The sequence below is a fragment of the Lampris incognitus genome, chromosome 14 (genome assembly GCF_029633865.1).
Source record: "Lampris incognitus isolate fLamInc1 chromosome 14, fLamInc1.hap2, whole genome shotgun sequence".
In the NCBI taxonomy this organism is placed as follows: domain Eukaryota; kingdom Metazoa; phylum Chordata; class Actinopteri; order Lampriformes; family Lampridae; genus Lampris; species Lampris incognitus.
This window is the reverse complement of record NC_079224.1, coordinates 18,635,617-18,707,705: the sequence shown is the minus strand read 5'-3', so window position 1 is coordinate 18,707,705 and position 72,089 is coordinate 18,635,617. Positions and strand designations below refer to the sequence as shown.

The window sequence follows — 72,089 nt, the reverse complement described above, 5'->3', positions numbered from 1 at the left end:
AATATTGATTGAACTGTCCAAAAGTGTTCAAGGTCACTGCAAAGAGGAGTTCAGTTTTTTGTTTTTGTTTTTTTTATTTTCTCCCTCTTTTTCTCCACAGTTGTAGCCGGCCAATTACCCCACTCTTCCGAGCAATCCCGGTCACTGCTCCACCCGCTCTGCCGATCCGGGGAGGGCTGCAGACTACCACATGTCTCCTCCGATACATGTGGAGTCGCCAGCCGCTTCTTTTCACCTGGCAGTGAGGAGTTTCACCAGAGGGATGTCGTGCATGGGAGGATCACACTATTCCTCCCATCCCCGCCCCCCCCAAACAGGCGCCCCGACCAACCAGAGGAGGCGCTAGTGCAGAGACCTGGACACATACCCACATCCGGCTTCCCTCCCGCAGACACGGCCAATCGTGTCTGTAGGGACGTCCGACCAAGCCAGAGGTAACACGGGGGTTCGAACCTCCGATCCCCGTGTTAGTAGGCAACAGAATAGACTGCCATGCCACCCGGACAGCTAGGAGTTCAGTTTTGAGATGGCTTCTTCGTTTTCGTGTTGGTTTTTCTTTGTGCAAACAGTTCTCAGTCCAACAGCGTGCCCATGTTCCTAAAATAGCTCCTTCATAATGCTGTGGCGTTGTCCTCGGTGTTGGTTTGTTGATGTTTGTCCGTGGAGCTGGATTTGGTCATCTGATGACTTGTCAGTTAGCCCAGACTCCAAAAACTCCAAAATGAATAGCTTGTGGGAAGAGTGGTGACATTATAGTGACATTTGATAAGCCATATTACATTATCCAAAGCTATATGACTTAAAAGAAGAGAGGAAGCTGAGGACACTAGGACTTGTGCCTGAAAAAAGACAATATTTAAGTGTTTGCGAGCCGACGTACTGTGTCTCAGATGGAAAAGATGCCTTTGGAGAATGCTATTTTACACAGGATTTTCTTCTTAAGGGTGAACCCCCTCCTCCCCCCGAAGTACATTCTTAAATAGATGGAGAAAATTTCACCTTTTATTCCCCGTACTTCTGTGCACAGCTAATTGGCCTCTTAGATGGACAGAATTTCATTTTTGAAAAGGACCTTTGAAGTGCTCACAGTGAAGCGTTTTTGCCTTTTGTACTCTCTGTGATTACTTTGGCAGCTTTGAGAAGTCCTCCGCTAGTGCCTGATGAATTTCTCCCTGCATGGATTTAAACATTACGTCCAGCTGAGGAGAGAATTCCACCACCAATACCATGCACAAAGACATGGGAACCAGGGGCAGTGTTCATTGCACAGCAAATCTATACAGTCCTCCGGTGCACACAGCATCTACAGTATCTGTACATCACATCAGCCTGCGTTTATAAAAACCTATTAATTCTCGAGGATTTCAATGTCTTAGGTCCGACGCTGACATATTGAATCGCTTCATTATCCGTTATCCATTTTGCATTTGCCACCAGAGAGACAGTACATGCACTCAGTACCAAAAGGCCTTACAAAGAGAGCGATGTCAACAAACCACCGTTCAGAAATGCAAAGAATCTGCACTTCTAAAGGTGGAATAACAGAGCGAGAGCAGATACTGGAGAAGTCCCTGGAGGTGGTGGCGGGCGGCTTGTGGGGCTTAGATGATTCCCTAACAGCTCATAAGACCTTGAATGAGCAGAAACCTATTGAAAACATTGCACAAGCCCCGGGCAAAGAAATGACAGCAAATGCAACTCATGCAGATGCATTGGACAAGGAAAAGAAGCTCAGTTTCCACCTCTAGAAGGTAAAGAGAAAAACTATATATGTAGCACTGGGGAGCCCTGGAATTGAATAGTTAGGATTTTAAAAGCCAAGGTAAATCTTGGGTTTTGAAACTACTTGATTGGGATTTAAATAACTTTTAGCCTTTTTTAAACATTTAATTGCCTCTTGTGTTCAGCTATTATGCAGTAAAACTTATTCATGTAAGACATGTAATTATGTGACATTGGTTCAGCACCTCAAAAACTTGCTTCTTTTCTCCGTTTGGACTTTGGAAATGCCCACTAAAGGGCTTTTCTGCATGGAGATACTGAAAAAGGTTAGCGGCATGTAGTATAGCCTGTCTTTTTAAACCATTATACCCCCTTTAAATGCTGCTTCACTATTGTTGGTGTCTTATTATGTTCCTTAAGTGTTATTTAGTTGAATTATGATCCTGTCTTGTTTTTGGCTGGACCGGACCAGTGGGCCAGCCCTACAAACACGAATATTGCTGGCTGACTGACTGACTGACTGACTGACTGACTGATCATGGTTGACATGATTGGGCTGCTGGATCAGGTAGCAACAATAACAATCACTCCTACAAAATGCTCACTCCACCTGCCTCAGTCTATGAAGATTCACTCCACATTCCACGTATCTAAGCCACTTTATTTTTGTCATTGTATTCTTACAATGAAATTTGTTCTCTACATTTAACCCATCCTATTGTATAGGAGATGCAGCGCCCGGGAACAACTCCAGTTCTTCTTTCCATTGCCTTACTCAGGGGCACAGGTAGGAGTATCAACCCTACCATGCATGTCTTTTTGATGTTGGGAGGAAAGTGGAGCACCTGGAGGAAACCCATGCAAACACGGGGAGAACATGATAACGCCACACAGAAAAGACCTGGGGTGGCCTAGGGGTTCGAACCCAGGACCTTCTTGTTGTGAGGCAACAGTGCTAACAACTGGGCCACCGTGCCTCTCCCACCATGCTGCCCAAACCAGGCTCAAACCAGTGAGTAAAAGTCCGCTTCAGCCCTACTCCAGACCCCCCACCCCACCCCACTCCGACTCATTGATGGGGCACCAGCCTACACTGTCCATCGCCTCATCAAATCCCGACAGCATGGCTGGGACTGTCATTACCTGGTGGACTGGGGGGGGGGCTATGGCCCCAAGAAATGCACCTGGGTCCCCGCCCACATCATCTTAGACCCATCCCTCATCAGGGATTTCCACCGGTCTCATCCTGACCAGCCTGGGGGAATGTCAGGAGCCATTCCTAGAGGGAGGGGGGGGGGTTCCGTCACAATGCTTACCAGTTTATCTAGTTCATAACCTCAGCCATAACCTTTCCTTTGTCAATGCGAGAGCTATTCTCTTTAACACAAAAAGTCGCATCATGATGTCATAAGCGTGCTCGGGCTCAGAACGTTAAGCACAATGTGAGTGCAGGCCAGTGTGGGATGGAGGGGGGGGGGGGTGATCATGCTTGGGCACAGTACAAGGCAACCGTGTCTAGTGTGAGTACGCTCTTAGAAAAACGAGAGACATCCACAGATAGACGCAAATAAAAGATGAGGGGGAGTTAACAGATAATCAGAATAAGTATACTGACAATTAAACTAAGTTCTCATTCAAATCAAACATCCCAAGATATGAGTGGAAAGTATTGCTCTTGCAACTGCATTTATAATGTTATTTTATTGGAACATAGCTAAACCATGTCATGTGATAAGCTTTTTCAATACACTTTACCAACAAATATTACTGGGACCACTACGGAAAATTGCAGATGAATATTTTGTATCCAGGAATTCACATTATAGACACTACCACTGACTAACCCAGTAACAAACTGGCCACAATTTCGAATATTGACCACACACGGTCCAGCCATATACTAGGTTTTGAGCTAGTCTTGTTTTGTTTTGTTTTTTATAACTCCATGGATAGTCATTTCGCAAGCCTGTTTTTCTTTCTCCTGCACATTTTTTCTCCAGTCTTTTTACTCTTTTATATTTGATCTTCTATGTAATAATTGTATTAGTCTAACCATTATTTTTGATGTGCAATAAACTAACCAAACCAAACAAGAGGACCAGGGTTTAATCTCCTGTGACAGCAGGCATCCACAATGTTAAGCATCCTAGCAACATATTTGATACCCTTAATGTTAAGTGTGATAGCAACATATTTGATACCCTCAATGTTAAGTGTCCCAGGAACATATTTGATGCCTTCTAGCACCAGAGATACTTTTTTTTGCATATAAAAAACAATGCAAGGTAAAAACAAGAGGGCAAATGTGACTAACATCAGGGAAGGATAAAAGCCTATCATGGGGTTAAAAATGAGGGCTGTTCACCAGATAAGATGTTTTTTTTTTAAATGATTGTGGTTGAAAGTCGTTTTTAGAAAGTCCCTAAAGTGGTGTTACTCTCAGATAGAGACTGGGAGCGGTCCACGGATTGGGGTTGGCGGAACACAAAGGTCATTCCCACATAGGGTGGAGCTTAGTCCTGGTGGCCCACTGAGCAGACTGTGTGGGTGGAGGTTTGAAGGACGAGTAGTTCCTTGGCATATGGGTGAGCTTATTTTCATGGATGCAGTGTAAGGTCAGATGCTGTATATGGAGCTGCCAGGGAAGAGGAAAAGAGGAAGGCCAAAGAGGAGGTTTATGGATGTGGTGAGGGAGGACATGCAGGTGGCTGGTGTGACAGAGGAAGATGCAGAAAACAAGAAGAGATGGAAACGGATGATCTGCTGTGGTGACCCCTAACGGGAGCAGCCGAAAGTAGTAGTAGTAGTAGTAGTAGTAGTAGTAGTAGTAGTAGTGTAAGGTCAGATGAAGAATCTAAAAGCGGCAAGCTTGAAGATTTCCACTGCCTATTAGATTACTATCTATAGATAGTAGATAGACTATAGATTACAGGCGGCACGGTGGCCCAGTGGTTAGCACTGTTGCCTCACTGCAAAAAGGTCCTGGGTTTGTACCCCAGGCCATCCCAGGTCCTTTCTGTGTAGAATTTGCATGTTCTCCCCGTGTCTACGTGGGTTTCCTTCGGGTGCTCCGGTTTCCTCCCACCATCAGAAGACATGCATGTTAGGGTTAATACTCCTGCCTGTGCCCCTGAGCAAGGCAATGGAAAGAAGAACTGGAGTTGGTCCCCGAGCGCTTCAGCTGCCCACTGCTCCTATACAATAGGATGCAGGCATGCGGAAAGATATTTCAAGTCGGGGGGCTGCCAACTAAAACGGAAAGTACTGTGGTGAGCCGGCGTGGAAGAATGAGTCGAGAGGCAGAGATCTCTTTTTAATTGCAACTCACGTGCCCCATACACTGCACGACCCTGCGAGTGCTGTTTTATTCTTCACACCAGCCAGAACTGACAACAACGTAATGAGTCCCCCCCATGTCCCAAGTGGCGCCATCAGTCCCAGTCACGGCCCTACAGTCAGTTAGTCAGTAAATGGTCTCCTGCTTAGTCTGAGTTGAACCCCCAAAACAACAACACAAGAATAACCACGACATGAACACCACATCATTAAAACACAATTTATCTAACATTAACAGTCCCATCAGCCATTGCGCTCCCTCAGCGCAGAACCGCCAACAGTCAGAGCCACCGCCTCCCCTGGTCGCTACAGTATGATGTCATTGTTTTGTTTATAAGGTGCGTGGGTAGCAGAGTGTTTACTCAGGAATCAGGAAACAGGAACACTTTATTTGACATTTCATTTTATGTACTTTACATGAAATGAAACGAAATATAGTTTCCCCCAGCCCACAGCAGTGCAACATAAAGACAAAAACACATATCCAAAAACTACGAGAACTTCAAGAACACACATACTAACTAACACATATATTCAAACTAACACACATATCCAAACCAAAGAAAAACAAATCACTGTCCAAGGGACCAAACGCCAGCCAAGATGACTGTTGGAACTGCCGGTCTGCATGGGCTAGTGGTTAACTTTTCCTGTCCCACTTCCGCGTCCTGTCAGACCGCTCTCGGTGCTTCCTCCTCGAGCGCAGCCCCAGGCAGAGGCCATGGTCCTTGGGCCCACCAGATGCAGCAGACCAGGCTCCCCCAGCCAGACACCCTCGACACACCTCCCCGCACTCCACACGATGGCACCAAAAACATCTCAGTCAACGCCGGGCGAGGCCGCCACCAGACCGCCCTTGGTGTTATCAGAACTGCCGGTCTGCAAGGGCTAGCGGTTCGCTTAGCCTGCCCCGCTTCTGCGTCCTGTCAGGCCGCCCTCGGTGTTACCTCCTTGGTTGCAGTTTCAGGCAGGGCCGTGGTCCCTGGGCGACATCACAAGACGCAGCAGACCAAGCTCTGCCAGCTGATCCAGCGCCAGCTCTCCCAGCCATCAAACAAAGACAAACTTAGAAGACGTGGACGAGGACAAAGACTCTGCATGGACGGTACTGGGTGAGGCCGCCGCAAACGTTAATTCGCGCCGCCATCTTCCCAAACCAGTACTGGGTGAGGCCGCTGCAAATATGAATTCACGCCACCATCATCCCACACCGGACGATACCCACTTTATTATTTAAAATGTACATCCCACGCAGCCCTAGACCATTGTTTAAAATAAAAGTATGTTGTTGTTTTTTTTGCATTTGTACATTAAAAAAAAGTTAGGCATACTGCCGGGTCTAAGATGTTACACAGCCACCTGCCACAACTGGGGGGGCTGCACCCACCACGGGGGGGGGGGGGCTGCAGCCCCCAAGCACCCCCATCCCGCGCCAATTATAGGATGGGTTAAATGGAGAGAGTGAATTTCATTGTATGTATGTACAAATGATAAATACAGTCTATTCTATTCTATCTTTCGTTAGTTGACTGTCTGATGCTTCTCCTGTTGGTTCACCAGGGAGGAAGTTCCGCCTTATCCTGTCTGGTGAGCCAATCACTGCTCACTAGCTAAATCAATGTCCATTACTATGTTATGTAATATACTTTTTTTTTGGAAGCAGAGCTTCTCTGGTTGGTCCATGACATATGAACCATGGTTCATATGCACAGCCTGGAATTTATTTTGTGGAAAGTGTCATACCAACACTTTTGTTGTTGTTGTTGTTGTTTTAAATAAAAAGCTGTACGAAGCAAAGGCTCTCATGAATTGACAGTGAGCTGAATAATTATTGTTTCACCTTCGTAGGTGATAGATAGTAACGAAAGAGACATCTGTTTACATGAAAAAGTTAGAGATCATCACTTCAAATTGTCTCGTCATGACGCTAACTTTGGAGCGGCTCTTCAGATGCAAATGGAACCCACAGATGAAGAGGTCATTATAATTTCAGGGCTAGAGAGACAGGTTGGAACCTTTCCCTCAGCGTTCAGTATTCCAGTGATTTTCAACACTATGAAAATGGCGTCCTTGAAGCTGCCCACAAACATGTGCCCCCTCAGATCTAGCAGACTAGCTCTGACATTTCCTCACATAGCCGGCCTACAAAGTGGCTGATGAGAAGAAGCGTTTAGTCTCGGAAGACATCGGTAATCTCGACACGTGTGAATGCAGCTCAGGCTTCTTCTCTCTGTAGAGGGGATGGGGGAAAAAATGGTTTTCTGCTGTACTGAACTGCTATTTTTAAGGCAGGGTGTTCACCACTCCTCCTGATTTTAAGCCTGTGGGGGGAAGAAAAAAAATCTTACTGTGTATCGATTTGGACTTTCATTTCACCCGCCGCAGAGTACCTAACAGTTAAAGAAACATGCTTTGCCCACATACTGATTGGTTTAACGGTGAAGGATAACTGCAATGTAACCCATAGGTAATGGGAAGGTCCTCATTGCAAATACAATATTAACCAATGCCAAGACTTGATTTATGGTAAATGCTGTATTGATACTTTCCTCTAAAATGAATGTACTTGCTGGTAGCACATGAGCAAAAAACAAATACTGCTTTTGCAAATTTATTCATGGAATAAAAGATCAAGAAAAAACTTTAAAAAAAAAACAATTTTGGAGTTGTGCTCTGTATTGCACCTTCTGAAGTTGGTATACCTTAAAAGGTTTCCTCTCAGGTTGTTAAACTAGATTTTAACAAAATGCAATATTGTATTGGGCATGTTCGGTAAAGGACATTTCTGCCATTTGAATTTCTGTGATATATTCTCTGTTTCTCAGACTCAGACATGAGCTTTTTCAGTGTGAAGTTTAAAAAAAAATCAAATTCGGTGTTGTGACTGCAGCTTACCTACCAGAGATGTGAATACTTTGCTAAAGTGGATTGGTGTAGATCTTGCCGCTTTTTGTTGTTTTTACTCAAGCTGCTATTTTAATTATTTTTGCCAAATCAAGCCTGTAAAACAACAAGGCTGATAGTGGTAATTCAATATTTGACCCTCTGCAATGCATTGAACCAGCCCTCATGTAGGATTTCCGTCTGGCAGATATCATTTGATGGAGAGAGGAGGTGTGCTATTGTATGAGGAAGTCAGGAATGACAGAAAAGTATGTAGGAGTGGTGCAGGATATGTATGAGGGCAGTGTGACAGTGGTGAGGTGTGTGGTTGGAGTGACAGATGGGTTCAAGGTGGAGGTGGGATTACATCAAGGATCGGCTCTGAGCCCTTTCTTGTTTGCAATGGTGATGGACAGGTTGACGGACGAGATCAGGCAGGAGTCTTCGTGGACTATAATGTTTGCGAGTGACATTGTGATCTGTAGTGAGAGTAGGGTGCAGGGTGAGGAGAGCCTGGAGAGGTGGAGGTATGCACTGGAGAAAAGAGGAATGAAAGTCAGTTGGAGCAAGACAGAATACATGGGTGTGAACAAGAGGGAGGATAGCTGAATGGTGAGGGTGGAAGGAGTAGAGGTGACAAAGGCGTATGAGTTTAAATACTTGGGATCAACTGTCCAAAGTACCGGGGAGTATGGAAGAGAAGTGAAGAAGAGAGTGCAGGCAGGGTGGAGTGGGTGGAGAAGTGTGTCAGGAGTGATTTGTGACAGAAGGGTACCAGCAAGAGTTAAAGGGAAGGTTTACAAGATGGAAGTGAGACCAGCTATGTTATATGGTTTGGAGACAGTGGCACTGATGAAAAGACAGGAGGCAGACATGGAGGTGGCAGAGTTGAAGATGCTGAGATTTTCACTGGGAGTGACGAAGAAGGACAGGATTAGGAACGAGTATATTAGGGGGACAGCTCAGGTTGGACGGTTTGGAGACAAAGCAAGAGAGGCAAGATTGAGATGGTTTGGACATGTGCAGAGGAGAGATTCTGCATATGGAGCAACCAGGGAAGAGGAATAGCGGAAGGCCAAAGAGGAGGTTTATGGATGTGGTGAGGGAGGACATGCAGGTGGCTGGTGTGACAGAGGAAGATGCAGAGGACAGGAAGAGATGGAAACGGATGATCCGCTGTGGCGACCCCTAACGGAAGCAGCCGAAAAGTAGTAGTAGTAGATATCATTTGATGGAGAGACAGCCATTTCATCACTGATAGCTGATTCCCAACAGAGGCAGAATCCATGGTGCTGCTGGTTCATAAGGTCACGAAACATAATAATAACACAAGATAACAGATAAAAGATAAGCGACCTCTGTCTCGAAAGGTCCCCTATATAGAACAGTAACTGCAACTTCATCAAATCAGTTTTGCTCCACTTTGCTAATCCTTTTAAGCAATTAATAAACCATCATGTTTATGGCATCAATGTAAACATAGTCCAGAGAGGTCAGTAATTTGTTAAATACAAGTTTATTGAAATGAATACTAAAGAGCAGCCCAAAAATGGTACAACACTCGTTAATGTCATCACTTCCGAGGCACCACATTGCCCGCCGAAATTTATGGCATCTTTTTGCCACAGCAAGATTATATTATTTCCTCAATCTCGGCTATGGAGCAGTGAATAAAATACACAGACACATTTATATTTTCAGTGTGGTCCAAAAGAAGATCTTTTTTCTTTTCTTTTTTTTTTTTTTTGTAAATTCCCTGATTATTTATGACTGGTAAAAATAATACTCCTCAGTACTTCCACGAAGTCGTCATAACTTAGGCCAGACTGAAATGGGCCTCAGATCAGCAAGCGATACTTTGTCACATGTTGGGGAAAATATAAAAATTGCATGTTTATCATAATGAAGTGGGCATCATTAAAGACTGAACTGCTTAGAACAAGTGTATGCGTTCTTGAATTGAGGGGTGGTGGTTTTTTTTTAACTTGGACAGTGAGTACACAGCACAACAGCAAGTTTGCCGCCTGAAGGGACTCTATGCAAACAGTTTAAACGAAATTCAAAGCTAATATTGATCTGTCATCACAAATCCATTTTAGGAGAGACAGATGCATATCACAATGGCCCAGTGTAACTTCAGCATCCACATTCAGTAAATAGTCACCTTCAACTATGACTTGAAATATATTTCAGGAAACCTTATCAATAATTTATATTGATCTGGAGACTGCAGCAGAGGAGATGAAATGCATGCTGCAAAATGTAAGTGTGCAATGCATGCTGCAAAATGTAAGCGTGCAGCTCCCTCTAGTTAGCCAGAAACAACTGTTCTTTTTTTCTGGAATAAATCTGGAAGGTACATGAATTTGCCGAGATTCATTACTTACTACTGACTCTTATTGCCTGTTCACAGTTGTGTGATTTACTGACAATCTAGTAGTATTATGTGTGCAGTAGTTACCGCAAGACTTCAAGTTTTTGGTGTGTGTGTGTGTTGGGGGGCAGATAGGGAGCTTCCTAAACATTAAGCTGGGAGCAGGTTTTTGACGAAACAAAAAGGACACCAATTTGGCCTTCCCTTTTCAAGTTGCAAAAAAATTGGATAGGTGAAATGGATAAGTACATTTACATTTAGAGTTACTCATTTGGCAAATGCTTTTATCCACAGCGACATATGAGTGAGTAATCTGCTGATAAATTAAAGTGTTACCAATTACATAGTAATTACATGGTGATCTTATCATATTAACATATCATGGCCAGAAGTGCATGTCAAGGCTAATGCGTTTAGAGTAGGTACGCCTTGGAGCATCAAGAGGTGGCGGGTAGGAGAACGAAAGTACAAAAGTAGATGTATATTGGCACAAAATGGCAAGACTGCCAAAAAAATACCATGGGAGCATAAAATGTCAAGCGCAAGTAAAGATGGGCTCAATAGTAGACACCAGTGATGATGGCGTTTAAGTAAATATGGGCACAATAGTTCATTTTCACTGCAAAGTTACACTGTCCTCAGCATTTGCCGCTGACGTGCCGTCGAGCAAGACACTTTCACAGCTACTCAGCAAACTACAGTGTTCAGCAGTAAAAGAAACTATAGTATCATTAAAAGGAAAAGCCCCCTTGTGTAAAAACGTTTACCTGTAACTGAATGCGAAGAGAGGCAATGTTGAGAAAGAAAATGCTGGAGAATTAAACGCTCCTTAATTTATAGATAAAGGTTACAATTCTGATAGAGGTCATTGAATTGAAGTGTCAGTTGCATCATCCCTACACTAGTGTGTGTGTGTGTCTCTTGCTGTGAGCCCTCCAATCTGCCCACTGGGGTACCAAGACTCACATCCCACTGAAACACAATCTCTTTGCTTCAAAGTGCCCTCTACGATCTCATCGAGGATTGATTCAGTTAGCAGTCTATCTATACTTTTTAGCTTCTGACATCCCACCCCTTTCACTGGCATCAGCGAAACTGGACTCTTCCTGGTTCATCCTCCCTCATTCATTTGGTTTTGGTCAACCTGTGTGCCGTCATCAGTGTTCAGAGGCTCACCGCACTAGCAGGAAGTCATCTAGCACACACCGTGCTGGGAACCTTGTGGCTTGTGTTGGAGAGGATGGGCGCTCCGGAGGAGGAAGAGCCACGTCCGGCATCGGACATCACCGTATTTGGGGCCAACTGTACTCTCCATGGCCTAAGCCATATCTTCCTGCCCGGCGGGGTGACCATACGAAGGCTCCTTTGGGCTGCTGCTTTCAGCTCCTCTCTTTCCATTTTCCTTTACCAAGTGGCTGGCCGTGTGATTGAGTACTACCAGTACCCCCATGTCACCATTCTGGATGAGATGGACAGCCCCGTCATGTACTTTCCAGCCATCACCCTCTGCAACTATAACAGTTTCCGAAAGTCCCAGGTCAAACGAAACGACATCTTCTGGATGGCTGGACTATTGGGTGTGGAGCAAGGGGACTTTGATGATTTCATTGCAGCCTTGGGACAGCCCCCAGAAAGTGATAAATTTTTGCCCACTACAACCTTCAACATGCTGGATTTTGTGCAGAGGACCAGCCACAACATAGAGGAAATGTTGCTGGAGTGCAAATACAGAGGCAAGGAGTGTGGCCCAGAAAACTTCACAACAGTAAGTACTTTTCCTTTTTCCGGCTCGGCTTTCTGAGGAGATTATTTTCAACTGCAGAGGATTTGTCCCAGTAAAAGCGCTGATCCTTGTTAAAGTGTTGAGGTGTGACCCAACACAATTACAGGACGAACAACTTTCAAAATGTTAACATTGTCATCGTATCTTACCCAAACCAATGGCGTTGTTTTATGCTAGATATTTGAAAACTCTAAAAGTAAAGAAGATATTTTTGGGAAAATGTTAAGTTGCAAATTTAAGAAAAGGTTTTAGAGATTCAAACCCCCGAAAAAAAAACCCCCAACAATTTCTTGACGAGAAACCCTGGAGCCACCCTATGACAACGATGCTGTACTTTTAGTGTTAACGTTGTTTGAGTTTTCACTCTTGGTGTTGTTAAGTAGAAGATATAAAGACAAATTTGGAAGAGATGACATTGCAGAAGATATCTGAACAGAGATTTGATGAAAAAAAACAAAAACGGCTTCTGTTAATAAAACATGCCTCGTCATGATGAGGCATGCTTGCTCAAGATAATCTGTTCTCAGCAAGAGATATGTTACTTCCATTCAAACTATGTTGACATTTCATAATGTCAGTTGTTTCTACAATGATTATACCCATAATCCCTATTTTCAAATTTATAGTAGTATGTTTGTGAGAGGATTAAGCAGCTCTGGAGAAAACGACAGGTATAATGAAGCAAGTTTGGAGAGATTTCCAAGGAATGCTAATGAGACAATAGCAGATAGCCACTATGGGGTAATGCCCCTGTCATGCTATCCCCACTTCTTGCCACGTTTTGTCGACTAAAACTACCCAATCTTTCTTGTAGGGAAATAAGATTTCCTAAAAAGTGTCCTTGGTGACATGTGAGCTACTGGGGTGCCATATGGTCCAACCAAATCTCTGCTGACGTCATGCATTATGAAGCAAACATATGTTGTTTATGAGGCCAGTAGATATTTTAATATATTACTGTTATTCTTTTCTAAATAACACTGAAATATTATCACCATTAAGAAAGCAACACTGGTCACAACAAAACATTTGGTCCTCATCGGGTAATACCAAAATCTCAGATGAGGGGTTGTATATTTATAATAGCGATGAAAAAAAAAATTGTAATTTTTTGTTGCAGATGGGTAATTTTTCTCAGCTTTGAAACTTCCGGACTTGTCCTGCACCAGCTTTTTCTACCAAAGAGAAAGAAATGTCAGCAGAATTTGAATGAAACTTAATCAGCCTGCCGCAGAGACAAGGGAGGGATTGTATTTCGATGAAATGGGCCATTGATTTGAGTGATGAAAGCCTAGCGCCACGATGGGCTTGTCATGCTGTACAATCTCGTTGAGCACCAACAGAAGTGATGCTTGAGTGGCATTGACTTGTAATAATTACACATTTGTTCCACACCGGCCATTACAATTCTGAGGAACAAAGATTTGAATTAAAAGAAATACGTTACACCGTTTAGGCATAGCTGATTTTTACACAGATCTCAATTCATTGCCAAAGGAAATCATCTTAAGAAAGATGGAAGAGGCTATGGAGGAATAACAGGCTCGGCATCAGCATTTCATAAGACTGGTAAATTGGTAAACGAAACACTGAGTCAAATTTATGTGTTGCTCTGCTGTGCCCAAATTACTTAACATTTTGTGGCACAATTGCAATTGCATCATGACAAAAATAAGATAGTACTGATGGGGTGAGATCTGGATATTGCTTTGGTCATTTGGCTGACCTTGGCTTATCACGTTCTCATGAGCAAAGGGCAAATTTCAGCTTAATGTCAGAAATCGGAGAAGCTCAGAGGGCCTAAATATAGAGGGGACTGATTAAAGATTCATGGAGCCGCCCGAATTCCTCTACTTGGCTTGTTGATGTGACTGTGGGAGGCACATGGGTACGACCCCCCACCAGAGAAAATATCTTTTTTTTTACCCCCCCCCTTTTTTTTTTCTCCCCAATTCTACTTGGTCAAGTTCCCCACTCCAGAGACAAGATCTGATGAAATCCGATTACCTATTACATAGTCCAGCAACATGACCAATAACTGACTCAGAAAAGGTCTAGACATCAGATATCTAAAAAAAAGTGTGTGTGTGTGTGTGTGTGTGTTTGCGTGTGTGTGAGAGAGAGAGAAAAAAATACAATGCATGTTAACGTTACATGGTACCCATGTAATGCCAGTATTATTCGACTCCTGTCAGTGTAAAGTGTGTATCTTTGTACGGTGCCACTTTGCAATAAGGCTACCCTTTTAAAGGATCTATAAATTGTTTATAACTAGGTTATTAATTAGGTTGTAAACACTTCGTAAATCATTAATACACAATTACAAACAAGTTATAACACAGTTTTCATACATCCATGTGGGTTCACTATTTGGCAGGATCAAGTTACTGCTGCACTTTTTATCCATCTATTCTGTTAAATCTCAGAACTTTCTCGTTGCTAGCTAAGTAATCAATGATGTCTGAGGCTTAATCTCTACTATTATATTTGGCTGCTCTCGTTAGGGGTCGCTGTGGCGACCCCTAACATCCGTTTCCATCTCTTCCTGTCCTCTGCATCTTCCTCTGTCACACCAGCCACCTGCATGTCCTCTCTCACCACATCCATAAACCTCCTCTTTGGCCTTCCTCTTTTCCTCTTCCCTGGCAGCTCCTTCTTCAGCATCCCTCTCCCAATATACCCAGCATCTCTCCTCCACATGTCCAAATCATCTCAATCTTGCTTCTCTTGCCTTGTCTCCAAACCGTCCAACCTGAGCTGTCCCTCTAATATACTCGTTCCTAATCCTGTCCTTCTTCATCACGCCCAATGAAAATCTTAGCATGATGTCTAAGGCTTAATAGTACAGATAAATGTGGGCTCACTATTTGGCAAGCAACAGGTCACTGATGCCCTTTTTATCTAATGTGTTATAACAGCTTATTAATATTTTTAACCTAATTAATAAACTAATTATAAACCCATCATAAACCCTTTATAAGTGTCACCTTATTGTAAAGTGATAGTCTTTGTGTACATGGACGCAGATAGATGTGATAAAGTGTGTAAAAGACACAGTGACATGAGACATTCCTGCTTTCAGAAAAGCACATCTACAGCTACGGGATAAACCAGATGTATCCCCTAATGAGTGGGATATGTGTGCACTAACATAGAGAAATCTCAGAGAGGAAATATCAGGGCCCCGAGTGCAATTAGCGCTCTGCATTGTGTGATGAAATATTTTGGGGTGTATGCTGTAATTCAGTGCATGTATATGAGTCTATATGAAAAGGCTAGCAGATGGTAGATATTGGAACGTAAAAAGAAAGGGGGAAAAAAAGGACCTTCAGCGCAGTGCTATAAATACTTACAGCATAGTTACAGTAGCCTCGGATGTCCCCGTATCAGTCCATGAATGGATTGTGTTCATTAGCTTTGTTGACATTAATGTGAGAGTTTTCATCTGCTTGCAGTGTGTCTTTTCCATAGCCCACTGAAAATGTGTCTGAAGTATGTGAGATATTCTCTACCATTAAACCATAACTTCACACTTGGAATAGTGTTTTGAGTGAAAATTTGAAATATATGGCTTCAATTTCAATGAAGGGCATTAGTTCTGGGTGAAATCTTTACATTTATGTGCAATAACCACATTCCTTTTACTCAATCTGCCAACACTGTGTGTGTCCATGCTGTGTCCGTGCTGGTTAGGAGTGCAGTCCCAAATGCTTAGCTGTCCAAGTAGTTTTGTTCCAACACATCATGACAGGCAAAAATAAATAAATAAATAAATAATAGCTATGAATGGCTCCATCCCCACTGATCAGATGATCAGTGGGGATGATCACAGCCAACCATGATCACAGCCAACCACTCCACCTTTCTGTCTATTTTTAGAACAGACCCCACCTTAAAAAAAAAACCCTGTTTCTGAGCGTTTTCTTAAAATGGGAAAGAGGGCGGAGCACAATTGATACAAAGGGGCTTATGTTGCTCTATCAGACTGGATTGAAAGGGGGAAAAAAACATAGCATGTGTTCTCTGACTTTAACAAACCTTACTCAGATCAGTAGGCTAAACCTCCTATTGGATAATTTAATGGCTTCTCAGTGAATCTGGTGCCTGTGCCTGTTTGAATCGCAGAGTGTCTGTGAACTTGATTGATTGCCTCATTAATATCCAAAAGCTTAAAGCGCCCAGCACAACCGAACTCGTTGCACTGGATTATACCTGCAAGACTCACGCTGACCAAATAAATCACCTGTTAGTGTATTAATGCAAGGATGCATGCCGAAGTTGCCATGATATTATTGCCATCGATCAGCAGCTCAGTGCATTAGTGTGCTGGCACCACAGCAGCAGGTTGATGCTAACACATTTATCCTTTGTACAGTTGATGTTGTGTGTTATGATTGAAGTTCCTGTTGGGGGATCAACTTGCCTCTTCACATGATCCTGCAGGGTCCAGGAGGAGCGGGAAGGAATTTGTGAAAATCAAATTCTGGCTTTTCTGCGGCAGAGAGGGGATTTGTTGCTTGCGCCAGAAAGATCACTCACTGTCACTTTAGATGAGGTCTGCCAAACCAAATCAGGATGTGCTATTAGTTCATCCACTGCGGTGTAGTCAGAACCGGTGTTCTGATACCAGTGAAAGCTAAAAGAGAAAACAGAGGTCAGGGATGGGCCTTCCTTGTTCTGACTGAGTGACTCTCCAAGGCATTGAACTAAAGGGAGATTGGATGCCAAGGTAGAAAATGGAGAGGGGGGGGGGGAAGGTGATCAGAAAAAGATGAAGAAGACAGAGAGAGAGCAAAAAGAGAGAGGGGGTGAAAGTCAGGGGAGCAAAGGGAGGGCGAGAGTTACAGCATGGAGATAGGAAGGGAGGGGTAGAGAGAGAGAGAAATGATGAGAAAACGATGGAAACAAAGACTGTGGCAGATAGAGGTAGGATTGGGATTTAGCTGCGGAGTGACACATCAGTTGTGATTCTGCACAGCTTGGAGCCCAGCCAGCACGCAGATGCACAATGGTAAAACGGCATTAGGCGATACGAGGCGCTGAGATGTGTGAGGGAGCCCTTCTGAATTAGGATGCTGCCTGGAGCATGAAGACAGACAGAGAATAAGTCTCTACGAAAGCAAACCAATGCAATAAACAAATCCGAGCTGGTGAGAGTAAACAAAGGGTCACATAATTGTAGCAAAAATCTAATGTGTTTGTCCCATTACTCAGTGTCAAGAAGGGCCAGACTGGAAGCCACAGTTAGCTTCTGTAAGTGTGGTATTGGCAGCCGGATCAATAGTGCTGCAGAGGAATCGTAAAGGAATTCATGGCGGAAGCGCTGTAGCCACTTTTTGCTGACCTGCACATTGAGGGGGAGTAGATAACACCAGAGCCAGACACTGGAGGTGCCAGTTGACAGAACCTCTTTACTTAATGAGCTTGTTAGGTTGAGACATTGGACACATGTATGATTCCTTCCAAAACCAATAGCAGCCATATGCTATGTAATCTGCTATGTAATCATAATGGGCCTTATTCATCAATCATTTGTACGTACAGCTTTGTTCTTACACACCCCTGGAATATTTTAAGCCCTGAAGTTTGTCTCAGATACCAGTGTAAAGCCTGGTAGAACCCGGTTAACCCGTGAATTTAGAGACCAGTTGGCTAACACTGATGATTTTGCAGGCCTGGGTGATGGCTCATTGCAAGAGGCAGACAATAGATGTTAGGGGGGAAGGAATTACAAATAACCATCAGGCTTTGCTTAATGACTGTCAGACAATTAAAAGAGGTTGCTGATGAATTCAGTGACTACTTTGTCAAACTTGGATCTACCTTAGCAAATAAGGTTGCTGAGCCGAGTAACAAGGAAGATATAGAAGTGGGCAGCTTTGATATAAACGTTCACTTCATGTTTCTAAGCGGAGTTCATGAAAATAAAATGATTGATATTGTAAATGAATTCAGGGACAAAAGTCTACTGACTATAATTCCACTAATATGTCACTAGTCAAAAATATTATTGAATGTATCGCGAAACTGCTGACACATATGTAATCAATCCTCCCTCACAAGCATATTTCCAAACAAAATGAAAACAGCGAAACGTTATTCCTATCTACAAGAATGGTGACAGACATTTATTTTCCAATTACAGACCAGTATCTCTGCTTCCCCAATTTTCAAAAATATTGGGAAAATTATTTGTATGAAGACTTGATAACTTTATTAATAAACGTAACTTATTAAGTGAGCACCAGTAGGGATTTTGAGCATAGTGGTCTACCTCACTAGTGGTACTGGAACTAGTAAGTAGATAATATTTCAACTGCAATAGACAATAAAGAATATACAGTGGGAGTATGTATAGTTCTCAAAAAAGCATTTAATACCACTGAACACAGTTTACTTATGACGAAGCTAGAAAGGTATGGTATTAGAGGGATATATATATATACACTTAGCACAAAAAGTAAGGAAATTTGTGTTTGGTAGATTATTTCTTTGTTTTAACAATGCTTCTTGGCAATACATCTTATACCGTTGGAAAGCCTGTTTATTTCCCTTTCAAATGGTGCCACATTTGTAAGGAACATGCATTTGTGGGATGAGCAGCAGAGCTGAGTATGTGGGTTGCGCCCATGAAAAAATTGCCAAATCTTCTCTGCCAATGCCAAACAGATTATTTTGCTGTTGCTATTGACTTTTGTTTTGAGCCTCTGGTACCTCAGATGCTGACAATCAGGTGCTTGATATAAGATTTATTGCTAAGAAACATTGTTACAACAAAGAAATAATCTACCAAACACAAATTTCCTTACTTTTTGTGCTAAGTTTATACACACACACACACACACACACACACACACACACACACACACACACACACACACACACACTGGGGGGTGAGAAGCTACCTTGAGAACAGATATCAGTGTGTTCAAGTTAATAATTTTGATTCAGAATTTAGGAAGGTCGCCTGTGGGGTTCCGCAAGGCTCGGTGCTGGGTCCAGAACTCTTTATACTCTATATAAATGATATTTGTAAGGTGCCAAATTTGTTACATGTTGTTATATTTGCCGATGACCCAAATATAGTTTGGGTCAGGGAAAAACCTGAAGCAACTTTTGGATACCGTTGAAGGGGAATTGGAAACCCTAAAGAATTGATTTGATTATGTCCGCGGTGGTGTAGCGGTCTAAGCATCGGCTTTGTGTCGATGCAGTTGCCCACTGGGGACTGGGGTTCGCGCCCCGGTCTCGTCAGATCCGACTATGGCTGGACTCGATGAAGGAGCAATCATTGGCAACGCTGTCTTCGGGAGGGGGGCGGAGTCGGCTTGTGTTCGTCACGTGAATGCGTCTCGGGTGTGTCGGAAAAAACAGTGGTTCGGCCTGGAGTCGCCTTGTCACAAAAGTGAGGAGGCGGTCTCCTTCGAATCTGCCGGCCGGAGAGATGCAGTTGGCGAACGCATGTAGTACGAGGGTGGGTGTTTGAATTAAAATAGGGATCGATTGGCCACTAAATTGGGAGAAAAAAGGGAAAAATCAGAAATAAATTTTAAAAAAAGAAGAATTGGTTTGATACCAATATATTTTCATTAAATCTAAGTAAAACAAAATCCATTGTGTTTGAAAGTCATAAAATCAATTCTGAAGTAACTTGCAATTAGCGATGTAAAAATTGAAAGAGTGTATGAAAACAAATTCCTGGGAGTGATAATAGACCATAAACTCTGTTGGAAACTTCACCCAAATCATATTAAACTAAAACTATCTACATCCATTGCAATATTGCACAAAACTAAGGGCATCTTGAATCGCACTTCACTATTTAGTCTATACTGCTCACTCATTTTTTAATACATTACATACTGTGTGGAAGGATGGGGAAATACAAAACTAGCACAAATTCCATCTTTATACTGCAAAAAAGGCCCATAAGAATTGTCAATAAGACTGATTATAACAATCCAACCAACCCATTATTTATGAATTCATATGCCTTAAAATTATGGAAGTAGTATACTTTAAAACTCTACGAATATTGTATAGCATAAAAGATAGAGCACTTCCTGATTGTGTTTTTAGTGAGGGAGAGCAGCTACCCATTAAGGGGAAATTACATGTTTGAAAAAAAGAGGATAAGGAAAAATGTGAAGAATAAGTGTGACAGTTATAGGGGCCAAATCATGGAATAGCTGTATTAATGAACTAAAAGAATATAGTAACGTGTAAATTTAAGAAAATTTTCAAAAAAATTACAAATATATTGTCAATATTGCAATGGATTTAGACAGATAGATACAAAAGATGTGACCAACACTGAGAAAGGACTGACACTTATGATCTGACTTTTTTTTATCTGTATCTGCCTTATGCCGTTATGTTTTGTTATTATATTCTATTTTTATTGTTTGTTTTGTTTTACTGCTATTTTAGGTGGAGGAAGGTAACACTTTAAGCATTAAGGGTAGACACAATACGCTTAGCCTTCAGCCTACACCTCTTTTTTCAGTTAGAATATTATGTTTGATTTTCTTTTTTTATATACAGTGGTGTGAAAAAGTGTTTGCCCCCTTCCTGATTTCTTATTTTTTTGCATGTTTGTCACACTTAAAATTTTTCAGATCATCAAACTAATTTAAATATTAGACAAAGATAACACAAGTAAACACAAAATGCAGTTTTTTAATGAAGGTTTTTATTATTAAGGGAAAAGAAAAATCCAATACCCAGGCCTGATTACTACCACATCTCTTCTCAATCAAGAAATCACTTAAATAGGACCTGCCTGACAAAGTGAAGTAGACCAAAAGATTCTCAAAAGCTAGACATCATGCTGCAATCCAAAGAAATTCAGGAACAAATGAGAAACAAAGTAATTGAAATCTATCAGTCTGGAAAAGGTTATAAAGCCATTTCTAAAGCTTTGGGACTCCAGCGAACCACAGTGAGAGCCATTATCCACAAATGGCGAAAACATGGAACAGTGGTGAACCTTCCCAGGAGTGGCCGGCCGACCAATTTACCCCAAGAGCGCAGCGACGACTCATCCAAGAGGTCACAAAAGACCCCACAACAACATCCAAAGAACTGCAGGCCTCACTTGCCTTAGTTAAGGTCAGTGTTCATGACTCCACCATAAGAAAGAGACTGGGCAAAAATGGCCTGCATGGCAGAGTTCCAAGACGAAAGCCACTGCTGAGCAAAAAGAACATAAAGGCTCATCTCAGTTTTGCCAGAAAACATCTTGATGATCCCCAAGACTTTTGGGAAAATACTCTGTGGACTGACGAGACAAAAGTTGAACTTTTTGGAAGGTGTGTGTCCCATTACATCTGGCGTAAAAATAACACCGCATTTCAGAAAAGGAACATCATACCAACAGTAAAATATGGTGGTGGTAGTGTGATGGTCTGGGGCTGTTTTGCTGCTTCAGGACCTGGAAGACTTGCTGTGGTAAATGGAACCATGAATTCTGCTGTCTACCAAAAAATCCTGGAGGAGAATGTCCGGCCATCTGTTCATGACCTCAAGCTGAAGCGTACTTGGGTTCTGCAGCAGGACAATGATCCAAAACACACCAGCAAGTCCACCTCTGAATGGCTTAAGAAAAACAAAATAAAGACTTTGGAGTGGCCTAGTCAAAGTCCTGACCTAAATCCGATTGAGATGCTGGCATGACCTTAAAAAGGCGGTTCATGCTCAAAAACCCTCCAATGTGGCTGAATTACAACAATTCTGCAAAGATGAGTGGGCCAAAATTCCTCCACAGCGCTGTAAAAGACTCATTGCCAGTTATCGCAAATGCTTGATTGCAGTTGTTGCTGCTAAGAGTGGCCCAACCAGTTATTAGGTTTAGGAGGCAATCACTTTTTCACACAGGACCATGTAGCTTTGGATTTTTTTTCCCCTTAATAATAAAAACCTTCATTTAAAAACTGCATTTTGTGTTAACTTGTGTTATCTTTGTCTAATATTTAAATTTGTTTGATGATCTGAAACATTTAAGTGTGACAAACATGCAAAAAAATAAGAAATCAGGAAGGTGGCAAACACTTTTTCACACCACTGTATATATATATATATATAATGATTTAGTGTTATTTAACCACCTTCATAACTCTATGGTCAATTTGTTGTTATTGTGTATAAATGACGGAAAAAATAATATAAACTAAACTAAAAAAAAAAAATCTTGAGCGCTAACACTATTCCATGAGTGTGTAAGAACAAATTTCTATATACTAACAATTGAATGAGGCTCGTTGTCTTCTGGCATGGACCGATGTTCAAGTATTGCCTTGTTCAAATACCTGTTTTTAACTATGCAACCCTCACACATCGCTAACGTTATGATTGAGGCAGGGTTGCACCGTGCTCTGATATCAAATGTCTTTTGAACTTGACCTGTGATGCCAATATTTAGCTTTGGTTTCCACTAATGGCTGCTGGGGTCCATTTCCTGTTCTCTTGCCAATAAAAGCAACTCCTTGCACCTTCCACAGGATTGAGTATCTTCTCTCAAGTAAACTGAGATTTCCCCTGATACCACGTGCCATTGTGGAGAGGAGGCTAGATAGAAGACACTTTTTTTTAAAACTTCTGTTTCAGCATTATATCATTAAATTTCATGGGTTTATATAAGATAAAATAAGATAAGCAAGAACTTCATTAATCCTGACAGAAATTCTTGTGCCATCAACATAGTCATTTCTATTTACAACTGGTGATTAAGTATCTTTGTATTGGAAGGTGAGGCAGTCAGCGTCTGTGGCTGTGGATGGTGGACAGAATTATAATTACACCTCTTATGTTTGAAAAATGTAACCTCATGGATATCTAGGGACAACATTTGAATACAGTTTTGCTTTCACCAGACACGGGGAAATCTCTTGACTGCATACTGTTACTTCAGGGCACTTTAAGGCCTCTGGTAAGTGCTTACTTTGCAACATTCTTACACAAATGAGTGACATGGTTTTAGGAATGGATAAACGAGATGCCTGCAGCCTCTGGCCGAGTACACAAGGATAAGAACATGCCAAAGAAGGGGGAAAAAATCCCTGACACTTCATCTCCGCAAATGGAAAGTATTAGGGAGGAAAATTCGAGGGGCGAGTCTATCAAAGAGTGACTGCAGGCTGCACACCAAATGTTTGGGTGACAGCGGGGTCATGTTTTCTCAGAATGGATTCTGTCTGCATTAGAACGAGAGAAAAGAGGGCATATGTAGGCAACAGCATCTGTTATTTATTGATATGGGCTGCACTCCTCTGAGCCTGCTGAGGGCAATGCATGTGTGCATTATCAAAGATGTTCAGAAATCTGATTTGAAATGTAATGCTCAGTCCCGTCTCCCCCCTAGCTCCTAAATGCCGCTGAAATTAAAAACGCTGTGTGGCATTCCTCCTGGGTTGTGTGCAAAGTAATTGTATTTTATAGTATATGCACTTTTATGCACTTCATTCCACAAACCCTGGGTGTTTATATTGTTATTATCAGTAGTAGCTGTCATAGTAGCAGCTGTAGTATTGATTATAGTTGTAATGTTTGTTGCAAAGCAAAGACCCGTGTTTCTCCCTTTATGATGCACTTTACATGAGCTATAATACAGCTCAGCATGGGCACATCTTAGCAAAAAACCTGTTCTCACGCCTCTTGTTTTTCATGTGCAACGTACAGGAGTAGATATGCTGCATTTCAAGTGTGAGAGGTTGGTTTTATTCAGGATTACGCCACAAGATGTCTCCCTCTGTTAAAGAAGCTGCTATCAGTTAGAAGGCCCGGCTGCAGGCTGCAAACGCTGTGGCTGCAGATTCCCTCTCTCAGCGGTGTTCATCTCTGTACCAAATCACAGTGCGGTGTCTGTCAAATTTGTGTACCAAATATTCTGGGGGCGCCCCGGTGGCTCACCTGGTACAGCATGTACCACATAAGGCTGAGTCCTTACCGCAACGGCCTGGGTTCGAGCCCGGGCCCTTTGCTGCATGTCATCCCCTGCCTTTCCTGTCTCTCTCTACTATCGCTATCCAATAAAGGTAGAAAATGCCAAAAAATAAAATTGTACCACATTATTCACCCATTTCCATCTTTGCTATTTCCAATTGATAGTATTTCCTCCCTAACATGCTTAGATCTGGTGAAAAATCAAACTCTAATGCCTTACCGGAAAGAACCGCCTCTCAATATAGCAACATGGAGCCCAGAAATAGTGCCGTCCACTTCTATATACAGCCTTTGGATTTTACTGTGGGATATGGGGGTTTTATTCTTTTTTCATTTCCACATTCCTCCTGTCAGCGTGTGTTCCTGAGGTGTGTCTAATTGCTGCCAGACATATTGGGTGTGTGTAGTGGCCCTTGAAGCTCCCTCTCCTCCACAGAGTCAAAACTCTGCTCCTCCTCTAATGGGGCCTCTGGGGTTCTATCGAGCTTCCACATAAAAAATTAAATAAATAAATAAAAGAGGACAGTGCCTCACCCGGATATTTTCAGTAACCATTGAGCCAATTTTAATGAGATTTATATATATATATATATATATATATATATATATATATATATATATACACTACCGTTCAAAAGTTTGGGATCACCCAAACAATTTCGTGTTTTCCATGAAAAGTCACACTTATTCACCACCATATGTTGTGAAATGAATAGAAAATAGAGTCAAGACATTGACAAGGTTAGAAATAATGATTTTTATTTGAAATAAGAGTTTTTTTACATCAAACTTTGCTTTCGTTAAAGAATCCTCCATTTGCAGCAATTACAGCATTGCAGACCTTTGGCATTCTAGCTGTTAATTTGTTGAGGTAATCTGGAGAAATTGCACCCCACGCTTCCAGAAGCAGCTCCCACAAGTTGGATTGGTTGGATGGGCACTTCTTTGAGCAGATTGAGTTTCTGGAGCATCACATTTGTGGGGTCAATTAAACGCTCAAAATGGCCAGAAAAAGAGAACTTTCATCTGAAACTCGACAGTCTATTCTTGTTCTTAGAAATGAAGGCTATTCCATGCGAGAAATTGCTAAGAAATTGAAGATTTCCTACACCGGTGTGTACTACTCCCTTCAGAGGACAGCACAAACAGGCTCTAACAGGTACTATTTAATGAAGATGCCAGTTGGGGACCTGTGAGGCGTCTGTTTCTCAAACTAGAGACTCTAATGTACTTATCTTCTTGCTCAGTTGTGCAACGCGGCCTCCCACTTCTTTTTCTACTCTGGTTAGAGCCTGTTTGTGCTGTCCTCTGAAGGGAGTAGTACACACCGGTGTAGGAAATCTTCAGTTTCTTAGCAATTTCTCGCATGGAATAGCCTTCATTTCTAAGAACAAGAATAGACTGTTGAGTTTCAGATGAAAGTTCTCTTTTTCTGGCCATTTTGAGCGTTTAATTGACCCCACAAATGTGATGCTCCAGAAACTCAATCTGCTCAAAGAAGTGCCCATCCAACCAATCCAACTTGTGGGAGCTGCTTCTGGAAGCGTGGGGTGCAATTTCTCCAGATTACCTCAACAAATTAACAGCTAGAATGCCAAAGGTCTGCAATGCTGTAATTGCTGCAAATGGAGGATTCTTTGACGAAAGCAAAGTTTGATGTAAAAAAACTCTTATTTCAAATACAAATCATTATTTCTAACCTTGTCAATGTCTTGACTCTATTTTCTATTCATTTCACAACATATGGTGGTGAATAAGTGTGACTTTTCATGGAAAACACAAAATTGTTTGGGTGATCCCAAACTTTTGAACGGTAGTGTATATATGAAGGAGACATCCTTTGTGTCTTGAAGAAGATAATGTGAATTTGGTGGCAACAGAACCACATTTTCCAAAGAAAGGATATAAGTTTTATAGATCCGAAATAGACGTTAAGTGTTGCCGAGAGCTGATTTATAGAAATGTTCTCAGAGTTTTTATACCCCAGCAATTTCAGTACTGCATCTGAGGGAGTGCTTTAATGCAATTAACGCTTCAATGATATTTTACACAATAATTATGCAACGGTGTTTTTAAAACTTCCATTTGCCATCTTCTCTATAATCTCGATAAAGCACCGTGGAATGAATGGATATTGAAGCACGCGTTGCCTGAAATGCCAAATCATTTCAGATTAATTACCTCCTGCAGAAAGCAGAACATGCTGTACGTTCGCAGGAGGTGGAAAACAATTTCTTGCATCTCTCATTGGAGGAATTTCAGCAGCAGGTACTGTGATTCTAAATGAACTGTTTGCTAGAGAGCTAAAGTGTTCATAAATGCCACGACAGCCATCCTAAAGTGTAGTTTTTGTTCAGTTTCCTCGCCAGGCAAACATCTGCCGCCCTCTGTTGTCGTCCCTTTTGTGAACGCAGTCATGATCTTATACAGAACTGTGCAAAAGGCCAAACCCAGCAATAACAGTGGACGGCCACACACCGTGATATTGGGGCGTCCGGGTGGCATGGCAGTCTATTCCGTTGCCTACCAACACAGGGATCGGCGGTTCGAATCCCTGTGTTACCTCCAGCTTCGTCGGCCGTCCCAACAGACACAACTGGCTGTGTCTGCAGGAAAGCCAGATGTGGGTGTGTGTCCTGGTCACTGCACTAACGCCTCCTCTAGTTGGTCGGAGCACCTGTTCGGGGGGAATAGCGTGATCCTCCCACGCGCTACGTCCCCCTGGCGAGCCTCATCACTGTCAGGTGAAAAGAGGCTGGCGACTCCACATGTATCGGAGGAGGCATGTGGTAGTTTGCAGCCCTCCCCGGACCGGCAGAGGGGGTGCAGCAGCGACCCGGACAGCTCGGAACAGGAGGGGGGAGATCCACAAAAAACAAAAAAAACACCATGATATCAGTAGGTACTTGAGAACAACATAAGTACCTACTTACATGCATCACAGAGCTGTGGGACGACATAGACGCTGGAGTATAGATGGGAAGCCTCTCCCAAAGGAGAAACACCCATGCTGAAAAGAAAGATGGGGATTTTCACGTAGTGCATCTGTGCACTGTGTGAAGTATGTGCACATGGTGCAAATAATGGAATCTGTAAATTGCCCTTTGGTTCAAACTGCTGACTGGAGACCAAGGAGAGCTATGGGCTGCTGAAACCAACCTCCATAAGGCCAGTACAGAAGAAATGAGCCTTAGCAATTAACTTATCAGAGTTAATGCACCATCTATTTATTGACATATACCTAAAAAAAAAAAAAGCGAGAACAGAGGGAATCAATGCATCTGGTCAATAAGCACAAAACCTGGCAGTCAGCCAGGGTAATTTATTTGCCAGCCACTCATCCTGAACGAGTATTTTTACTCTGCATTGTTAACTGCGGCTGAAACCCATGTCGCTCGGACCCTTTTCTCGCTTTTAGAAAAATGAAAGAATTTTTCCAATTCGATGAACAATGTTTGAATCCACCCATGTGGGTTTGCCTGCACCGCTATTTGATCCTTATGGCTAGTTAAATGAGACCACGTTCATTTTACACAACTTTTTTTTTCCGTGGGGGATTCCCCCCCCCCTTTTATCTTCCCAATTGTATCCAGCCAATTACCCCACTCTACCGAGCCGTCCTGGTCGCTGCTCCACCCCCTCTGCTGGTCCGGAGAGGGCTGCAGACTACCACATGCCTCCTCCCATACATGTGGAGTCGCCAGCCGCTCCTTTTCACCTGACAGTGAGGAGTCTCGCCAGGGGGATGTAGCCCGTGGGAGAATCACGCTATTCCCCCAGTTCCCCCTCCACCCCAACAGGCGCCCCGACCAACCAGAGGAGGCGCTAGTGCAGCAACCAGGACCCATATCCGGCTTCCCACCCGCAGACACGGCCAATTGTGTCTGTAGGGACGTCCGACCAAGCCGGCGGGGTAACATGGGGATTTGAACCGGCGATCCCAGTGTTGGTAGGCAACGGAATAGACCGCTACGCCACCCAGACGCCCCCACACAACTATTTCATACAGTTAGCTGCTAACATATTGTAGCAAATTCAGGGGGGCAAGCCCGGGTACCGCCACAGCCGGGACGCGAACCCATATCTCCCACTCCGCAAGTGACAACGTTAACCAGTCGACTAAAGGGTCCGACCCCCCCTGAATTCGCTACATTGGTGTCAGAAGTGGGATATACGGGTTTGCATCCCGGCTGTGGTGGTACCCGGGCTTGCCCCCCCGAATTCACTACATTGGTGTCCGAAGTGGGATGGTGAGACCGTGAGGTCATCGGAAGCGCATGCGCCCAGAGGCGTGAGGGACCTGATATGCTGAAGCGCGGGGACGCGCTTCCCGAAAGAGGGGGGTAGTGTAACGTGCATGGATAAGTAGACATATTGGTCCTTGACTAACGGTTGGGACACTTTAGTCGACTGGTTAACGTTGTCGCTTGCGGAGTGGAAGACACGGGTTTGCGTCCTGGCTGTGGCGGTACCCGGGCTGCCCCCCTGAATTCACAACAATATGTTGGTCCTTCTTAAGTGACTAGCATGCAGTTGCTAAGGTGTTGGGAGGACTGGCCGGTTCTGGTTTAAACAGCAGCCTGTCAGTGCATAGAACTAACTGTTAGTCTTCCTTAATAACTGCACTTTGTGTTATTGGTGAAACGATGCAAGGCAAACAAGCATAAACAGGGGAGAATGTACCTGCAGGATGGTGCTGCAGACACACTCGCTGTGATTTCAGGACCATAAGCTTTTCTGATTGTTTGGAAGCCTTTCTTATTGGGTCCAAACCGGTGCGGCGGGAAAGATAAGACACCTCTCGCGTGTCTCAGCCCTTACGTTAAGCGGATGTGACACGCCAGGGGCTAAAAATGGCGTCAATGTAAAAGCAACAGAAGATGATGTTGGGAGATAGGGAGAATAGCTGCAGGTTCTGCTGATGGCTCACTTACGTGTGTTGTTTGCAAGTATTTACTACACACCTCCCTTCATATTGTTGAGGAAGATTTTCATTTAATGGTTGGGCACTGAAATATGTGGATTATATATATATATATATATATATATATATATATATATATATATATATATATATATATTCATCTTGGCTGTCAAAAACATCCGCAGTGATATCTTAGACTCAAATAGATGCTTTTGACATTTTTTGGATCACTTCGGTCACTTATGCTTATATATTGTAGCTTTATCGTCATAGCGTGCAGACAGTTTCCCCAGTAGAAGATGGAGGAGATACAGCAGCAGTACAAAGCTCTGAGAGCATCTCCGTGAGGAAGTAAACAGAGCAAAGGACCCCACTAACACAGCAACATGTCAGCTACGACTGACATATTTATCATTTCATACTACCATAAAACAGCCAACATTTGTTAAATTTAATATTCAAAAAAAAAAAGAAAAAAGAAGAGGACCCTCTTTTGTGACATTTCAATGCATGCGGCCCCCTCCCCCTCGCTGATAAACTGTTCTACTGATTCTCAAACAAGCCGCAGTTTTTCATCATAATCCCGAAAGGATTCATCACCCTTGCGTGGCAGCATTGCTTTGCGAACATCATTTGCTCTGCAGTTGACATTCATGGCAAATGAGGTGGGAATACCTATCTCCCCGCCTCCATCTGACCACTGGAGGAGGTCTACTCCATCACTGTACGTAGGAAAACAATTTCATCCACTGGCTCCACCTCATTCTCAGTTCCACTACAGACTCTGTGTGTGTGTGTGTGTGTGTGTGTGTGTGTGTGTGTGTGTGTGTGTGTGTGTGTGTGTGTGTGTGTGTGTGTGTGTGTGTGTGTGTGTGTGTGTGTGTGTGTGTGTGTGTGTGTGTGTGTGTGTGTGTGTGTGTGTGTGCGTATGCAAGGGGGGGGGGTTGTGTGGCAGCTAGCTCTGTACTCGTTTCTGCAGCCTGCTAGACTAAAAAACATCTCTTCAAATCTGTGGAAGACAGAGAGAGGTTGGGTTTTTTTTGGACAGCTACTGCACAAAAACCAAAAAGGAAAAAGAAAAAAGGAGAGAAAGAGAGAGAGCCCTGAAATCTGCAAGTATTGTCTGGCGCCGAAGAGGAGGATGGAAGAGTAAGAAATCTGAGCAACAAGGGGTAGGTCTCTCTGGATTTTCAATGAAGCTGAACTGGCTCCGGGGCTGAAGCTGTCCCTTATCCTACGTCTGTAATTCTGTCTTGTCGGTGAAGGACTCTGACGGTTGCGCTTTATGATTTTTAATAACGTGTATTTTGGGGGGGGTTCTTTTTGTTCCTCATAAAGGAGTCATTATGTAAATCTTTTTTTCTTTAATACCCGCCCAGGATCAATTTTCCTTCTTTTCAGAGCAACAATTTTTGCAAGCCTGAATAGTGGGACAGCTGTGCAAAAGGAGTTTCAGTTACACTCATTTGGAATTGGTGTCACCAACTAAACCTGGGAGCAGGATGTCAGAGGGAGCCCCCGTGTGCAAATTAAAGAGGTCCAGGGCTGTCTACTAAGAGACTGCATCCAGCGAGGAGCACCCCCACACACACACACAGACACACACCCGTGTGTGGACTGTAGTCATTATGGTAGCTGCACCCACAACTGAATCAATCAACCTCAGGCCACACAAACCGAATGACGCCCCGGAGACTTCTGCCCGGGGCTGTGAGACCAGCACGCTCGGGACCTCATGGAAGGAGATCACGGTGGCGTTCATGAGGAAGACAAAGATCCATGGCCTGAAATTTGTCTTCTCCGCAGAGAAGAGCAAGCCCCAGCGGGTGGTCTGGGTGCTGGCCTTCTTCGTCTGCGTTGGGCTGCTGGTCACCTGGTCCTCGAACCGCATCCTCTACCTGATGTCTTACCCGGCGATCACCAAGATCTACATGGTCTGGGCGCATAACATGTCGTTCCCCGCCGTCACGCTCTGCAACAAAAACGTCTTCCGCGTGTCGACTCTGACCAAGGACGATCTGTATCACAGCGGCTACTGGATGGACCTGATGTACCCCAACCACACCGTCATGGACAGGAGCCTAGCCATCCTGAAGGATAGCCATAAACAGGGTCTCCTAAATCTACTGGACTTCAGCAACTATAGCCCGCCCCCTAATTACCAGGTCAACACCACTGAGATGATTGGCAGGCTGGGGCACCAACTGGAGGACATGCTGCTGGAGTGCCGGTTTCGTGGAGAAAACTGCACCTACAAAAACTTCAGCACAGTATGTACAGACAGAGAGAGAGATGGTGTTTTTGAGGTGCTGATGTGATTATTGTTTACAAGGTGTAGGAAGAATTTATGCCGAGCTTTTATTTATGCTCCCTCTAGTAGAAATCCTCTGAATAAGTGTTTAGGTGCTGATGTTTCAAAGCTGCAGGAAAAAAAACAGTCTTTTGCTTCTCAAATATGAGCTTTTTCCCCTCATCCTTCCCGTATCCCTGGTCTTGACACGGCTCCCTCATGAAAAACAAAATACTAGTCTCTCATGCTTATGATCTGAAGGGAAGTCACTATGGTATTCATTATTAATGACTCTTTCATTGTTCAATATTAAGTGACTACCGAGCAGGACTTGACTCTTTCAATTCACTATTCCATCTCCTTACCATCCGAAACAGCCGGTCTCCTCTCCTCTTCTTTTTTTTTCTCCTCCCTACGCTGTGACAGCAGCCCTGGAAAAGAAGGAAGAGCACATTAATAATGCAGTTATTGTAAATCACTGCAAATTAAATATTCAGTATCTCAAATGAAAATGTGTACCTTCATTTCTTTTAATCACTCTTCTTAAATGCGGGTGGCCCCTCCCTTTTACAAAACAAAACATGCATTACACTATTAAACCCATTCAGTCATCGCACCTTCTGCTAAAGAGTACACAGAAAAACAAGCAGACATCCTTTCATCTATGAAAAAAAGTCAGGATGAGCCCCCCCCCCACCTCGTAATACAAGCTAGCAGTGCACCCTTGCATCATTAAATCAGCAGCATTAGCAAAAAGCAGAAAAACCAATTACTTTATCTTGCACCATTTGGGGTTTCAGCAGGTTGAAATATCCATGCTAATTGGGAAATATTTGCATTAAGATAAAGTTTGACAAATAAAGTCCATATTGATTGCGTGCTAGATTTTGTAACATTAAAAAAAAGCATTGCACGGTAACGCTTTTCCAGGTATTCTAATATTCAACGTCTTTGAAAATCAGCTGCCATTTACAGGTACTGTGCACTTGTTGTACGGACACCATTTTACTATTATTGACTGCTGTTGGAGGCCAAACTGCCCCTTGGGGACATTAAAGCTTTACTCGAGGTAGGTGCTATCCTAGGCTGGTTGCTCATTCTAGGGGACAGGAATTGACTTTCTGAGCTGTGTTTAAGTCTGCCTGAGTCTAGACATGGGCCGCTGACTCTGAGCTCTTCAAAGCACCTTTGGCACGTCAGGAGGGTCTGCCATCATGCCTTCCACTAAACCACTGCCAGCTAAGGTAGTGACAATTTACCATTCCATTAAATCGCTCTATACCTGGAGATATACTGCTATTCAGCAGCACAGTTAGTTTGTTGGGTTAGTTAGTGGTGGGGCGATGCTAGTGAAGCCTCGCTCTGCCAGCAGCAGTTTAGTATCTGTGTGTTCAATCTGCCACTCTTGCAAAGTTTAGTTTCGCTAATAAGTTTTTATTTTGGTCACCTCGATGTAAGATGTGCATTGATATGCTCCTGGATGATCTACTGCAAAATTTGCACACGCTACACCCATTTTGGTTGGTGCCCCTTTTATATATACTCTTTACTTTTCTACATTTTCATGCAGCTTTGTTGTCATAATCGGTATCTCTCTACATGCGTCTTTGTTACCGCTGCAACAAGTCATTCATCTACGATTAAAAGCTGAATCCAAGGGGGGCATCAGGGTGGCATGGTGGTCTATTCCGTTGCCTACCAACACAGGGATCGCCGGTTTGAATCCCCGTGTTACCTCCGGCTTAGTCGGTCATCCCTTCAGGCACAACTGGCCGGGTCTGCGGGTGGGAAGCCGGATGTGGGTATGTTGGTCGCTGCACTAGCGCTTCCTCTGGTCAGTCGGGGCAACTGTTTGGGGGGAGAGGGAACTGGGGTTGCATGAAACTCCTCACTGTCAGATGAAAAGAAGCGGCTGGAGACTCCACATGTATTGGAGGAGGCATGTGGCAGCCTGCAGCCCTCCCCGGGTCAGCAGCAGGGGTGGAGCAGTGACCGGGATGGCTTGGAAGAGTGAGGTAATTGGCTGGATATAACTGGGGAGAAAAAGAGGGGGGGGGTCCAAAAAAACAAAACAAAAACTGAATCCATATACCAAGGAGCTTTTTCTTTTTTCATTAACATTGTAGCACCTTTTATTACCACATAATTTTCTTGTGTAGTGGTGACTAACTCTGATACACACACCAATGAAAAGAAACGCATGATAATTTACTAACCAGATACGTAAGAAGATTTACATAAACAATCTGAATTTGAATTGTGGGTGTGTGCATGTGTTTGTGTGTGTATTTGTATATTAATAAAAAACATTTTGTTTTTAATATACTTAAGTAATATCACAGTTGTTACTGATGGGTGGAGTGGGTGGAGACGAGTGTCAGGTGTGATTTGTGACAGAAGGGTACCAGCGAGACTTAAAGGGAAGGTTTACAAGATGGTTGTGAGACCAGCTATGTTGTATGGTTTGGGGACAGTGGCACTGATGAAAAGACAGGAGGTGGAGCTGGAGATGCTGGGTATACTGGGAGAAGGATGCTGAATATGGAGCTGCCAGGGTAGAGGAAAAGAGGAAGGCCAAAGAGGAGGTTTATGGATGTGGTGAGGGAGGACATGCAGGTGGCTGGTGTGACAGAGGACGATGCAGAGGACAGGAAGAGATGGAAATGGATGATCCGCTGTGGTGACCCCTAACGGAAGCAGCCAGAAGTAGTAGTAGTAGTAGTAGTAGTAGTAGAAGTAGAAGCCAGTTGTTTCTGATGATTTTGAGACACTACAATGAGTCAGAAAAACTATAGATATAATAGTCCAGGTCCTCACAATGCTGCAAAGCCAGTTAATTGAAAAGTTTGACTGTCCTATCCTGAAAGATGGCTTTATCTTGAGTTGACTCAAACCTGTGAACTGTATTCACAATCCAAAGCTTTTTATCACCTTAGCCCAAATTTGTAGCCTGAGTTTGAGTTTATAAGACAAACTGTTTAAACCATATTTAGACTCATTCACCTTCAGGGTAAGGAGGACACGGAGAACACAAACCATTTCAATCAGTGTATATTCACACGTACATGTGAGTTAAGAAATGCCTGTAGCGGTGGGATTTCTAAGACCCGCTAGATAAAACCTACAGAGGTATGTTGTAGCTTTTTGTACATCAATAGCTAAATACCACTGCACTTCACTGGAACAGGTTCTACTTAGACGCCTGTTAAGACAAGGTACATACATGGCTTTTACCAACCCAATTCAGACTTTGTTTGCACTTCTAGCTTTCAAGAAGGAAATTCAGAGATGGACTGGGTAAAAGCGATGGCCGTTGCTGAGAAGTGGGGTCAAAGCCTTGTTTGATCCCATACAGTGTTTCTCGAACATGTTAAAATCACAAAACTTCTTGCAGTGATGACCTGGCCAGAACAAAAACCAGCTGTCAAGGGACATTTGGGTAGCATAGCAGTCTATTCTGTTGCCTACCAACACGGGGGTCTCCAGTTCGAATCCCCGTGTTATCTCCGCTTTGGTCAGGCATCCCTACAGACAGAAGACAATTGGCCGTGTCTGCAGGTGGGAGGCTGGATGTGGGTATGTGTTCTGGTCGCTGCACTAGCACCTCCTCTGGTCAGCCGGGGCACCTGTTCGGGAGGGAGGGGGGACTGGGGGAATAGTGTGATCCTTCCATGCGCTACGTCCCCCTGGTGAAACTCCTCACTGTCAGGTGAAAAGAAGTGGCTGGCGACTCCTCATGTAGCAGAGGAGGCATGTGGTAGTTTGCAGCGCTCCCCGGATCGGCAAAGCGGGTGGGGCAATGACCAGGATGGTACAATTGGACAGAAAAGGGGGGGGGTCTCACCAAAAAAAAAAAGGGGGGGGGTAAAAAAACAACAACCAGCAACCAATACGCCACTGGGGCTGTAGGGTCTTAACTACTTGCATTCACCCCCTGTTATTTTCTCTTTCTATTCCTCTGTTCATTTGCAGATTTACACTCGCTATGGAAAGTGCTACACCTTCAACTCGGGATTAGATGGCAACCCACTGTTAACAACGCTGAAAGGCGGCACGGGGAATGGCTTGGAGATCATGCTGGATATTCAGCAGGATGAATACCTGCCTGTTTGGGGAGAGACAGGTCAGTGCCTGTATTTTAACACCATTCTATTACTTGGGAAAACTTTGGTCAAATTCCTTATGATACCCTACAAATAAAAGTTCAAATTTACATTGTTCAAGGTGTTTGATTTGTGTAACGCTGTCTAACATGTTGATGTAAAACTTGAATCGCGATGAAAGACTTTCTAGACTTCTTGCAGGCTGTGGTCGACCTCATTCTTCACTTCTCTGCCCCAGAGTCGGTGCAGAAAGGCTTGCCTGGATTATCCAAGAAGTTGCACGAAAGTAAAGAGAGGCCAAAGTCTGTCTGTGTTATCCAGCTTGAAAATTTCATCAAGCACAGCAGCACGTCTTATACGGGCGGCATAGCTCAGGAGGTAGAGCGGGTCGTCCAGTAATCGGAAGGTCGCTGGTTTGATCCCCGGCTCCCCCAGAGAGCATGTCGAAGTGTCCTTGAGCAAGACACTGAACCCCAAACTGCTCCTGATGAGCGGGTTGGTGCCTTGCATGGCAGCCTCCACCATCAGTGTATGAATGTGTGTGAATGGATGAATGTGAGGCGTACACTGTAAAGCGCGTTGAGTGGTCAGTAGACTAGAAAAGCGCTACATAAATGCAGTCCCTTAACCATTTATATAAAACTCTGTCCAAGAAGCTAACATATGAGTGCATCTCCGATGTTGTCTTCCTGTGTTTTTTAGAGCGCACCACAGCAGATTACATCAGCCTCAGCAGTGCTGCCTCCGGAAGGATATAAGCAGTGTACTTTAGGCGACCATACCTGTTGTTACATTGTCTGGCCTGTTGTATCCACAGATGAGACCTCCTATGAAGCAGGCATCAAGGTTCAGATCCACAGCCAGGATGAGCCGCCCTTCATTGACCAGCTGGGATTTGGTGTGGCCCCTGGTTTTCAAACTTTTGTGTCATGTCAACAGCAACTGGTACCTAATGTTTAGCCTCTCGCACAAGTTCCCGCTTCCCTTTCAACCTCGACTTTTGCGCTCTCTGCTTCATTCTGTTTACACCCCCCCACCCCACCCCCGAATCCCCGCCGATGCTCATCGGCTCTGTATCTTAGACCACTGAGCAAAACCAATACTGTGGAATTACCTTGTGCATGAAACGCACAGTCAAGGTGCTAAATGTAAACAGAAACACCCAGTGATTCTGTCTGTGCACCTTGAATGAGACAATGGCTTTATGGTAGCCTGAGTATTATGGGAGAAGGAAGGCAAAGAACGATTTGATGTGCCAAGAATATCCTTTCTCGCTGTGTTTATCTGAGCCAAAACAATGAGGGACTAGACAAAGAACAAGAATATCTGGCAGCACAGAAGTTTTTTTTCCCACTTTGAGCATCACTGCTTCTAGTCTGAGGAAAATTAGCATACTGTCAATGCTGTGAAAACGGTATCAAGAGGAGCACGCTCACAGTCAGCGCACCAATACCATTAGGCAGAACTGGCAGAGACATGCTGAGTCTTGGTCAACATTTTTAAGCAGAGCTGTAAACATAATATGTCTGACTAAATGGAAATTAAACCCCCATTAAAAATTGCTCCCAATGGAACTGGGGGGAACAGCGTGATCCTCCCGCGCGCTACGTCCCCCTGGCGAAACCCCTCACTGTCAGGTGAAAAGAAGTGGCTGGTGACTCCACGTGTATCAGAGGAGGCATGTGATAGTCTGCAGCCCTCCCTGGATCGACAGAGGGGGTCGAGCAGCGACCGGGACGGCTTGGAAGAGTGGGGTAATTGGCCAAGTACAATTGGGGAGAAAATGAGGGGAACCCCCCCCCCCAAAAAAAAATTGCTCCCAAAAAGAATTATAGGTCCTATAGTGATCATGTGAAGGAAATCGCTGAAAGATCATTAAGCTTTCTAACTGTATCTTTCTCACTGGGATTTACCTAAAATGGACTACTGTTAACAGCATGAAGCCAAAATTACTGCTTAAAAGCTTCCATTTGTCTCAGTATAAATACAGACTACTGTTACTTGTGTTAATGCAGTGCACTAAATTGGTGATTTACCCAGTATAATACACAGAGTTGCTGTAGAAAAGTACTGACATAGCATCAAGCTCCGAGATGGATGTTTGGGACCTCTGGCTAAACCCTTCAAAAGAGGTCTGGTCCATCACAGGATCATCTCTTGATCCCAGGTATGGACAAGACTAGGTTAGCACTATTTGAACTAACACCCCTAGTATGTAGTTAGTAGATTAGGTGCATAAACTACATTGATTTTCTAAAAACAGAGTATTTCCACATGTGCAAAATTTTAAAGGTCCCACTTTGCATTTTCATAACACATTTTTGTTGACTAGACAGAACACAGCATGGAAGATCTTTTCGATCTTATTCATCCATTGATTCTAATAAATCAAAGAGATGGAAACAATTAGCATGGTCACACCTGAATTCACTGACAAGGCAGTGAGTAAACTTATGCTACTTTGCATATCATCATTTGCCATATAAGATTAATAAAACTATAAAGTAGTTATATGACAAAGGGCGGCTGGGTAGTATAGTGTTCTATTCTGTTGCCTACCAACACGGGGCTCACCAGTTCGAATCCCTGTGTTACCTCTAGCTTGATTGGGCGTCCCTACAGACACAATTGGCCGTGTCTGCGAGTGGGAAGCCGAATGTGGGTATGTGTCCTGGTCACTGCACTAGCGCCTCCTCTGGTTGGTCAGAGCGCCTGTTGGGGGGGGGGACTGGGGGGAATAGCGTGATCCTCCCAAGCGCTACGTCCCCCTGGCAAAACGCCTCACTGTCAGGTGAAAAGAAGCGGCTGGCAACTCCACATGTACAGGAGGAGGCATGTGGTAGTCTGCAGCCCTCTCCAGATCAGCAAAGGGGGTGGAGCAGAGACCGGGACGACTCGGAAGAGTGGGGTAATTGGCCAGGTGCAACTGGGGAGAAAAAGGGGGGGGAAATCCAAAAAACAAACAAAAAAAAAACAAAAACAAAGTGAACAAGTGTCTGATCTATATATGGTTAAGAGCATAATAGCAAAATATCCTATGGCAGATTATCTCTTCGCTAGCTACATTGTGAAAGTGAGAATAAATAGTAGTTAATGTGGCAAAGGATACAACCATTACCCCCCACCACCCCCATTTCAATCACACAACAAGCATCTGTAATCAGTGAATGTAGCTTATAAATCATTTTCATTACGTTACCACTAACAATCTGGTCACGATTTTGCTTGTGAAGACAATGGTCCCGGCCAATTCTTGTGACTCTGTAAACTAACATGGGATCATGGACGCAGTGCATTAATCTCTAAATACAGACAGTCGGACACCACAAAGAAATCATTTTTCTTTTTCTTTTGTGAGGCACGTTTGAAAAAATGTGCAGTGAACTCTTCCCTTGGACTGAATAGCGTCAAGATTATTTGTCTTACCATTTGCCAGACAAACAGTCTTGGACTATCAATCATTATTATTAAATCAAATTTATTGAGCTGAGTATATTAGTTGCCGTTTATAATCGCTGTGTGGACTGACATCAGCGACGGATAAAAGACATGTTTACAACAAGATCTGCTCAATTAATCAGGCTGTCATTTAAGTCCAGCGATCATTAATCATCTCAGAGGAGCAGAGATATTTCTCAGCCCCATACAGTTATAATGTCCCCTGAAAAGCCATTATTAGACAGCTGGATGAAGCGGTACTCATTTTAAGACCTTTCATCTCTGGAGCCATTCTCTTAGGAGTTTAATATTTAATGGGAGGCTGCGCCTTCTGAGCCTGAGGGGTGTGTATTGGTTTTCACCATGTGTCTAAAAGACATTCGACTCAAGCAAGAGTCTCGGTGAATGGTGATGGGGGGGGGGGCTGAATCATAACTCATCCGTTAACAGGTTTTGGTTGGGTGCAAGTCATCACTCACTCACACACACGCCGCAGGAAGTTACCGCTTCATGTTGTACGCGAGTCTGCCGTGATGACAACGGCTCATCTGGCCGAGCGGAGGGTTCGACCGCTTCGACAGATGTATCCTCTTGAATGCTGTTGCCACTTTGTATTGATAATGACGCGGGCTGTGTTCCCTCATCCCACGCCTAGATGAGACGTCCTATGAGGCTGGAATAAAGGTACAACTTCACACTCAGTCAGAGCCTCCTTTTCTCCATGAGCTGGGCTTCGGGGTCTCCCCCGGCTTCCAAACGTTTGTTTCCACCCAAGAGCAGAGGGTAGCGTATTCCTGTATGGGTTTGCTGCATGCCACGAAACACTGTATTGTTGAATAGCCAGACACCTTCCCTCAGATTTCACACTTCCATCCCGTAGTCGCTGAAGAATGGATCCATCTGTCCCCTCTGTGTGGCTGAAACTGCATTTCAACTGAGCGCCCCCCCCCCCCTTCCTTGTCTTTGTTGTCCTCTCTGTCTTATCGTTCCCACAGAAGAGCGGCTAATGCTTTACATTTCAGCTAACACATCCAGCCAGCCTGTACCCTCATCAAGCTACTTTTTGGCTTTTGAGCTTTTACCCTTTCAGCACAACGCCATTCTTTCCACTTTTTTATTTATTTTATTTATTTTTGTCTCTGTCTGTTCCCTGCTGGTAGGATGATGATTTGTGTCCTATAGAACCAACACATACGATTCATCAGGTTTTATTACCCATGAGGCCTCTATCATCAATTGTGCTGGGGTTATATTTCCAACATGGCTTCAGTGATGAGAGTCTGTGGGCTGACAATTGAGTTCGATAAAGGCTTAATCATGTTTGCCATCGTAACTCCACTGCGTTGCTGAGTTGCACTCCATCTCTGTCACTTTCCGTCGACTGAATGCCTTTTAGATTCTCACAATTATTCAGAGCAGAGCATGGAGATGATGGAGTTACAATAAACCTCCATGTAATGGTACCTGCACCATTTCTTGTGCGTTTTGTTGTGCACAGGCCTTTGGCCCTGAATGTGAGGCATGGGAGAACAGTTATTACCTTTGTGATTATTATCTCGATGATTAAATGTGCAAGCAATGGGATCTCTTTACAAATGATTGGTTCCTATTTTTTCATTAAATTGGCAGTACCATACCCATTTATCATTTTAAATTGCTGTAAACAAGCCTGCCAAAAAGGGACAGGAAGTCTTGTTGCTAGTAAAATGTCAATGCAATGAATGGTCTGAAGTAGAAATGTCTTTTAAGTCTTGAAGAGAATTCTGAAAGGAATTTGGGCACGTTACTTTAAATTACAGTCTCAAGAGAAACACAATGGGTTCTAGTTTCCGGACGGCACAAGGCTGGTGGTAGCCCTAACGCAGATGTAGTGACAATTTCGTTGGGCGCAAGGTGGTTTTCTCTCGCCTGGGCACGTTTGCTAATTTCCGGGGTCGCCATAACATCTCTTGTGCCGAAATGGGTGTGGGGGCATAGTAGGGGGTGTGTCAGTCAAAATCAGGTGGCACAGTGCTAGTCTGGTGTCAAATAAAACCAGTAGCATATCGTGGGGTTTCAGTCAGGCCCTTCAATAACGAATTACACCCCCCCCCAAAATGAACTACACCACCCCAAATTTCTTATATTGGTGCCGATACAGCCAACATAGCCACATACAAAATATACTATCACGCACTATATGCACTACTGGATCAACACCAACAAGACAGCTAATCTTCAACAACACAATGCACACTAATGTACATTATAGCAGCTATTGCAGCATCACCATCAGAGCATCCTTTATGTCACTCAGCAACCAGATTGCACACGCACACCACATGGCACAAAAACAACTAGAAGTGTTGACTTAGTAGAGTGCAGATCTCATCCAGGCGTTATCTACCCTTATCCAGTGCTCTGACTTGGCAACAAACCACCCTTTTTTTTTTTTTTTTTTTTTTGCCTACTGGAAGAAGGGAACCTTATGTGTTTAAACATTGTGGTTTAAACAATGGTAAGAAAAGGTCTTTATGCATGCTCAATAATCCAGATAAGAAAATCACAGAAAGTTGATTCAGTTCATCTGCACACAACGTTTACTGAGAGAGAAACGTTTCATCACTCGTCTGAGTGACCTCTTCAGTCTCAACTGACTGCAGGTGCCCCCACCCTTATAAACAATACAGTGGCATAACGACCGAAACCAACGACCAGTTTCATATGCAAATTTCCATGACCATTAACTAGAGTTACAATGGCCATGTGTACTATTCACAGAGGAATGGAGAATAGTTGCAATCACAGTGATGTAAGATAAGGACAAATGTACTCTTAGGCACCCCCCTCGGTTCAGGGACGGTCGTTCCCTCTTAACATAGATGGCCTCTGACTCCCCATTCAACCCAGCGTTCCCCCCTATCAAGGATGTGCATGTCCTCCTCCTTGAAAGAGTGGCCACTGGCCTGTAGATGGGTGTAGACTGTGGAGTCCTGGTCTGACGACGTGTTAGCTCTTCTGTGTTGTGCCATCCTCTTGGCCAGTGTTTAGTTTCCCCAATGTACAAGTCATGGCAATCCTCATGGCACTTAACAGCGTACACTACATTGCTCTGTTTGTGCCGGGGGACACGATCCTTGGAGTGGACCAACTTCTGGCGCAGTGTGTTTTGGGGTTTGAAAGCAACTGAGACTCGGTGTTTGTAAAATATGTGTCTCAACTGTTCTGACACTCCCGCCACATATGGAATCACCACTGGTTTACACTTAAGACAGCTGTTGTCATTCTCCTCCCTTTGATTGGCTGCTGCACTGTTTGGGGCATCTTCCTGGATTTGACAAATGCCCAGCTAGGATAACCACACTTAACCAGGGCCTGTTTAATGTGGGATTTCTCCCCTTTCCCAGCCGCTGTGTTGGTGGGGACGTTGTCAGCTCGATGGTACAACGTCCTGATGACTCCTAGTTTGTGCTCCAGTGGATGATGAGAATCAAACCTTAAGTACTGATCAGTATGTGTTGGTTTACAGTCAACATCAACAATCAAATGTCCCCCATCACCAATTGCAATGCCACAGTCTAAGAAGGCTAACCTGTCATTTTTCACATCCTCCCTGGTGAACTTGGTGTGGTTGTCCACAGAGTTAATGTGGTTAGTTAAATGTGGTACATTCTGAGATTTAATTTTAACCCAGGTGCCGTCCACAAATCTGAACCAATGGCTAGGTGGTGTCCCTGGATAGGACATCACAGCCCTCTTTTCCACTTCCTCCATATATACAAGTTGGCCATGGATGAAGTGGAAGAGGGCCAGGAAGATGCCCAAACAGTGCACCAGGATGTGCACATTCCTGATAGGGAGGAACGCTGGTTTGAATGGGGAGTCAAAAAAGCCATCTTTGTGAAGAGCGAAGGACCATCCTAGAACTGATAAGTACACCTGTCACCATCTTAAAATGCCGTGACTGCAAACATTCCCAAATCCTCTGTGAATAGTACACATGGCCATTGAAACTAATGCTCATGGCAATTTGCATGTGAAACTGGTCGTTTCCGGTCGTTATACCACTGTATTGTTTATAAGGGTGGGGACACCTGCAATCAGTTGAGACTGAAGAGGTCACTTAGATAAGTGATGAAACGTTTCTCTCTCAATAAATGTTGTGTCCAGATGAACTGATTCAGCTTTCTTTGAATGGTAAGAAAACATAGCTCATGTTTTATTGTAGCTACTGAGGTGATATCCAGCTGACTGTGATTAATCCTACTCTTGAAATGGCATTTTTATAGCGGAATTTTAGCACTGCAGTCTATGGCACCTCTGAGTCTAATCTCCCTCGTGATGTCTGTTAACCAAACATGGCGGCGAGGTGAATATTACGAATTATGTTTTGGTTCATCCAGTTCTGCTGCGCTGAGATCAGCAGTGAATGATTTGCTGATTTGCGAAATATGATCAATGTCTCGTTTACGTTCAACACACATACCCGAATACATAATGGTCACCGTCATTGCCCGATCCAAATCAACAGTGCGCATGCGTGCATCGACAGGGCGCAGTGTTGGTCGAGTGAGCCAGAGTGAATGAGGAGAAGGAGCGGCGATAGTGAGACAGGTTTTTAATCAAAAAAAATGTTAGGCTGATGGGTCCAGTAGCTTGCGAGATGAGCCGCAGACAGGGACACGCACGTGCGCGACCAAATGCATAATCACCTCCAGGCTCACGCAACTTTAGCAAATTCAGTACAGTATAGCCACAACATTATCAGTGCACCGCCTTCAATTAGATAAGAAAAATGTGCACACCGACCTGGAGTTGAACGTACCACCTCACTTGAGAGACTCTCTTGCAAAATTCATCCAGTAATTTAGTCCGTTTGGGAAAACGTGTGAAAATGCAGACAATCTTACCAGTTTCGCAACAAAAAAACAACACTTAAGTAGATCAGCAACAAAGAGTGCCAGTAGCTTTGAATGTGGATCACTGTAGTCCATCGACTTACGGTTTCTACTGCAGCGGTCAATACCCGTTTCCTGTTTGTTGGCGCGTGCTATTGACAACGGCATATTTTTCGCGACGCCTGCAAGATTTACCATGGATAAATGTCAACGGCATGCACAGAATGGTCGACAAACTTGCACCTGCACCTACCAGCAAACGGTTGAAAATTTTCAAGTTGTACAAGTAACGTCCGTTCGTCCGTCTGTCCGTCCAATCGGACTCATCCTCATAATTCTGGACGTAACTTGATATGTACAACTTTTCACCCGTTTGCTGGTAGGTGCAGGTGAAAGTTTGTCGACCATTCTGTGCATGCCGTTGACATTTATCCATGGTAAATCTTACAGGCGTCGCGAAAAATATGCCATTGTCGATAGCACGCGCCAACAAACAGGAAACTGGTATGACCGCTGCCGTAGAAACCGGAAGTCAGTGGACTACAGTTATGCAGAGACGAATCCAACCCTTTAACAACTGCACTTCCATTGCGCCCGATTACCGCCAGCGCGGCATGTCCCTAAATTAGCAACAACAAAAAATAAGTATTGGCCAAACCTTAGGTCGGTGTGCGCCGTAAACTTGCGCCGGTGCCTTCGACTGCACTATGACCCGGAAACTAGAGCCCATCGGGTCTTAAACTGCTCAATATGAAGGCACAGATTAAAATTCAAGTATTAGATATTCCCAGTCAGAAGATGCATTTAAAATTCTATGAGAAAGCCTGCTCCTGAATGTATTGACATGCACTTCACCTTTTAATGAGATTTCTAACTCTAATGAGGCTGGCAACAGAATATTTCATCATTTCATTCTGCTTAAATATTAGTGCTGCATAGTCAGGTTGATTTTATACTAATCTGTGATGGACCTCGGGGGGGGGGGGTGTTTAACAGTAGACCCATCAAATGTAATACTAACTGTTTGCCAAATGGGAATTATTTTCTTAACTATATTTTGGGCTTGAAATAGGACCACATACTTAGTATAAAATCTTTCGCAGGCGACACATTTTTCAATCGTAACAACAACAAAAAAACCTTTCTATAATATTTGCCATATTGAGTTCCTTTCTCAAGGTCGATCTGGAAAATGTGTCCATTAACTTGTGGTGTCCTGTCTGAAACTACATATTCTACAGATTCTATTAAGCCTGTCTCCATTTCCCATGGTAGTATGTTTCCTCAGGACCAGATTTGCATCAGTAACTTTATGCATGTTGTCTGCTTGCTGCTGTACATGAGCTGTGTTGACTGACAGTGTCGTTACTCTGCTTGGGTGTTTTTGTGTGTGTCAGTACTATCTAGAAACACATTTTGTCTTGTATTCTATTGCATTTAACATATTTATCTTGGGCTTGTCTGCTTGTGGTGCTCTGTTTTGTGGTTTTTTTTGTTGTTGTTTTTGCTGGGCTGTGCTGGGCTGGGCTTGAATTATGTGTTATTGACTGTAATCCTGTCTGCTGATACTGAGGGGAAAATGTGTTCTTTTCTCTTTCAGCTTCAGTACCTTCCTCCACCTTGGGGAGATTGCAAGTCTACGCCCATAGACTCTGAATTCTTCTCAACGTACAGCATCACAGCCTGCCGCATTGACTGTGAAACACGCTACCTGGTGGAGAACTGCAACTGCAGGATGGTTCACATGCCCGGTATACATGCAGACTGACATGAACTGTCCATTGTTCATGATGATTGCAAAATGCATTGTTGTGATTTATGTGCTGATAATGCTTTTTTTTTAAATCAACACAATGGTTGCATCACCACATGACAAATATAATTGGTTCAGATGTTTTCCTAGATGTCAAATTTGAGATTATTTCCTCTTTGTTATGTGAAACAGGCACCTCGACAGTTTGCACTCCTGAGCAGTACAAAGACTGTGCCGATCCAGCTCTAGGTGAGCCAAACACTGACTACGTAAAGAAAATGAATGTTGTCAGTGAGTCTGACAGATGGACTAGAATGCACTGGTATGATTTTGCAATTAAGGAGCCGCTTTAAAGATTGGGTTTTGCATAAATGTCTGGATAGCAGTCAGGCAAAACTGCACTGCACCAACTGGTGCCATAGGCCTAATAAGTTTTATTCTTTTCATATTATTTATTCATAGCCTTGAAGTCAGCGTGATCTCTCAAGTCAGAGCTCAAGCAAAACAGTAAAGTAAAATGAATGTGGGTGAAAAAAATCCATTAAAATGGTTTATGATACATCTATGGCTCGTCGATGTTAAATTAATACCTCGTTTCCTCTGTATATGGCTTCAGTAATTATGTGCTTTCATGGAAAGTGAACGATGGCAGCAATTACAGTCTTCTGTTGTGTGCTTGTTCTTGATTTTTGCTTTTTTTTGGGGGGGGGGTAAAACTCAGAAGCCTTCATATGTAGTGTTATGTCTGATATTTCTCAGAAAACACAACTGAATGACTTTGATCATCCACAGACTTTTTGGTAGAGAAAGACAACGATTACTGTGTGTGTGAGACCCCCTGCAACATGACTCGCTATGGCAAGGAGCTGTCCATGGTTAAGATCCCCAGTAAGGCCTCTGCTAAATATCTGGCTAAGAAATTCAACAAAACGGAGCAATATATTGGGTAAGTAGTAGGTGCTAGCGGTCAGTGACTCAAAATGGCCTCACATTCCTCTTTTTTTTTCTTCTTCTTCCTCTATGGATGGACGTAGCATAGCTTGTCTTTGGTCTCCATCGTTCACCTTCAATGTCACAATAATCAGATATAGGATACAGGAAGGGGGGGCATTTAGTGATACCACTGGTAATCAATGTGTCGTCTGTTGTCTATCTTCTCTGTCTTCTCTCCAGAGAAAACATACTGGTGTTAGACATCTTCTTTGAAGCTCTGAATTATGAGAAGATCGAGCAGAAGAAGGCGTATGAGATTGCAGGGCTTCTCGGTGAGACTCGTAGAAGTTTCAGGTTCATTATCTGATCAAATGCGGCTCAGGAAATAATGTCTTAGCTTAATGCCAGCGCTATCACTGCCCATCTCAGGTTGTGCGTTAGAGATCTGTGCTACCTGTTTTAGATTACCTCTCTGGACCTGCAAATTAGACTACATTCTTTTCTCTTTTTTTCTAATTAGATGCAGTTGGAGGGGGTTTTAGATTAAATGTGACGAAAAGCTCAGTCTGGACGGACAGTTTGACATTCTTGCTCAGATTATTCCAAGCGATGCTGAAGTGAAAGTGACATTGCAATAATTAGTGTCATGCTGCAGTGTCTTATTACTCCACCTGCCCATATCGATCAATCTTCCTTTCTCTAGGTGATATTGGAGGTCAAATGGGACTGTTTATTGGAGCCAGCGTTTTAACAATATTGGAAATATTTGACTACCTATATGAGGTAAAGTGACCATCCTCAACTAATTGGGATTTCAGTCCTCCATTTGTGTGTGAAGTGCATATGTGTGTATAGATAAAAGGTTGACTTACTTCTAGGCTTTACAGCTAATTGATTTGCATGAAGTGATACCTGATGATATATGGAAGGTTGGATTTAATCGCAGACATAAACTCTTAAATACTTCAGTGCTGGGGCATCCGGGTGGCGTGGCGGTCTATTCCGCTGCCTACCAACACGGGGATCCCGGTTCGAATCCCCATGTTACCTCTGGCTTGGTCGGGCGTCCCTACAGACACAATTGGCCGTGTCTGCGGGTGAGAAGCCGGATGTGGGTATGTGTCCTGGTCGCTGCACTAGTGCCTCCTCTGGTCGGTCGGGGCGCCTGTTTGGGGTGGAGGGGGAACTGGGGGGGGGGGGATAGCGTGACCCTCCCACATGCTACATCCCCCTGGCGAAACTCCTCACTGTCAGGTGAAAAGAAGCGGCTGGCGACTCCACATGTATCGGAAGAGGCGTGTGGTAGTCTGCAGCCCTCCCCGGATCGGCAGAGGGGGTGCAGCAGCGACTGGGACGGCTCAGAAGAGTGGGGTAATTGGCCGGGTACAATTACAGAGAAAAAAAAAGGGGGGAGGGGGGTCTATAAAAAAAAATACTTCAGTGCTCCATTTGATGTATTAATATCATTGACTGACGATGTACTATATGTCCAAACGATATTATTCTGATGTTTTCACATTTAGGTTTTTAAGGATAAGGTTTTGGGTTACTTCATACGCAAGAAACGGCCCCGGCGTTGTCAGAGCGACAATCTGGTAATTTGTTTTTTTTGTCTCTTAGATAGTGCAATCTGTGGGCTGACAATAATGTGTGATGTGGCAGGTAAACTCAGGAACAGCAACAACAAATCTCTGCTCTCACAGTGAATTGAGTTCCCAGTGCTTTAATGTGCAGCTGTGGATGGAAAGAAACAATAGGTACCCCCCCCCCCCCCCCGTCAGCATCATGCCTTGATATGTGCCCTGCCCCTCTTGCGGCAGCGCTCCATATTTCTGCAGAGAAAATACTTAATTATGAATCAGCGTAAACCATGCTGACAGAACTCAATGATTCATAGTCAGTTCATCCAAGTTTTGTAATATTTACTGCTGGGAACTTTGCTATGGGTGAATATCAGTCCTGGCTTTCGTCATACAATAAAATCCACTGAGCATGTGACCCTGTGTATGGAATAGAGTCTACTTCTGACCTCTTTATATTTTTGGGGGTTTTTTTTTTTAGGGAATTTACTGTTTGTCATGTCATTAGTTTCCATACTGTGAGATATGAAGAACCTGTTAAGGGTTTACAAGATATTTTGACGGTGAATATAACACTCAGTTTTCACCAATCACCTTTTTGCTGATGGGCTTGATGGAAAAATAGGAGTCTTGCAAGATGTGGCCAATCCCTGACTCGTTTGATAATGTGAGTCACCTTTTACTGCAATTCCACGCGGGAATGAGGGACGGATATGGAAAACATAAAGATTATTTCTATCAACATATTGTTCAAAATGTCTCCATAGCTCTTTTAAAGTGAAAATTAGAGGAAAGATGTGAGTCTGCCGTACAGCCCAGGCTGTTTCCTTACTACACTGACATTACCCCGATTCCCTGAATAAACTCTAACATTAGATACAGGGAATAAAGTAAAAGTTTTAAAGAAAATCCAACACATTATTTAATCATTTATCATCATACCATTTGTACCATGTTTTGGTACAAATTATCATAGATAAAGTCTTATGCATATAATAATATGAGGGGCATCCGGGTAGTGTAGCGATCTATTCCGTTACCTACCAACACGGGGATCACCGGTTCGAATCCCCGTGTTACCTCCGGCTTGGTCTGACGTCCCTGCAGACGCAATTGGCCGTGTCTGCGTGTGGGAAGCCGGATGTGGGGATGTGTCCTGGTCGCTGCACTAGCACCTCCTCTGGTCGGTTTGGGCGCCTGTTCAGGGGGGAACTGGGGGTAATAGCGTGATCCTCCCATGTGCTATGTCCCTCTGGTAAAACTCCTCACTGTCAGGTGAAAAGAAGCGGCTGGCGACTCCACATGTATTGGAGGATAGCCTGCAGCCCTCCCTGGATCGGCAGAGGGGGTGGAGCAGTGGGACGGGACCGGGACGGCTCGAAAGAGTGGGGTAATTGGCCAAGTGCAATTGGGGAGAGAAAAAAAAGGGGGGGGATAATAATATGAAATCCAATTTCCCCACAATGTCTGATTCTTGTAGTTGTACAAAGAACCCATTTGTATAAAAATTGAGCAGCATTTGGTAATGACCCTTATAGCCAAGCCCATCAGGAACTCAGAAGGGGGGCATTGATCCTTCCTTAAGCCCAAATAATACTCCAAAGACACAAATTCTTCTTTGGTCACAATGGGGGGGGGGCACTGAGAAAAGACACCATTTTGAATGCAATCATTTCCTTTGGACAGCTGCAGCTCTGTAATCAAACCACTTTGTGTGAAGGCTAATTTTTCAAGTGCAGCTGTTCTTTTTGTTCCTGAGTATATCTCCTAGCATGCATCTGGCCTTCTCATGGAAATCTTTGGAATTACAAGCTCTGTGCCTTTGTTATGAGTCAGATAAACCTAAGCCTTTTTTTCATTACTGACAATACACGGTTTACCAAGAGGTGCATTTTGCACCATGAAAAAGAGTGTATGCCCTAGTTCTGCTGAAAGCCATGCACAGTAAAAGCCCCGGGTTTTTCTCTGCATGAGAATGGTAGACTTGGATGCATGGGTACTTCAGGTTAAGAAGTACCTTTATTAGCTAAAAAATTTAGTTTTTATTCTTTTTTAGAAGTGAAAATGCATAGACCTAATAGATATACATCCACTGAACACCAGTTGAGAATGAAACGTGTCATTAACTCTGTGTCCTTTTTTATGGAGGGTCAGCAATGTAAGTCACTGCAGCAGTTAAGATAGCCATGGCGTTTTATAAGGACTTTTTTTCTGTTGTTGTTGTGACCTTGCAAGGGAAATGGAACGTATGTAGAGTCATATGTTCTCCTCTCCATTCATGTCATAAAATCACCTTCTAATGATGGATCACCCCCCCCCACACACACACACACACACAAGCCCCTTACTGCCATATTCAGTTGACTGATCCATTCGCATCACCATTCAAGCAACTCAACAGTGTGTGACATAAAAGTTGGGCTTTAACGTACCGTTACGCGTCTGACGTTCATTCTCTTTAATGCTAGTCAAACAAGTTTGGATATGAATAAAGATCATCGGTCTATTCTCGGTTCGAATCCCGTGTTACCTCCGGCTTGGTCGGCTGTCCCTACAAACACAATTGGCAGTGTCTGCAAGTGGGAAGTCGGATGTGGGTGTGTGTCCTCATCGCTGCACTAGCGCCTCCTCTGATTGGTCGGGGCACTTGTTCCGGGGAGAAGGGGAACTGGGGGAATAGCATGATCCTCCCATGCATTACGTCCTACTGGCGAAACTCCTCACTGTCAGGTGAAAAGAAGCGGCTGGCAACTCCACATGTATCGGAGGAGGCATGTGGTAGTCTGCAGCCCTCCCCGGATCGGCAGAGGGGGTGGAACAGCGACCAGGATGGCTTGGAAGAGTGGGGTAATTGGCCGGGTACAGTTGGGGAGAAAAAAAGGGGGTGGGGGGAATCCAAATAAACAAATAAATAAATATCATAGCAGTTACTTAATGCTCACATGATCCCTGTCTATAGAATAAAAAAGATCAATACAAGGTGACCGACCGTACAACACCAGTTATTGCTTATTGCTCTTGTGCGTAACACTACACTTGCAGTATTCCCTTCTGAAGTTATCGATGAGCATTGCATTGTGTTTTATTTTCATTTCAGTCACCCTCACCCATCTTTCTTTTCATCATGTCTATTCCAGGAGTTTCCAGAGAACCCAACCAGCCCTGGTGTCACGTCTAATCATGCCCCCAGGTAGCAAACCCCATTGATAATAGATACTCCCTCCCATGCTGTCCCTCTTTTTTCAGACATTCTGGACACCATCTCATACATCTTTCCTTCTACGGCTAGAAATGTTCTGATTCGGTTGGGTTTTGTTTTTTGTTTTTTTTGGGGTAGCATAACCTCTTCCCAGTTAACATAGGGTGACGACTGTAGCGAGTGCTTTGTTGTCATTGGCTTTCACTGCCTCGGGATGGGTTAGTTCAGGGTGTGTTGCTGTGAGTTGGCTGGATTCTCCAAGCGCATACAATTTTGACTCTCGGCTCTGCACAAAATATTCTTCCGTCTGTTCACTGAATAATGATGCTTTCTTCCCCATAGGATTAAGTGCAGTGCTCCTGTGAGAAAACGAATAGATTCTAATTGAATTGTGGAGCAAAAAAAGCACACAAAAAAAGGCTGAACGGCGTAAATGCTATTTGCTTTTCCTGCGGCATAGAGGTCCATTTAGAGGCGCCGCTTTAGAGGCGTGGATAATGACGTCACTAGATGCACTACTTTGTGACGTTATCACAGGCCTGCGTGCAAAAGTTTGCTCCAACTATGCTATCAGTGGCTCTATGTCTGCTGGAACAGCCTGTGCACCACGATGGCGACCTATAGCTACCTCACCTGTCTCATTCACATGTCGGCGATATCGACCGAGCAACCAATATTGCACACATAACAGGTGTATGCGGGCGTATATTTCAGCTTCCGTAACTACACGGACCTAAATATCGCCGCCATTACAAAAACCAGGACTAAAAGTGTGTTGTGTTGTTTCTCTTCTCCCTCCTTCCACTCATCTCACCCGCTCTCTGACCCATTCTCCTCTCTTCCCCACTCTCTCGACCGCCCTCTTGAACCCACAACACGCACCTTATCGTTTGTCCTTCGCCATTCCATGTTTTTCTGTCGCTCGCCATTGGGCCCGTCCACGCTGCCATGACTCGACCTCGTGTCTGACGCACTGCCAACGCTCGACGTTGTGTTCGACGTGGTTTTACGTTCGGGCCCGTTAACCCACCATTCCTGTCGTCGGCCATTTCGCTCCCGACCACATCACCACTCTTTACTCCGTGTCCCTCCACGGACGCTCCCGACCACATCACCACTCTTTACTCCGTGTCCCTCCACGGACGTCCCGGTCCCTCTCATTTTACCTGTGGTTCATGCACCTTTTCCCCCCTGCTTCATCCCTTTCCGCTCATCACCCCATCCCTTAATACTGTTGAACTCCGTCTTCCTCCCCCCCCACCCCCCTTTTTGTTTATATATATATTTCTACAGAGCACCTGTGACACCCTCCGGAGTCACTCGGACAGTCTCGGATTCACGCCGAACATGTTACCTCGTCACCCGACTCTAGGCAACTTCGAGGAATTCGCCTGTTGACAACATCAAGCCGGGGGATGGGGACGGGCGGGACACGCGGGGACTGACAGCAAACTGTGAAATAATTTATGTATTACAGAAAAAAAGAAAAAAAGGTGAGTGTATACTCAAAAAAGCATAGTAGATTTTATCAATGGCTGAATAGAAGTAGAATACTATCATCAGTGAAAGACCACTTCCAAACCAGAACTCAGGTTTAACTGCCATGTCGAGGTATCAACTTTGATTTATTTGCCTCATTTTTATGCTGTTTTTTTTGTTTTGTTTTTCTAATCTGATGATGTTTGATTTGAAATCGCTGTTGTAAACGTGATCCAAAGGGCCCCGGTGAGGTACATTAGCAACGTTGTTAATAGTTTTTGCCATATAATCAATCCGAGAGAATACCCGTGGGTTGGTGTGTGTGTAGCATTAAATGGTGTAACGTCGGTGTGAACGGGAAGTCCGGACACGTGGAGCTAGTGCCCTATTGAGTCACCTTATACCCTTCAGCGGTTCCCATGCTGTTTGCACCTGACCCGGGTCGAAAGACTTGACGGGTGAGACCGCTGTTCTCCTCGCTGCCTTTGCTCCTGGGAGGCTCTTGTCTCCTTGGATGAGAAGAATGTAGAAAACATGCCGGTGGAGAGTCGCAGGATGTAATATACCGGAGGAGAATGGAAACCCCACATGGAGTTCGTGTGTATTTGAGTAACTGGTTTTTGTTTTTGTTTTTTTTTGGTTCGCCTGTGGATAACGTGGCTCACGGAGCGTGCTTTATTACTGGATGTTTACTTAATAGCCAATGTTTTTACACGAAGGTTCCAAGGGGGCGTGTGGAGATAAAGGTGTAGTGGATTGTTTCTTTATATCTTTGATATTGCTGACATTTTGGTTTACATTCATGTTTCCCATTTCTGGGATGGTGTTGCTATATTAGACGTACTGACTGTCTTAAAGAAAAGAAAAGAAAAGCAGAGGAGCATTTAGCCTACGATAAGCGTTGGCCCTCTATTCTGTTTAGTGGATCGGCTCATTGAAACAGAATCAATCAGGCTTTATTTTCCATTCCATCATGTTTCTAAACTGTGGCTTTTTTTTCCATGAACATTTTTTAACAATGGCTAAAAGGTGTCCATCAGCACAACCCCCCTGTGATAGTAAGCTCTTCTCCAGTACACATTAGTGCAGTATACAACTTTGTTAGTGACATTCCTATACTTGACAGAAATCTGTAAATACCTTATCAAATGCCATTAAGAAATTCTATATTGATCCTGTGTTGAGAAATTTATATATATATATATATATATACACACATATATGGACATTGAATGTGGAAAGGGACCGTTAATATACCGACAACACTTCTTGAACCACAGATACTTCAAGTATGGATCCTTGAATGTGTTTATATCTCCGAGTGGACCATAAGTGTCTTCCAGTGTTTCACCACCGACAAATGAACAGAATTTGTTAGAAGCAACAGAATCTCCCCACCTCCATTACACCCGGTTGATTTATTACAGAACTGCATTGTACAATTGCACCATTATTGTATCTTATTGTTATTCCAGTACATGTAATAAGCCACAAATAACACAGTTTGTGATGTATACATGATCAAGTATAATAAACTATATATTTAACCATCTTCCTCACGTACACAACTCTTCTTATCTCCGTGTCCATCCACTTCCTCGCTGGTTTATCGTTGGCTGTTCACGTTATCACAGCGCGTGGCGTTTGGCTCCCTGACACTTCAGTTGATGTACTTGTGTATTTACACCCGACGTCATCTGCCACTGTAACGATCTGTTGAGGGTGCATTTCATCGGCTGTTTGTTTGCTTTTTCATGTAAAATGTGAGTATGATGGGCCGTTCGGGTGGCGTGGCGGTCTATTATATTGGCCACCAACACGGGGATCGCCAGTTCGAATCCCTGTGTTACCTCCGGCTTGGTCGGGCGTCCCTGCAGACACAATTGGCCGTGTCTGCGGGGTGGGAAGCCGGATGTGGGTATGTGTCCTGGTCGTTGCACTAGCGCCTCCTCTGGTGGTCGGGGCGCCTGTTCAGGGGAGAGGGGGTAGCGTGATCCTCCCACGCGCTACGTCCCCCTGGTGAAACTCCTCACTGTCAGGTGAAAAGATGCGGCTGGCGACTCCACATGTATCGAAGGAGGCATGTGGTAGTCTGCAGCCCTCCCCGGATCAGCAGAGCGGGTAGAACAGCGACCGGGACGGCTCAGAAGAGTGGGGTAATTGGCCGGATACAATTGGGAAGAAAATAAGGGGGGGGGGGTATGATGCCAGTCGATCAGTTCGCGTTGGTATCACCTTAGCTTGATAGTGTTGTCTGTGTATTAGATTACTGTTAATGCGAAGCACAAAACTCTTGGAGATCAGCCATCTGTCAGAAGCCAATGAGCGACTGTCTTTGACCGTGACTATCTTATTGGCTGTAGCTGTGACGAGGTGCGTCGTGCACCGTTTCATCATGAACAGGAGCAAGAACACACCCCAACAGGAGACAGACACCTCAGCCACAGACCTAATACAGACGGAAGAGCTTTTTCAGGGGTGTTTGAGAAAAGAAAAAGAAGGGGACGGATGAGTCAGTGTCGTTATGTTGTGAGCAATAGATCAGCTGATTCAGACGCTACCGTGATGACTTCAGATGGCACCTGTATGAGTCCCAATGCGGGACTCTCATTTTCATTTCGGGGTATATTCAGCAGCCGTATTGTTTACAAGCCCTAGCGCTGCCAGTTACTGCTTAAATGTATATTATCACTGTTATGTTTGTACAATATGAGCTTATCTCTTCATGGGAGGGGGGGTGAAAAATTAAACAGTGACAAGTCGTTAAGTTGCCAGTCTGATGATAAGGTAGACGAGACGTGGTTTTACCATAAATGTAGGATCTTTCACGAGCCTCCGAGGTTTGTACGTGTCCTTCTATACGTCCCGCCTCACAACTGGTCAGACAGGGGCAGCTTACACTGCAAACCACGTGTACTCAATAAGTAGCTATTAATTGGTGTTTCACTGTGTAGCTATGGCCAGGCCCACTGAAATATTCTGTATATTTCTGTCAAATCTGGTCAGGTTTGAATTATTTCGCTCTTCCAGCTGCATATTTTTTCAACCCCCCTTTCTTTGCTGCTGCATGACCACTTTGTATTTCTAATGTCTCTGGACTTTCAATGCATCATCACCCCTGTCATTATTCTCTTTTGAGTGTTTTGTGTGTATTTTAGAGCCAGATGAAACAAAATGGTTACCGTTAATGCACCGCGGCACTACCATGCGTAATGTCTGTAAAACCAAGAATCTTCGCAAATCAGGCATGGATGGGGTTGTGCAGTACTGAATAATGGAGAGGCTAATAATAATGTGGCTTGAAGCTAAAGAAGGGAGATATTCCCTCTGAAACCGGTCCTTCTTCTCGGCTCTGCTTTATATATGTGATGGAAGCATGGCATGCCGAGCATGTGGGGGGAGCGGGCTCGCGTCACCTGGCTCTACAAACGGAATGTGTGTTATATTGTGGCTTTGTGATTTCGGCTCTTCGGTGTATATTAAACACTCGATGCTCTCTTAACTACGTGTAGCACTCTGAGTCTAACATCAACCTGCCTCAAAGCTCCTCAAAGCCAATCACTGATCAACATTCATGCCGCCTTCAGGAGGGATCCGCCAAGCCAGACGCACACTAGTTTAAATTAAAGGGAATAAATAAAGAATAAACAACCTAAAGCTGAACTGCAGTTTTCCATGAAAACAAACACGGGCTTGTTTACATTCATAATTTCACCCATGGAGTTAGACCCCGCTGAGTATGCTGACTGAAGTTATCAGAGCTGTTTGGAAAAGCTTTGACTGTTCATATTTAAACGGCAGCAGTGTTTCCAGGGCTCCGCTGTTTACATCCGGATTTGCGCAGCGGCGCGAGAAGAAGTCGGGGGGCTGTGTCTGCAGCAGAGGCCTGCGCCCGCCCCGCAAGCCCTGCGGGGGGCGCTAGCGCGGCGCCTAGAGGTGGAGAGCGCTGGGAGAAGTCACACTTCTGCTGTTCCCATGGTAACACAAAGAGCAGGGAAACAGTGCGGCGATGTAAAATAGTTAAGCCGTTACCTTTGTTTTGGGGGATTTGTATGGTTTATTAGCTACTCTATTGTTTTTGGTTTTTTGGGGGGGGGGGGGGTCGCAAACAGATATGTCCTCCTGCAATAAAAAAAAGCTCTAGTTCTTCTTTATGCTCGTTATGAACCAGAATCAAAAAGACAGCGGTTCGGGTGTGACGTCATTAAGAGAAGGAAAGAGTAAGGATTGTGTCAAGGATTTTGACGAGGCTAAGTTTAAAGCGCTCTTTCACAGGAGCAGAGGAGAATTTGAAAAAGCGCTCTAATTGCGCCCAACATCATGAAACAAGACAATTTTTTCCATTGTGCTGCTTGTTTAAGTCCCCACGGTGGCGCAGTGGTTAGTGCGGCCGCCTCACAGCAAGAAGGTCCTGGGTTTGAGCCCCGAGGTAGTCCAACCTTGGGGGGGTCGTCCTGTGTGTGGAGTTTGCATGTTCTCCCCAGTCCAAAGATATGTAGGTCAGGTGAACCAGCCATACTAAATTGCCCCTAGGTGTGTGTGTGTGTGTGTGTGTGTGTGTGTGTGTGTGTGTGTGTGTGTGTGTGTGCATGCGCGCGTGTGTCAGCCCTGTGTGATGACCTGGCAGCCTGTCCAGCGTGTCTCCCCTCCTGCCACCCAATGACTGCTGGGATAGGCTCCAGCATCCCTGCGTCCCTGAGAGCAGGATAAGTGGTTCGGATAATGGACGGCTAGATGGATGAATTGTTTGTCTGTCATTAGGTCCCGCCTACACTTCAACATGATTGGCTAGTGCTACTTAACGTAACATTGATGAGCGATGAGCTTCAAGGCCAAGTTGACGTTCCTTTAGCTCCTGACAGGTGGAGTGCTGATAAGAGGCCAACTACCTGGATCAGTTGAGGGCACTGAATGCACCAGTACACCAAAAAACTCAGCACTGCATTTTAAAGTCAACAAGACTAGGTCAAAAACTAGTATATGGTTGGACCATGTATGGCCAGTTTGTTACAGGGATAGTCAGTGGTAATGTCTATAATGTGAAATGTTATAAATGCAGTTGCATGAACACTTTCCTCTCATATCTTGGACTGTTTGATTTGAAACAGAACTTAGTTTAATTGTAATCACAACAATTCTAATTATCTGTTAAACCCCCCCTTTCTTCAGTTTCTCTCTGTGGATGTCTCTCGTTTTGCTAAGACTCACTCTGTATTGACAGGCGAATTCACAAAGAATGGATTGCAGCCGCTGCTTGTACCATGATTTGTGCATCACTTGCAACCACTATCTCCCCCCGCCTCAAGGTCCAATTCACAAAAGATATTACACTAATGATATTACAGCAAACACGCCCATACAATTTTGCAGCCGAATGCATATTGCCCTTGTTTTGCGTCTGATTGCAATTATCCATGTAATAAAATATAAATGGCAGCTTTGCACCAAGAACACAGTAGGCAGGCTCAATGGCATCCTTTGTGATCAAGTATAGCAAGAATTGTTTGACCTGGCAACCTGTACCTGTGAATGATGTATGTCTCAGTTAAATCAAAAAGTGAAATGAGAGATTTTGAGATATTTTACTGATCCCCGTAGGGAAATTCCTCTCTGCATTTAACCCATCCTAGCTCTGTAGCTAGGAGCAGTGGGCAGCCACCGTGCAGCACCCAAGGACCAACTCCAGTTCATCTTGCCATGCCTCGGTCAGGGGCACAGACAGGAGTATAAACCCTAACATGTGTATCTTTTTTTGATGGTGGGGGAAACCGGACCACCCGGAGAAAATCCACTGCAGACACGGAGAGCACACGCAAACTCCACACAAAGGATGACCTGGGATGACCCCCCCGAGGTTGGACAACCCCAAGGTTCGAACCCAGGACCTTCTTGCTGTGAGGCAACAGCACTAACCACCGTACTACCGTGCTGCTCACGAGCACCTGGCATGATGATGCCTTCGCCAGTCTACAATCAATGCTGCCATGACCACTGGAAAGTCTGGGTGTCAGTTACCACCAACTCTCTCGGTTGACTAGTCGTGTATCTTCAGTGACATTACTGCTCACCTGATCCGGCGACTCAGTCGTGGCAAACAAGATAACTCATATTGCGTTCCACACAACTCGGAAGTCGAGGTTTCCGACCTCCTAATAGAAAAAGTACAATGGAACGTCACACAAAAGATGGAGTTCCTATTTGTAAACTCGGGGCAAATCCATCTACCCCGACTTCATGCAGAAGCAGCTGTCTGACATCACACAACAATGGCAGCACCCATGGAGGCAAACAGTGTAAATGGTAAGCCATTAACTAAAAGGCAACGTAAAGTGTATTTCCCTGTATTTAATTAAAATAATACATACTATTAAATACTAAAACCTGTTCTGTATGTAAATTGATGTCAAAATATGTCACCAGTATTTTTAGGTAGCTGGTTAGTAAACCAGGTTAGTAAAGCCAGTAAACAGTCTCTGAAAGTTATCTTCTCTGCCCAAAAGTTATTCCTCTGTTTTGTTTACATAAGCAATGAGGTTGCATATGTAAAAACCCCAGCTATTCGTTTGGTCAGCCATGTTTTTTGTTTATGTTTTGTGTGCACCTGACAAACCTGGAGGTCGAAAATTGGAAAATTCAACTGGGAAATTCCGACCTCGGACTTTGAACGGAGCGCAGCATCAGTCAGTCAGTCACTGTAAACATGATCACTCAGTCAGTCAGTCAGTCTAAAAATTATCAGTCAGTCAGTCAGTCTAAACGTGATCACTAAGTCAGTCAGTCTAAACATGATCAGTCAGTCAGTCAGTCTAACCATGATCAGCCAATCAGTCAGTCTAAACATGATCACTCAGTCAGTCTGTCTAAACATGATCAGCCAGTCAGTCAGCCACTGTAAACATGATCAGCCGGTCAGTCAGTGTAAACATGATCACTCAGTCAGTCAGTCTAAACATGATCAGTTGGTCAGTCAGTCAGTGACATTCATGTTTGTAGGGCCAAAAAGAAGCCAAGATCTACCACCATGAGATTCTTTGGTCAGTACATGGTAAAGTATTTACCATTTAGTCCCGACCCACATGGTTTTTAATCCCTTTCTGGAGTCTTGCTGAACAACGTAATCCATAAGCACTGAGACAACATGCCAAACACGAGCAGACTGTTAATAATTTCCAGACGTAAGTAAACCATTCTGTTGGTGTCCACTTTATTGAATACTGAACTCTAGTGGTTGAAATATACAGAAAGACCGCTGACAGCATTTGTCTAAATACATTTCCCAAGTTCTACCAATAAAACCAAAGATACTAGCAAAGTGCAAAATCCATTCTTCATTTTAAACCAAAGAAATATGTTATGTAACTCTACAGCAGTTCGTCTGAAAAGAGTACTGAAATACCTTGTCCTCACAATGACAACCAAAGGCTGAGAGCAGACGCTCTCATTGTTTCACAATAAAATCATTGTGTAATCCACACACAACTTTAAAGCATTATACTACAAAATAGCTTCATGAATGCCAGAGCAGTTTTGATTTTCATCATTCAAAGAATTTCTGTACCAAATGAAAAGGTTTACTTAAAGAAAAAAAAAGACTAAATGCAAAAAAAAGCAAACATTCTCTTAATAAATACAAGCATTCCATGACTTTGTCTTACTTACATTAGCACGATAATAGCAAATATTTACCTTATTTAGCTAAAAACCTCAAAAACAACTCATAATGCTGACTTCTGTGACACAGCAATTGCAGGCTGTTTACTGCTTTAAGTTAAGTAACCAGAATGGACACAGCCAGTAGTACAAAAAAAAACATTACATAATTCAGGTCTAAATATAATTTTTTTTCTCATTTCTCACTTAACTATTACAAATTAATAAGCATCTTTAAAAAAAAAAAGAAAGACGACATGAGAATAATAAAAGTTGGTTTAAAATAAAAATGTAATGACTCACTATTGGTCCAAAAGTCATGACATCTGTATGTTGGCCCATTTGCAGACAACGTGGCTATAATCTGGTTCTTTGTGTTCAACATACTTGACAAAATAAAAGATTACCAAAATGTTTAAACTGCAACTGCCAGGTACAAAGTGCACAAAAAAAGAGAAAAGGCCTGAGAAATAACTCAAAATAGTATAAATTTGCTTCAAAGCCATTATACAATCTTTAATTAAAAAGGTAGTGGGAGAGAGTTGCATGTATGGGGGATAAGAGCAATATGGGTCTGCCTGTCTGCCATCTCTTCGCTATTCTAAAATGGTTAGGTTATTGACTGAATGAGGAATTACACTTATCTTAAGCACAAAATCATATCTAGATCTGTCAAGCATAAAAATATCGCAATGGTCCAGAAGTTGATTCAGGTGACACATCACTTAGTTAGTACTTTTAATTTTATACAAAATATTTACCATTATGTTGGTGAAGAGATAACATCCAACATTAGCTGCACCAGGAATCTGTTGCCAACACCAGTATTGCGACATTTCTGAAGGGCGTTATCAAGTTGTGCATGGTGGCAAATTTACTTTAAAACATGGCAATAAGAAATTCTATCAATGCAATTTATATGCACCAGTGGTGTGATTTTCAGACTTTAAAAGATGTATTTAACCTGGGACAGTTTGTAGTGGATATATTGTTTTCTGAAATTTGTTCTTATAGAGCAAAGGAGTCTGTGGATAAGGACCGTTAAAGCATTCAAAGCAATACACTGCATACTCTAATGCTGTGAATAGAAGAACCATACAAACCACAACAGACTGAGAATCAGCAGACAGGCTTCAAACCAAACAGAATCTAAAATCTTGCAGAGCCATTAGGACTTAGATCCACAAAGAGGCACAACAGGATGAAATGTAGGAACGTGTTTTCAAACTGCAACAGGATTTGCCTAGTTTGGACTGGTCCTAATGACCTGATGGGAGTGAAGGTTGATTGATTCAGGCGGCTGAGCTTAAACAACGGGCAGTTTAGCATCTATGTTGGACAGAAATCAGCAAAGTATGGATGCTGCAGTGCCTCCTCTGCTGATATCCTCTGGACAGGGTTGCATTTCAATAGATTCTGGGCAAGAACAAAGGAAAGCATTCAGTATGTGTATGGCAGTATCTAATCAATTATTTGGACAATAAAAACTAGAGATAAACGATATCAGCACATCACCGGTATCGGCCGATATAGCCTTTAAAATTAAATATCGGCATCAGCCCATAATGCATATATGACGGCCAATAAGATGACGCTTTAATTATGCGAACATGACGTGAACCGTTGACCAGGCACGGACGTGGCGCATCAAGTAGGCAGGACACACAGGCCCCCGATTTGTTTTTTGCCCGTGGGTGCCCAAATTAAGTGAATACCACCAAGGAGATGATTGTCACAAAAATCAATTTTATTTGGCTTGCTTTAGTAATTACCGTGGTGTAGGCTTACTAGGCTGCTGTCATCTGTCGGCTATAGACACAAACCGCAACGAAATGCGACACTGCTCTGCTACAAATTATAACAGGTTGCACCATACCAGCACACAGCCTTTTTTTATTTATTCATTTATCTTTTTGGATCGACCTTCCCCATGGGTGGATGCTCGTGCACTGCAGCACCCATGGGAATGGGGCGGAGCGGGGTTTATTTACCTGCTACATCAACTGTGTCTGTGTTGCATGTGATTGCGTGCCATCCGTGTTTTCTTGAGATTTCAAGTTGGCTACTTTGTAAAATGACTAAGTAGCAAATGTTTTAACTGGTACTAAATTAATCAACAAGAACATTTTAACTACAGGATCAGAGGTACACATTTCACTGATTTATTTTAATGTGCAATGGAGAAAAAAAACCTACAAGGTTGCATTGCTGCATCGCATTACCTCTTGTACAATGAGGTATTTATTTTAATCATTTTTAAACAGATTGTACTCGGTTTTTTTTGGGGTTGTTTTTTTTTACCCAGTTCTTTGTAGTTTTTAACCTGTTGGAGGGCTAAGCAGTGGCGCATAGAGGGAAAAAAAAGACCAGTTGCATTAAAATAGAGATCAGCAGCGTTATGCCCTGGGGACTGTCCATTGATCCGACAGCCCATTATTCCGAAACTCCAATTGTCCGAAAAATGTCCCATTGGACCAGAGGGCCATTTGTCCGACAGCCCGCTATCCTGAAAACAAAAGCCCACTGCTCCAAAGGGAGGTTGTTCCGAAAATACACACACTCTATGAATTTTTTTTGCCCTTTATATCTTGGTGTATTTTATCGTCCAAATGCTAAAATAAAGTTTACTACTAATTTGTGTGAATAGGAAATGTAATATTAAAAGCACTTGTGAGAATGTCATCTCTTCCTCACCAGAAATATCAACTTTCCTGTATTTATCTCTGGCCAGTTCAGATCAATGATTCGCAATGACACTGGACAGGTGTTACACCAAAAACTGTGATCCGTCATATTACGTGACCATGCTTTTGAAACACGTTATTTCAGACAGGATACGGCAGTCAGATCGATGCGGTTAATTTAGGCATAAATTTAGAAATGGTTAAAACTAGTCATTCTGTTGGAGACAGTCATTTTCGATGTGGGTTTGGTGGTTAAGATTTGGGTTACCATCTGGGGGGATGGCCGAAATAGCACATTTTAAGGGCAGGGTCACATAATCTGACGGGTCACAGTTTTAGTGTAACACCGGCAGTCACTGAACTAAACTCCAGGGGGAGTGCGTATTTTTGGAACAACAGGCCTTCGGAGCAGTGGGCTTTTGCTTTTGGCATAATGGGCTGACGGACAAATGGCCTTCTGGTCCAATGGGAAATTTTTCCAGACGATTGGGGTTTCGGAATAATGGGCCGTCAGAACAACGGCACATGCTTCCATGGTCAGTGTAGCAGCTTCAGTTCAAAACACTACAGGAGACTTGATGTTCTCTGCAATTAGGCAGGAAAAACATATATGCATATATCGGTAGCGGCATCAGCAATCAGCCAAATCGAGTTGGAAAATATCGGCATATCAATTATTGGCAAAATCCAGTATCGTGCATCCCTAAGAAAAACCCATCTATAGCAACTACTGCTGACCTTGATACGTTATTAAACTGGCTACCTTGTGCACATATAGCACAAGGTAGCCAGTACATATGAGAAAATGCAAACACAAACCCAAATACAAATCCAGATGCAGAAGACATACACCAACTTGATAAAATATAAACATAAGTAGTGACACTGAATCAAGAGTACCTGCAGTAGATCCCGTCCTGTGCTACTCAGTTTGGGGACCACATTCACCAGCGAGGTGGTGGCAGGATACATGGGATATGGCTGTAGGCAGAGATTAAAAAAAGGTGCAGGGAGCAGCAGATCAAGTAAAGATTACACTTGGAAAATGTTGTGTACCCTTTATGTTAAAGCTGTCTTCGAATGTAGGCTTTAGAAAGAAATTAAATTACTTAAGTGATTTACCTTGTAATCTGGGAGTTTTGTCATTGTCTGCCACTGTTCTTCAGTTGGTGTACCCAACAACGTACCAAAGACTTAAAGAAAAAATAAAGCTGAATAGTTTTATGCTACCAAAAACATTTATAGAAGCAGATACGCCTCTGAGTTTACCTATGATCTTAAATGAGCCCACATACCCAATAGCTAAAGTCTTTGATGCCACATACCAAATAAGCAAGAGTCAAAGCTGCATAGCTAATGAATGACTTAAAAAGGATATCTGAAGATTCTCTTCAGCTGGTCATCCACATCATTTCCAGGGAATAAGGGCCTTCCAGCATTCGCTAGCTCTGCATGGCAAAAAGGGTTAGAACCATAAACAATCAAACACTTTGCCTGATGCATATTAGTAATCACTATTAACAGACTTGTTTCAAAAGGTTAATTCTTATAATAAAATCAGAGCTCTTCTATCCTCTAACAAGAATTACATCTAATTTTCACTCTCACCCTATAAAGATGATATTGATACCATTATTATTATTACTATTATTATTATCATTTAAAAATAATATTAACCATCCTAGTATCCCAGAGATGGAGATTTTTTTTTCTTATACACTTTTCTATTAAACAGAACAAAAGTAACCCTTGGTCTACACTGGTCATGTTAGCAACATGTCAGTTCCCTAAACCTCCTAAATACAAAATTTCTGTCCCTACCATACCAGTTCCAAAAAGTACAAAGTCAAGGGCAGCACATATGAACAAGAACCAAAAGAAATGGTACTGGCAACTGTAAGTCTACTGCATAGACCAATGGTCTTGTTAGCAAAACACAACATGCCTTTTATGAAACATAAGAACCCAGATTCTTTAGCAAAAATATTTTGTTTAATATTTTGTGATGCTGTTGGGACAATTTGCCCTTTTTTTCTCTGTCCTATTACACTGGAAAAGATCACAATGAAATGTGTAAGATGGCGTTTAGACACTTATCTACACAGAGCCATTATAGACAGCATCACTGACTAAAATGAGTGTGTTTCTGTTGTTAAAGATGCAGGACTAGGACAAATACACCTAGTGTAGACCAGGGGTTAAAACCGATAGGGGAGTAACCCATTTTCCCAACTTTAACAAAAACAAACCTGCAAATATGCATCCAGCAGACCACATGTCAATTGAGGTAGAATAAAGTTTTGCACCAAAGAGAACATCTGGAGGCCTGTACCACAATGTCACAACCTAGACAAAGACCATGAGAGCACAGAGATAGAGAAACCAATGATCAAATTGGATTTAGTAGTGCTAATAATCCTAAGGCATGTATTGTAACAGAGAACTCCATGGGATTGCACATCAACATGTCCATTATTTTACTAGACATCTTGTTATAAACGTACTGCCTTTAGGATTTTTGTTTGATAGCAGTTAACTGTGGGCACCTGATCCGTTTTAGCGATGTGACACCTACCTCAGCTGAATAACACCTCACGGGAATGCCAAAGGCTCGAGCCAACCCGAAGTCAGCCAATTTCAACTCCCCATTCTGAAGAGAACAGAAGTGGAAAAAGCAAAATTACAAGTTGTGAAATATTATCCTTTTTGAAGCACTTCAGATTTAGCAATATGTTGGTCTCTCAATCTGTTGTGTACTTCAAGTTGTACATTGACTCAAACAGTATGCCATGAATCATATTGAATGAATAAATAAACAGGTATATTTACACATCTTCTGGAATTCAGCTATGTACCCATTATGTTAGGATAAATGATTTGCTCACATAGTAATGAATGACCAAGTTTAACTTCTAAGTCTTAAGGCACTACACTCACTCTGTTGATGAGGAGATTCTGTGGCTTCAGATCTCTGTGAAGAACATTCCGACTATGACAGAAAGCAAGACCCTTCAACAACTGATGCATGAATGACTGCAAATGAGAGATACATACATTTTAGGGGATTTTTTTTTTAATATGGCAAGTAATTCAAAACTTTGGTAAGATTCATTCAAAGTAGCAATGCCTACCTTGACAGTTTCAGGGTCTAAGTCCCCATTGCAGCTGTCAAAATATTTCTTCAAATCCTGCAGCATCAGTTAAGAGTCAATTTAGCCTCATCAAGGCATTGCATTATTTGTTAATTAACTTTTACCCAGTCTCATATGCTGAGCACACCTAGCATAAGCCTGTTTTTCTCACCTGGTCACAATATTCGAAAACCAAGGTGAGCTTCTTGTCACTGTGCAAAACATCATGAAGTCTGGGGAAACAGAGAGGAAAGGTCAGTGTCAGCTCCATCACGGTGCTTGAGGACTACCGGATCTGGCACATAAGCCATCTCGTCTGAATGGACTCACACCTAGCAAACAGTTTGGACAAACTACTCACCTGACAATGTTTTTATGTTTCAGTTCCTTCAGCAGACATATCTCTCGCAGGGCAGAACTTGGCACCCCCTGAAACAAGTGACGTTGACACCCAAATAAGATGCGCTAGCTCTCTTAACACCAGCAGGCTAACCTTCTAATTATGAGTATTGTCATCGTCACATACCTCGTCGTCGTCGTCTAATCTGACCCGTTTCAAAGCCACAATTTCGTGGGTTTCTCTGTTTTTAGCCTTAAACACAGTACCGTAAGTACCTTCGGGACAGACGGCGTAAATCAGTGAGCTGACAGTAGTTATGAATGGCATGCTAACGCTGATATAGTTAACAATAACTACGTTAGCTAGAATCAACACTACCCAGCTGTATTTTTCAAAAAAAAATCCATCGACACACACCCATATGAGTGCATCTTGTATTAGCTGCACTCGTGTATTTAGCTATTCGTTACACCTAAATTATCGCTAGTAGCGATTTACTTGCTTATGCAAACGCACAACCACATCTTATCCAGCCAGTTACCCGTATGCTAGTTTCTAACAAGCTAGCTTCAACTTTGCGTAAAAAAACGAATTAAACTTACCCTCTCCAATTTTTTCAAGCTTTTCATACTTCTGCATGTTTGGCTAGTAACGCCAGCCTTAATACAGTTTACAAACTACTGCCTGATAAAAGCCTTAAACCGGGTGTGTTGCGGTGCTCTCCTAGCGTTAGCTGGTGTTAGCTTAGTGCTATGTGCACTCGCCGCCTCTAATCAGCTTGTGTTGTTGGTCACCTAGTGGCGGAACGACGAATTACAGAAGCCATAGATGGGTTAAAGTACAGCAGGTAGAACATGATGTGAGAGAAGTAGCGTTAGTTATCAGTCAAAAAATACGTTTTGAAAGAATGCAAAGGGTAAGGGGGGAAGTTAGGACTGGAGAGCAGTGAGGGTCATTCACATATTGTTACCGGTGTCAAAAGGTTTCATACAATACATCCAGCAGTATCGCTGGTTCAGTAATATTAGTATACACAACCTGGCACTACTGAGGCATGTTAACCACAGGGTCAGTGCTGCCCTGGGCTTGACAGAGAAAGGACCCCTCTGTTTGGAAACCTCCATGCTTCTCATCTTATCAACCTCTGAGACATGGTAACTATAGGTTTACTCCAGAGCTTTCAGATGGATGTATCGGTCATGACTGAGCTGTTACAAGCCACCAGCCTGTCACAAGGGTCAACCACAAAGGTCAAACGGGTGGCAGAGTTCGAGGTCTTGCACTGTGTTCAAATTGTGCATGCAAACGAGTCAACTGAAAAAAAATCTGCCATGTTTATTATCTACATTTGCTGACACAGAAAACAGATGATCTTGAAATGGACTGTGAGCAAGAGGCCAGGGAAATAAATCACGAACGGAATGGGAAACAAAACAACCGAACTGTTTTGTGATTCAGGACTAAAAAAATGTCAAACAAAAAGTGTTAAGTCATCTTGTTTTTATTATTAAATGTTGAAATTCATTCATTCAAAAAAGGTTACTATAACTTTGGTATTACTAGGCCTCATTCATCAATTGTTTGCATGTACAAATTTGTTCTCACACAACCATGGGATATTTTTTTTAGCCCGAAGTGTGCCCAGTGTAGAACCTGGGTAACCCCTGAATTTAGACACCAGTTGGCTAACACCGATGTCTTTGCAAGCCTGGCTGATTGCTCATTGCAAGAGAAACAATAGATGTTAGGGCAAAGGAATTAAAAATAACTATCAGGCTTTAGTTTGGCTGTCAGCCCACCTTGAGGCAAAAATAAAAATAAGAATAAGAATAATAACCCCATGGGTGTGTAAGAACAAATTTTAACATACTGTAACGTGCATGGATAAGAAGACACGCTGGCCGCTGGCTGGCGGGTCTGACCCTTTAGTCGAGCGGTTAGCGATGCCTCCTGCGGCGCGGGCGATACGGGTTCGCTTCCCGGCCGCGGCAGTTCCTGCGGTTACGTTGTCCCCCGAATTCGCTACAATACAAACAATTGATGATTGAAGCCCAATGGTCCTATACTGGCTGGAAGATGTCTGTTAATTGCTGTTGTCCATGTATATTGTGCTGCAGAGATTAGCATACTGGACCAAAAACAATTTCCACCAGCCTTGGTCATGTGGCTAATTATCTATTTATCTATATCTGTTAATTGGACCAATTTTCATCATCATAACAATCACTAGCAGAAGGCCATCATTTAAGTTCAGTGGGTAGCATTGTTCATCATTTTGCACCTGAAGTAACATAAGATTAAATGTAGTCATTTTAAAAGGTAATGTTTGCATTAATCACTGCTGAGGGATTATTTTGTAAGAATTAGTTTACCTTATTTGAATTAATATCGCAAACAATGAAACCATTTATTTCCTGTTTTTGTGTCCCGAATGAAAAAAACCCCAAAACAAAACAAGTGCCTCAAAAACAAAAGAGAACGACACTAACATACTCGCTCAGTGTTTCACTGATAAAAATCCACATTCACAGGCATTTCCTCCAATATGATTTCTGTTTAATGGAAACATTTTTCACCGTCTTACCTTTCTCATCTCAGAATAGACACCGAGGTGAGCGTGATGTAAAACCCCGTACTGGTCATTTATCAAAGTCTAGTTGTGGGGAGGAGGTGATTGGGACAGAGTGATAAAGGTATGAATTAATATGACTGCATCTACAACTCTATCCTTCATGCATACATGTTCAAGATATGTCTGGTTGAAGCAGACAGAGACTGTTGAAGCTCCGCTGCGATGATAACATGGTATACCATTTTAAAGAGATCCATGGGTATTGTACATTGCTATAATAAACTGCTCCTGTACAGCATCTTTATCCATTAAAGTTTGTCAATATTTTTCACTTCCATGTTATTCTACCTTTTGTTTTCCCTCATGACAAGTGGCATTGAAAAAATGCCAGAAATATTTATGAAAACAAGGTGTTCTTTCAGGACCTCAGAAGCAACGCTTTCAAAGCTACTTGGACGCTGTTTGCCCATAACTGCTGCCTCATCCCTCCCGCATTAACCAGAAGTTGACTTATTCAAATGTAACATGGTCGCTTTTGGGGGATGTGGAACAGTGGTTTGATTCCAGTCCATCTGTGTGGAGTTTGTGTGGGTTTCCTCTGGGTACTCTGGTTTCCTACTACAGTCCAAAGACATGTATGTTTGGTGAGCTGGAGTCATTAAATTGCCCATAGTTTTGTGTGTGTGTATGTGTGTGTGTGTGTGTGTGTGTGTGTGTGCATGTGAGACCTGTGATGGACGGCTGACCTGTCCAGGGTGTCTCCCTGCCCTCTATCCAGTGTCTGCTGAGACTCCAGCACCACTTGACCTTGAATTGGAAAAAGCAGGTATAGATAATGGATGGATTTTGGCATGAAAATAAAACCTCTTTTACTCTGAATTCCCCCAAGATTGAAGCTTAACAAATGTAACACTTTTTAAAATGTTCGAGGGTTGTAGGTGAGACAACTAAGGAATCATTTTGTTCCCTGGACAAGCAGACCTGTCTTGTTTCATCCAGACTTGATGACTGTGATGTTCTGTTCTCAGGTCTGCCACATGCTAGCACCAGAAGTCTTCAGATGGTTCAGAATGCTGCAGCTAGAATCCTAACTAAAGCTAGAAAATTTTACCATATTACACCAATTCTTGGCTCCCTTCATTGGCTTCCTATCCATGTTAGATCAGACTTCAAGGTGCTTCTGCTGACTTATAAAATCCTAAACGGGCTGGCCCCATCTTACCTGTCTGATCTCCTTAAACCGCATCTTCCATCTCAAGCTCTCTGCTCTCAAAATACAGGGCTCCTGTGTGTACTCAAAGTTAAAAAGAAGTCAGCTGGTGGCAGGGCCTTTTCCTATCGGGCCCCGCTCTTGTGGAATAACCTGCCTGCTGCCATCAGACAATCAGAGTCTGTTGAGTCCTTTAAATCCAAACTTGAAACTCATCTTCTTGCCTTAACCTACAATTAGTTGCCTTTAAATTGAGGGCTTCACAACCTGTACTGCATGACGGGTCAGTTTCTGTCTCAGTGAATTTTCCAAGCACTGTTCTGGCAGCCAGATTATAGAGTATAGATTATTGATTAGCGGCACGGTGGCGCAGTGGTTAGCGTGGTCGCCTCACAGCAAGAAGGTCCTGGGTTTGAGCCCTGGGGTAGTCCGTCCTTGGTGGGTCGTCCCGGGTCGTCCTCTGTGTGGAGTTTGCATGTTCTCCCCGTGTCTGCGTGGGTTTCCTTTGGGGGCTCCGGTTTCCTCCCACAGTCCAAAGACATGTAGGTCAGGTGAATTGGCGGTACTAAATTGTCCCTAGGAATGAATAGGTGTGGGTGTGTGTGTGTGTGTGTGTGTGTGTGTGTGTGTGTGTGTCTGCCCTGTGAAGGCCTGGCAGCCTGTCCAGGGTGTCTCCCCACCTGCCTCCCAATGACTGCTGGAATAAGTTCCAGCATCCCTGCGACCCTGAGAGCAGGATAAACGGTTAAGACACTGGATGGATGGATGGATTATTGATTATTGCAAACTGTTCTCTTCTCTCATGTTTTTTCTCTCTCTCTGAATGATGTCTTCTCCTTTCTCTTCTTATGTGTGTGAATGGTGTGATGTAAGTCTCCCCCGTGTGCATGTGCAGTCTGTCTTCCTCCCAGGTCTCCATGGTGATGGTGGTCGCCACCTGGACACTGCTTGGCATCCCCCTCAACACGTTTTCTTTTCATATATCTTATAAATCCATATAAATTTGTTATACTGTTTCAATGTTGTATTCTGTAAATTGTGTACACACAACATCCATTGCACATTGTCCGTTTTGGGGGAGAGACCCCTCCTCTGTTGCTCTCCCTGAGGTTTCTTCCTATTTTCTCTCCCTGTTAAAATGTTCTTGGGGTTTTTTTTAGGGAGTTGTTCCTTTTTTCCGATGTGAGGGTCTAAGGACAGGATGTTGTGTTGCCGTTAAGCCCCTGAGGCAAATTTGTAATTTGTGATATTGGGCTATACAAATAAAAATTGACTTGACTTCTATGCCATCCATTTCTGTTTATTATATTCTCTTCCTTGTATGAATGTGTGTGTATCAGCCCTGTGATGGCCTGGCGGCCTGTCCAGGGTGTCTCCCCGCCTGCCGCCCAGTGACTGCTGGGATAGGCTCCAGCATGCCCGCGACCCTGAGAGCAGGATAAGCGGTTCGGATAATGGATGGATGGATGGATGGATGGATGACTCACCACTGAGCCTGTGTGTGTTCAGCTTACTCTAAGTATCAAATACGATACAATGACAGATACGTTTCTATTTGAAAGTTAATAATGACTTATTAAGCTATGGAAACCCATGGTGGAGCTTTTTTTGTCTAGTGTGTGGGGCGATGTAAGGATGCTTTGTGTTACTTTGCTGAAAGATGGTTTAAAGAATGAAAAGCTCTCTGAAGGGCTGAGGTACAGACTGTCTAAGAACATTGAAAACTGTGTGTCAGTAACATGCATACCTATTTTCAACATTACCGAGGGTAAAACCAGAGGACGGTGCCAACAGAGGGTATTTAAGGTGTCCCTTAATATGTGCAAACGCGTGCGTGGGCTGGACAAGATGAAAAGAATCAGCATTGTTTGAAAAATAAAGGATGGGT

General features: G+C 43.4%; 2 protein-coding genes across 2 annotated transcripts; one reads left to right on the top strand and one right to left on the bottom strand.

The window, feature by feature from the left end:
• Positions 1-30,590: 30,590 nt before the first annotated feature.
• asic1c (acid-sensing (proton-gated) ion channel 1c) lies at positions 30,591-52,507 on the top strand. The gene is made up of 11 exons (XM_056293010.1): positions 30,591-31,232; positions 35,225-35,375; positions 36,173-36,300; positions 45,271-45,421; positions 45,616-45,672; positions 46,216-46,369; positions 46,597-46,688; positions 47,060-47,139; positions 47,880-47,951; positions 51,074-51,126; positions 52,429-52,507. Exons 1-11 carry the CDS (start codon positions 30,591-30,593, stop codon positions 52,505-52,507), a joined length of 1,659 nt encoding a protein of 552 aa, XP_056148985.1.
• Positions 52,508-59,807: 7,300 nt separating this feature from the next.
• Positions 59,808-67,153, bottom strand: cdk5 (cyclin dependent kinase 5). Its single transcript, XM_056292897.1, has 12 exons — positions 67,022-67,153; positions 66,606-66,694; positions 66,441-66,508; positions 66,252-66,312; positions 66,080-66,136; positions 65,886-65,981; positions 65,524-65,598; positions 65,198-65,294; positions 64,327-64,396; positions 64,071-64,131; positions 63,849-63,929; positions 59,808-61,680 (listed from the first exon to the last, which is right to left on the bottom strand). Exons 1-12 carry the CDS (start codon positions 67,056-67,058, stop codon positions 61,594-61,596), a joined length of 879 nt encoding a protein of 292 aa, XP_056148872.1. The 5' UTR covers positions 67,059-67,153; the 3' UTR covers positions 59,808-61,593.
• Between the last annotated feature and the right edge of the window lie 4,936 nt (positions 67,154-72,089).

Excerpts from the sequence above, each read along its gene's own strand:
- asic1c (XM_056293010.1), top strand. The coding sequence starts at position 30,591 with ATGGTAGCTGCACCCACAACTGAATCAATCAACCTCAGGCCACACAAA. Across the intron at positions 46,370-46,596 it reads AAAACGGAGCAATATATTGG|AGAAAACATACTGGTGTTAG; the intron begins GTAAGTAGTAGG and ends TCTTCTCTCCAG. Across the intron at positions 47,952-51,073 it reads GTTGTCAGAGCGACAATCTG|GAGTTTCCAGAGAACCCAAC; the intron begins GTAATTTGTTTT and ends TGTCTATTCCAG.
- cdk5 (XM_056292897.1), bottom strand. The coding sequence starts at position 67,058 with ATGCAGAAGTATGAAAAGCTTGAAAAAATTGGAGAGG. Across the intron at positions 65,982-66,079 it reads TAGACCCTGAAACTGTCAAG|TCATTCATGCATCAGTTGTT; the intron begins GTAGGCATTGCT and ends TCTCATTTGCAG. Across the intron at positions 64,397-65,197 it reads TGCTGGATGCATATTTGCAG|AGCTAGCGAATGCTGGAAGG; the intron begins GTTTGTTTTTGT and ends TTTGCCATGCAG.